Source organism: Brassica napus, chromosome C4, assembly GCF_020379485.1.
Source record: "Brassica napus cultivar Da-Ae chromosome C4, Da-Ae, whole genome shotgun sequence".
NCBI classification, from domain to species: Eukaryota; Viridiplantae; Streptophyta; class Magnoliopsida; order Brassicales; family Brassicaceae; genus Brassica; species Brassica napus.
The window spans coordinates 16483979-16556067 of record NC_063447.1 but is presented as its reverse complement, the minus strand read 5'-3'; the positions used below and the strand labels follow the sequence as shown (position 1 = coordinate 16556067).

Here is a 72089-nt window from a genome sequence, read left to right as displayed (position 1 = left end):
CCAAAAGGCCTCATACTAATTAGAGTTGGACATTTTATTATATATTAGACACTTCTTGTCTAATTCTCCAATGTGAGACTTAGTTTGTTATCTCACATTCTCCCCCTTAAACTAAGGATCACATTCATCTCGTGTTTCACAACTGACTTCCTGGATCTTTTAACTTGATCTCTGCCACACACACCTCCCAATCCTAACTCGATGGATCTCGTTCCTACTCGAAGGGTATTTTGGTCTTCTTGCAGATTTCTTGTCAACCTGGGACCTGTGGGTTATGGGCCCACCACGCTTCCGCTGTGCCACTCTGATGGAGTTAGTAGAAGAGGAAGAGGACAAACACAAAGATTATAAGAACTTCTCTTCTTGTTAAAGCACTAGAACACTCTGATGGAGAGCAGCCGCGTTAGTAGAGGTTATGGTGGAAGAGGAAGAGGATGAGGAAGGTCTAATGGTTCTGATGGTCATAACAAAGGAGGAGAAGCTTCGAACAAGACCAAGAAGAAAACTCTCATGCCTGTCATATGGTTACTTGCACCATTGTCAAGGTACCATGTACTCGTATTTCCATCGCATTCATCAAACCTCTTAGGAAACACTCTCTCTTCGTTGAAGAATACTACTTCATGCTTATATAATGTATCTGCTTCTTGTGTTTCCGTTAGGTTAGCTTCTTCTCTTGGTCGTGTAACACGAAGTGCCCCATCTTGTCGCATCTCCAACATCTAACCTTAGAGTAGTCCTTCTTGGTCTTGTCCGAAGCTTCTCCTCCTTTGTTATGACCATCAGAACCATTAGACCTTCCTCGTCCTCTTACTCTTCCACCATAACTTCTACCTCTGTCTCTTCCTCGCGAGTTGTTATGGCTTCCACTACCTTGCATACCATTCTTTCCAAACATGAACTTCGATTGACCTTCTTCTTGGGTTTCTTCTTTTATGCGTTCTTCGAAAGCCTTCAATCTCCCAATAATATCTTTGAACCCCGTTGAATTTAGATCCAACACTTATTCTAACGAAGCTACGATGTGAATGAACTTCGTTCTTGGAAGTCCCTTCAGAAACTTCTTTACCATCTTCGATGCTTCCATTATCTCTCCTAACGCGGCTGCTCTCGATGCTAAGCCTGAAAGTTTTCATGCATAGTCATCTACCGTGTATGTGTCTGCCATCTTCAGTTTGTCGAACTCAGACATCAAAGTCTATAACCTCGCTTCTCTCACGCGATCAACACCTAGGTTAAGGGATTTGATAGCTTCCCAAACCTTCTTCGATGTATCATGTTCTCTTATCTGAAGTATTAGCTCTTCTGGGACTGATTGAAAGATTAGAGCAATCGCCATATTGTTCTTCTTTGCATCATCGCTCCCTGGATCAATCGTATCCCAAACATCATATAAACGAAGCATCACTTTCATTCGCATCGACCATACGGTGTAGTTGGTCGATGATAGCATTGGATATCGTATGTCCTTCTTCATCTCAAGACCTTTATCACGTCCTTGAGAATTGTCATCGTCTCCCATGTTTTGATCAAGTTACAACTTCTCTTGTAAACGATCTTCGAAACCTGGCTATGATACCAATTAAAGTTGCACAAACACAAAGATTATAAGAACTTCTCTTCTTATTAGATTTAGAAACTCTCTCAAAACTAAACCTTTCAATGTGTTTCTCTTGATGGAACATCTCTCCATGAGAACTATTATTATAGGAAAAGATGTAGCTTTGTCCTATATAAAGAGTTCTCTTGGAGAGATGTTCCATCAAGAGAAACACATTGAAAAGTTTAGTTTTGAGAGAGTTTCTAAAACTAATAAGAAGAGAAGTTTTTATAATCTTTGTGTTTGTGTAACTTTAATTGTGGTGCTTTCATTGTGAGAAGCTTCGTGTCAGAGTGGCGCAGCGGATTGGGAGGTGTGGCGCAGCGGATTGTTCGAAGCACTCTACCTTCGTGTCACATTGTCCTACACGGCCATTAGACCAAAATACCCTTCAAGTAGGAACGGGACCCATCGAGTTAGGATTGTGAGGTGTGTGTGGCAGAGATTAAGTCAAAAGATCCTGGAAGTCAGTTGTGGAACACGAGATGAATGTGATCCTTAGTTTGAGGGGGAGAATGTGAGATAACAAACTAAGTCCCACATTGGAGAATTAGACAAGGAGTGTCTAATATATAAAGAAATGTCCAACTCTAATTAGTACGAGGCCTTTTGGGAAGGAACCCAAAATTAAATCCATGCGGGCTAGCCAATTAGGCCCAAAGTGGATAATATCATACTAATCGGATAATATAAAGTTGGATATGGGCTAACCCAATTTCAACAATTGTAATTATTTTTTTTTATTTTTATTTTTTATTTTTTTTTGTTCTTCGTGGTGTTGGTGATCTTGATGCTCATCACCATCTCCTTCTTCCGTAACATCGATATGAGGAAGCTTGAATGATCCTGGTTCTTCGTCCACGTTTGTTGATACTGTATACGATGCGGTGAGATGTCTAGTTACACCATTTTCTTCACAAAAAAGAATGAACTCAGAAGATGTGAACTCTCCTCCTCTATCGGTGCGAATAGTCTTGAGTTGTAGCTTCGTTTGATTCTCCACGTACTCCTTGAACTTTTTAAACCGATCGAACGCTTCACTCTTCTCTCTTAGCAACATCGTCCACATATATCTTGAGTAATCATCAATTAAGAAAAATACATATCTATTGTTTGCTGGTGTTGATGGTGATATCGGACCGCACAAGTCACCATGTACCAACTCCAATGCGTGTGATGCTCGATACTTTGCTTTAGGCGGGAAAGACTTCCGAGTTTGCTTCCCAACTAAGCAGGCGCTGCACACATCTTTCTCGTGTATCACCTGAGGCATTCCTACTACCATCTCATTGTCTACCATATTCTTCATGACTCCAAAGTTCACATGTCCTAGCCGTGCATGCCACGTCCATGTAACATCAGTTTCTTGTATTTGAAGACATTTCGGATATTCAACCTCCATTGGCGTCTTGTACAATCGGTTTGGATGCCTTGCGACTTGTACTAATAGACTTGCGACTTGTACAATCAGTTTCTCTCCCTTGTTTTTTAGATGAACGTGATCGAACCTTTCCCAACAATCTCGACGTTTGATCCATCACCGAATTTGACTTTGCCTTTGATGCTCTCATCTAGGTTTGAGAAGAACTCTTATATTATCCGATTAGTACGATATTGTCCACTTTGGGCCTAATTAGCTGGCTCGCATGGATTTACTTTTGGGCTCCTTCCCAAAAGACCTCGTACTAATTAGAGTTGGACATTTGTTTATATATTAGACACTCCTTGTCTAATTCTCCAATGTGGGACTTAGTTTGTTATCTCACATTTAATAATATGGAAACATTTCTAAGCTCGATATGTTTTTTTTTTTCTTAACCTATCAAACTTCACTTTAATGAGTTAACTTGCTTCTCAAATTAATTGGAATTATCCATCATTCAAACCATATAATTTAGCTTTTTCAGAGATTAGACCTCTCCCACGTGTGTATTCCTAGACTTCTACGAAAGAAAGCTAAAGATATTGTACTAGCTCGCATGAAGTGCGGAGCTACGTGGCAATGCAAAACACACAATGTTTCCTCGAGAACTCGTTCTCTAAGGTGATGGAAAACCTGAGTTTTGTCAAAACGTTTAAGGTTAAGAAGGCCATTGATCTCCTTAGATGAAGAAGCCAAATTCACTAGAGACGTTAGAGGACCATATTCTTGCTTCGATATTGAATAACCACTTGGACTGAGTGTTTTGGTAATCGGCTTCCTCCTTTTTTAGATTTGGATTGATGATTTCAATAACTTCTTATTTAAAATAAATACAACTACTTTAAGATGCATATTTGATGATGTACCTCCTAGTAGTTTGACCAAATAAAAAAAATGGATACTGTACGTCCTTTCTGCCTTAGCTAAGTTTTTTTTTTTTTTGAACATTAACTAAATAACGATTTAAAAAATAAGTCGTAGCTAAGTTATATCCAAATAAGAAATGAACTATTTATTAATGAGTTATTCTTTGCTTCACCTCTAAGGGTCACCAACAAATAAAATTGCATTATTTCATATTCGATATTTAGAAAAAGAAATAAAATATTATCAAGTTATATTATATTTTATAATAAAAAATTAAAAAAAAAACTAATAGAGTAGTAGTTACAAAAAAAAATAGATTTAAAAAAAATATATTTTAACGTCATCAGCAAAACAGTAAACCGTAAACTCTAAATCCTAAACCTTTGGGTAAACTATAAACCCTTGGATAAATCCTAAACTCTAAATCAAAAACACTAAACACTAAATCTTAAACCCTAAATCCTAAACCCTAAACCCTTGAGTGTTTTATTGTTTAATATTTTTGATTTAGAGTTTAGGATTTATCCAAGGGTTTAGGGTTTACCAAGGGTTTAGGGTTTAGGAATTATGATTTAAGATTTAGTGTTTTGCTTACGACGTTAAAATATATATTTTTTTTAATCTATTTTTTTGTAACTTATACTATTTTTTATTTATTTATTTATTTTTTAATTTTAAAAACATAATATAACTTGACAACATTTTAATTTCTTTGTTTAAAAGATATCGAATATGAAATAACATGATTGTTTTGGTTGGTGAACCTAAATGGTCATGAATCCAACAATAAATTTTTATTAATAATAGGATACGTACAAAAGACGTAAAAACAAGTCTTTTTACATTTGATCCAAGAAAATTAGTTGAATCCATATTTTGAAACAAGAAAAGTCAGTCAATTATGTTCGCCTGAACGCCATCTTTAATACAATAATAATACAAATCTGACCAAAGATCACTCACTGCCTCACGCCAAAGAAGCATACCGAAAATTATAATATTAATAGGCACAAATATTTAGATTTATAGCCTTTTGTCGATTTCCTATTAAAGAAAAAAAATGATTATTCGTTTTCACCCGTCACAAGGCACAGCGACTCAGCTCTTTAAAGATTCCACATTCCGTAAACGTCAACGACCGTTGACTAGATTTGGAGATACTCTTCTTTTTTTTTTTTCTTAAACTTTGGTGCATTGATATTTAAATGTGGCAAGGTGTTACGTTTTACAAAAATTGTAAACACACTAGTGATCAAAAATGGACGTGAGAAGCCCATTTTACGATAGTAACAAAGATGAGGGGCCCATGTTGAAAAGGCCAGAGATCCAAAGAAACTGAAATATGGTGGCCCAAGACAGGAGGTCCATGTAATGAAAGAGATTCAGAAGACGGATCGGTTTCCTTTCGATCACACTGAAGGTGTTGAAACAGTGTAGAGAAGAATAAAGGATTCGAGAAGCTCCGGCGATTATGACATAGAGAGCCACAGTTGCATGCAGTTGCTCGAGTCTTCCGGATTCTCCTGTCTGAAAGATGAAATTATGTTTTTGATTGTCCTAGTGATTAAAGAAAGGACCAAATCAGGCGCTCTAAAAGATCCGCGATGAAGACGATTATTCCGTTCTCGCCAAGTTTCATAGATAACTAGCTGCCAAGCAAGGCGAACCAGGAAAACGTGATGGATTGTTCCAGCAAAAATAAAAGCTGCACACCAAAAATTTATTATTCCTGAGATGATAGAACTTAATCTTCTAACAATAAGATAACATCATGAAACTCCATATTTCCGAAGAAAACAACATTGTTTCGAATCGGACAATAATCTTATATGGGGCTCTCTAGGCTTTAAAAAAAATCTGCTACAACCTAAATTAATCTATATGGACATCTTCTATATGATTTACCTTTATGTCCTTAATGAAATTAAATAAATTAAAACAAAATTAAATTAAAATTGTGTTTGCCGGCGCGGTCTTCTTCTCTGTCTCATGTTCTCCACGCATGCAGATGCAGTCAACATCTTAGTTGTGCCTCCGGTTTCAACAGCTTCAGTGGTCCATCAGCGTTTTCTGTTTTTGCTCTTCTGTGTGTTCAACTGACTCATTAGTGCATCAAAGTTGAAGCTCGTCATCCACCATGTCAAACGGCGACTGAAACTGCAACATCCATTGCTCGATCCAACGCCACCTCTCCTCAGCTTTCTTCTGTAACTCCTCTGCCGCGTCAATCAACAAACACTTGGCCCATTCATTCTTATTCCTCGTCAACCATCGTGCTTCCTCTCATCTCTTTCTCTTTGATTTATTCTAATCATTCTCGCTTTCCATTTACAGCCAATTTCTTCCTTCACGGCTATCGGTATTCGACCATTGATTTCGGTGACATAGTTGATTTTCCGGTGGCATAAGAGGCACTTCCAGTGGTTTATTTTGGTTGCAGTGACAAAGGCGACGGATCGGCTGGTTCGTGTACGTCTTCTCTCCACGTCAAAACTTCTCGACTTCATTGTATATCACCAGCGAGAGCATCAATGATGGCTTCCACTCCTCTTACGTAGATGTATGACGACTCCGGTGTGATGGTCTGGCTCTCCGATGGTGAAGAAAGGTGACTTTGGTGATGAGATGCGGCAGCTCTGAGCCTCCGACTTGCCTCTTCCTCCATGCACTAACTCATATAAAAAGAGAGAGAAAAAAGGAACGGAAGAAAAGAGGAAAATGCTTACATTATATATAAACCGGTTTGACCAAAAGAAAAGAAAGGGTTTTAGTTATTGTAAGTTTGTAACTAACCAAAATCAAACCGGGTTGGTTCAACAAAATTGAATAAACCCAACCATTAATTAGAAAAGAAAAAGCCGTGTCGCTACAATTTTATTCTAATTAATTTAAGTTTTGTAATCTTTTAACAACTAAGACCATCTTTAACGCAGATTCTTAGTGGACTGCTTAGTGATTTTTTGATTTAAAAAAAAGGAAAATGAATTAATTGGAGAGGAAGCACTGCTTAATTAGGCTTTAGAGGAAGCGATGCTAATGGGACACGTGTTGGCATGATGCGAGTCCGCGTCCCTTTCTCTCTCTCTCTCACGAAAGACAAGCGTTTCTTCAGTATCTCTCTCGACGACTCCGCCTTCAATCTTCTCCACTTCTCGACGAAATCGATCTCTCCTCGACGGCTCTGTGAGCAATCGACGATGATGTCTCCTTGTATCTCTCGCTCTCCTCGAAGCCTCCGTGATCAATCGACGGTGATGTCGCCTCGTCTCTGTCGCTCTCCCCGAAGCCTCCGTGATGATCGACGTTGTTCTCTCCTCGTCTATCTCGCTATCCTCGACGCCTCGTTGAGAAACATGCACATGCATCTGTCCTCGTCTCTCTCTCTCCTCGACGACTCTGCGATGAATCTCTCGGCGTCTCGCGGTGTCGATCTCCCCGAGGATGAAGCTCCTCCATCTCTCTTTCTCGGCGTCTCGCGGTGTCGATCTCCTCGAGGATGAAGAATCACCCCGAGGATGAAGCTCCTCCATCTCTCTCTCTCTCGGCGTCTCGCGATGTCGATCTCCTCTCTCAGGGTCGGAGCTCTCCTCTACGTCAACAAAAGAAAGGTAAAGCTATGGATGTTGCCATTTAAGTGTGAATCGACCTTTGATATTTTTATTAGTTTGTTGTGTTTGTTCCTGCCTCAAGATTTGTCTGCCTTTGTTTCTTCAGATGGTCGGAGCTAGAGACGAAGGTTCGTCAAACAAGACGTCTACAATGAAGACAGGTAAAACTTGAACCCTCTTTGATCTGTCAAATGGTTGTTGTCTGAATTGTTTAAAAATGGATGAAATTGAATCGAGATAGTATCAATTGAATCGAGTGTCATGAATGGATGTTGTCTGAAATTGTTTAAGAGTTGTACTATATCATTTAGCTTCTGGTCTGAATTGAATCGAGTGTCATGAATGGATGTTGTCTGAAACTGTTTAAGAGTTCTACTATATCATTTAGCTTCTGGTCTGAATTGAATCGAGTGTCTTGAATTAGTTTTGTATCTGTTTGTTTGTCTCTTGAGGTCTGTTTCTCATTGTTGTTTTGGTTTCTGTTTGTTTGTGTCATGAGCTCCATGGATGAAGGTTCGTTAAAGAAGATAACTACAACTGCAGGATCGTTTGCAAGCAAAGGAGTGCATTCACCGGAGAAAAAGAGGTAAATTTTTAATATTTTTTAGTCATTGAAAGCTTGGTCTGTTTGCATTGGTTGGGTTAGGTAGTTAATGTGTTTGGTGTGGTTGCATTGATGTTGGTAATGAAAAGGGAATTGCTTTTGGTTGCGGTAGGTTGTTAAATGACTTGCTGTAGTTAAATGACTAGCTTTAGTTTGAATTGTTGATAATAAATGACTTGCTTTGTGTTTGATTATGGTTGTGAAAGGGTAATAAATAGAAGTTAGATATATGTCAACTCCAAAACTGCTTTAAAACTTCTTCTTTCTCTTCTATCTCAAACAAATTCCTATTTGTTAATTCTCTCTTCTTTCACTTCCGAGATGGAATTTAATCCATTTACTGAGCCTTCAAACTTTGTTGAACTGCTTAGCAGTCAACAAAGTGTTTTACTATCTGAAGTGCAAGTTCTCTTCTATGGCACTCAAGGCACTGAGCCTTCAAACTTCGGTGAAGACAACCAAGCCTCTCGTAAAGAAAGAAGGACGTGGTCGCCAGGAGATGATGTTCTGCACATTAGCTCGTGGTTAAACACGAGCAAAGATGCAGTAGTAGGGAATGACCAAAGGCTTAATGCATTCTGGAAAAGAATAGCTGCGTACTACAATGCTAGTCCCTCTGTTGGTGGCTGTGAAAAGAGAGAGCCAGCACACTGTAAGAATCGCTGGCAGAAGATCAATGACCAAGTTTGCAAGTTTTGTGGCGCATACGAAGCTGCGAACAGAGAGAAAACCAGTGGTCAAAACGAGAATGATGTGCTCAAACTAGCCCACCAGATCTTCTTCACTAACCATAATAAAAAATTCACCCTTGAGCATGCTTGGAAAGAGTTGCGTAATGACCAGAAGTGGTGCGAGCTGTCTACTGCTAAAAATGATGGAGGCTCCAAAAAGAGGAAGTGTGGGGATGTTTCACATTCAGCAAGCTCGAAAGCAACTGAAGTGGATTCCGGTGACGATGATGAAGCAACAACTCGTCCTCCGGGTGTTAAGGCAGCAAAGACTCGTTCTAAGAAGACAATGAGTGATGGGAAGGAACTGTCTGAGTTTCAGACAATGTGAAACATCAAGCAGCAAGATTTGGCTTTGAAATCAAGGCTGTATAAGATGAAGTTACTCGACGGTCTCATTACTAAACAAGGACCACTAACGGATGTTGAAGAAGCGTTTAAGACTCAACTCATTAATGAGTTGATGTCTCCATAGATTTCGTCTCGGTTTGTTTGTCTTGTTCGACTTATATGTTTAAGTTTAGGTTTAAGTTTAACTCAAGTCAAGAAGCGTTTAAGTTTATATTTGCTTGTTCTCGTTGCTTGTGTTGGTATTGTTCTGTGTTTATGTTGTGGAGTTTGTGTTGCTTGTTCTCGTTGCTTGCTTAAGTCATATATGGAACTTCTTCTTAATATTTGTTGTTGTTATTGTACTGTGTTTCATGTGAAAGAGACAAAGAGGGAAAGAGTAAAAGAGTGCAAGTCAGTGTGTCACGAGTGTTGTTGTTTCGTTGTTTCAAGTCACGAGTGTTGTTGTTTTGTTCCATTGTGTCACAGACTTTTGTAATGTTTGGTTGTATCAAGTCACGAGTCTTGTTGTCTTGTATGTCACGGACTTGTATAAGTTTTAGGAGACTTGTATTATAAAGTAGTTGCTTTTCTCTAACTTTATATTCACGATTGCTCAAGATCACATCTCTCTTTCTTTGTATCATTTTCAAAGTTCCTCAACATTAGAACTCTCTTTCTTTGTATCATCATCATCATTCCTCAACATCACAACTCTTTTTCTTCTTTTCATTTTCACGATTCCTCAACATCACAAGTCTTCTTTTTATCACAAAACAAGATCGTCGTTTTATCACTAAGTTTTTTAAACACCTTTTCACCTTTTCTTTCTCATGGCATCTTTTTCTCAAAACAATTTCGAAGATTCACTTGATGATGCATTTGATGAATATTTTGATCAACATTTTGATCAAAATTTTGATCAATATTTTGATCAAACATTTGAGAATTTTACCATTGGTCATCAAGAAGAAGCAAGAAAACAAAGAAAAAAACGAGCCTATATTGAAAGAAACCGTGAAGGGGGCAATCTTCGTATGTGGAATGATTATTTCAGTGAAAATCCAACATACACTGATACTCTTTTTCGCCGACGATTTAGAATGAACAAGCCGTTGTTCATGAAAATTGTTGATCGAATCTCCAATGAAATGGAATTCTTTCGACAAAAACGAGATGGTCTCGGAAGGCAAGGTCTCTCTGCACTTCAAAAATGTACAGCAACCATTCGTGTCTTGGCATATGGTACTGCGGCTGATGCGGTTGACGAATACCTCAGGCTCGGTGAAACTACTACTCGGTCATGTGTCGAACATTTTATGGAAGGAATAATACATTTATTCGGCGATGAGTACCTAAGAAGACCAACACCGGCTGATCTTCAACGTCTACTTGATATTGGTGAGTTTCGTGTATTTCCCGGGATGATAGGAATCATCGATTGTATGCATTGGGAGTGGAAGAATTGTCCCACCGCTTGGAAAGGACAATATTCACGAGGTTCGGGAAAATCCACAATCGCTTTGGAAGCGGTGGCTTCGTATGATCTATGGATATGACATACGTTTTTTGGACCTCCAGGTACCTTAAATGATATCAATGTTCTTGATCGCTCACCTGTTTTTGATGACATAATAAATGGTCAAGCTTCGCAAGTCACTTTCTCTGTCAATGGAAGAGAGTATCATTTGGCTTACTATCTGACCGACGGTATTTATCCGAAATGGGAAAATTTTATCCAATCTATTTCATTACCACAAGGACCGAAAGCGGCTTTATTTGCTAAACATCAAGAAGCTGTCCGAAAAGATGTCGAGCGTGCTTTTGGAGTCTTGCAAGCTCGCTTTGCCATTGTTAAAAACCCTGCACTTTTTTGGGATAAAGCCAAAATTGGGAAGATTATGAGAGCATGTATCATACTCCATAATATGATAGTAGAAGACGAACGAGATGGATATACTCAATTTGATGTTTCAGGATTCCAACAAGGAGAAGAAACCGGAAGTTCACATGTCAATCTCGATTTTTCCTCAAATATGCCTACAAATCTCGTCAATATGATGGGTGTTCGAACTAGAATCCGTGATAGGCCAATGCATGAACAACTCAAAGCTGATTTGGTTGAACGTTTATGGAGTAAATTTGGAGAGGATGTAGACAACAACTAAGTTCCGAATGTTTTTTCAAATTATTCTCGTTTATTTACTAATCTTTGTTGTTATGTTTTTATTTTCAAATCTATGTTTTAAATTATCTTTTCATATGTTTGATATAATAAATAATTTAAAATAATTTTAAAAAAAATTAATTAAGAACCCCTAATTAAGCACCTACCATTGGAGCACACATTCTATTACTTTCTTAACTTGAGTTCTTAAGTACATGTAAAGTACAATTAATTATTTAAATAATCATTAAGCACTCCATATAGGGTGTTAGGGTTAAAGATGGTATCCTATTAATTTACATGACACATTATATTTTTATGTTTGTTTACGTCTTAATCTCTAACAATAAGATAACATGGTGAAACTCAATATTTCCGAAGAAAACAACATTGTTTCGATTCTCAGGTTCGTATTCTTGAAAATTTATTCAAATCACAAGAAAGGTGAAAATGTTAGTTTCCTCTTCTAATGCAAGCCTTTGAAACGTTTCAAAAACGCTTATGGAATTAGAACACATCCGCATTTCGAAACCCGACCATGAAGATGAAAAAACTGAGTCACCATCACGAACAGAGGAAGTGATTCTTCTGTCTTGCGCGTTTGCGAGACGAGCATTGCCTTTCCGAGTCGAGAGAACGAGAAGAATTGATCAGAAGACTAAGAAGCGTCATCCTTCCTTACCTGACAATCTTTTCCTCGCGGTCATGACGGACGCTGCGCATTTGCTGTCCGACGTGGCGGGTTTGGGCGTCTCTTTGTTGGCCATCAAGGTCTCGAGCTGGGAAGCGAATCCGAGAAACTCTTCCGGGTTTAAACGGCTTAAAGTTTTAGCAGCTTTCTTGTCTGTTCAGCTCGTACGGCTTGTCTCTAGAGTTATAATATATGAAGCCATTCAAAGACTTCTTAGCAGAAGCTGAGAGGACAGTGAAATAATGTTTGGTTTTTCTTGAACTTGGCTATGGTCGTTTGGTTAGGACATAACCATAACCACTGCCACCATCCGTAAGTGCAAGATGCAATACAATATAATATAACAGAAGATAAATCAAGAGACATTACGATTAGCAAATGTTTTTTGCTATATTAAAAATCTTTACAAGACTTGCTTTATCAGCTTTACACAACTTGTTAACACCTTAACAATTGCTACATCAGCCTCTGACTCAGAACGACACCAAGAATTCATCCAAGAGATTTTCACCCTTCCTCTATAATAATCAGTTTCGAGAGTTGTCGATATCTCATCGATCCCTTGCTATTTTATAGTGATCTCCCACGTTTCCAAAATCCTTGTCCATAGAACCATGGATATGGACAACTTTTATATTATTAAGTATAACTTCTTTTTCTGGAATTATACTTATTCATCAAGTTTATTCACTTGTGTTATCTCTATAGTATAAACTTGCTCCTCAAGTTTAACCTACTCCAGCTCAGCATCTTGAATCCACGTGGTCCCTACCACTCTTTCACTACAAGAAAACAGCGGTATTCTGACGGACATTCCGACGGAAAATGAAATCCTCGGAATATCCCGAGGAATTTCCGAGGATATTCCGAGGGAACACAAATTTTGGTTTCCTCAGAATTTCCTCGGAATATACCGACGGAATTCCGAGGAATTATTATTCCGTCGGAATATTCTTATGGAATACCGAGGGAAAACGTATTCCTCGGAAAAAACCGATGAATTCCGAGGATATATTATAGCCGTTAGAGAGCCGTTGTGGGATTTTAAAAATTCCAAAGAAATTCCGACGAACTAGCCGTTTCCGTCGGAATTCCGTCGGAATTTCCTCGGTCTGTCGGCACGATTTCAACTATAAATACAAGCACCCCTCTTCCTCTTCATTCACTCCATATCTTCATCCTCCCTCTTACTCTCTTTACACACGAATTTGATTCATAAAAAACATGTCTTCTTCAAATTATTTTCGTTCTTGGATCGATCGACCTCATTTGGATCCGAACACGAGATTGCTTACGGAAGAATACCAACGAGGTATAACTGAATTCATGGGGTTAGTTCACCGACAAGCGGAAGCAAAAACAGATATGTTAAGATGTCCTTGCTCTAATTGTAAAAATAGAAAGGTTATTAAAGAGTGGGATGTTTGGACTCATCTATATTTGAGTGGGTTTACACGAAGTTACAAAAATTGATATCGTCATGGGGAAACTGATTATGAACATGGTAGTACTAGCGAACCTCAGCCAGCGGTTAGATTAGAAAAACCAATTAGAACGGATGTAGATTATGGTGTAGGTACTGAGGATATGGTAAATGATCATTTTAGAGGGGAAGATTTACCCAATGCACAAGCTAGGAGATTTTATGATATGTTGGATGCTGGAAAGCAACCATTGTACGAAGGTTGCAGAGATGATCATTCAGCTTTATCATCTGCTACAAGATTGATGGGCATTAAAACAAATTATAATTTGGCTGAAGACTGTGTAGATGCGATTGCTGATTTTGTAAAAGGTATTCTACCCGAGGATAATGTAGCTCCTGGTTCATACTACGAGGTTCAGAAACTCGTAGCTGATCTTGGTTTATCGTATCAGGTAATAGATGTATGCAGCGACAACTGCATGATTTATTGGAGGGCGGATGAACAGCGGGTTACATGCAAATTTTGTGGAAAGTCTCGTTATAAAGATACGAGTGGAAGAGTTCCAGTGCCATATAAAAGGATGTGGTATTTGCCTTTGACGGAAAGGTTGCAGAGGTTGTATCTGTCTGAACGTACAGCGCAACCAATGAGATGGCATGCGGAGCACTCAACAGATGGTGAGATCAGTCATCCTTCAGATGCAAAAGCGTGGAAGCATTTCCAATCAAAGTATCACGAGTTTGCGTATGAGAGAAGAAATGTCTACCTTGGATTATGTACTGATGGTTTCAGCCCGTTTGGCAAGAGTGGAAGACAATATTCTCTATGGTCAGTCATTCTTACACCATACAACCTACCCCCAAACTTGTGCTTGCGACGAGAGTTTTTGTTTCTCTCGATTCTCGTTCCCGGACCAGAGCATCCTAAGAGATCACTTGATGTGTTTCTTCAGCCACTAATATATGAGTTGCAACAACTATGGGCTCAAGGTGCTGAAACATACGATGTTTCATGTAAGGAAAACTTTCAAATGCGGGCAGTACTAATGTGGACAATAAGTGATTTTCCAGCATATGGTATGTTATCTGGATGGACAACGCATGGAAGGCTATCATGTCCATATTGTCAAGATAATACTGATGCTTTCCAGCTAAAACATGGAAGGAAAACGTGTTGGTTTGACTGTCACAGGAGATTCCTACCACCTGATCATCCATATCGTAGAAGTAGGAATTTGTTTACGAAGAACAAGAGGGTGTTTGACAGTCCACCTCCGGAAATTTGTGGGAAAGATTTGAAGACACAACTAAGAGATTTTGGTATAGAAAGGACGCCAGACGTCGGTGGACATGAGCGTTTTCCGGTAGATGCTGTTGGAGACCTACATAACTGGCACAAAAAAAATATTTTCTGGGATCTGCCATACTGGGAGGATCATCTGCTAAGGCATAATTTAGATGTCATGCGTATTGAGAAGAACTTTTTTGACAATCTCATGACACACGATCCTTAATGTTCAAGGTAAAACAAAGGATAATTTGAAGTCAAGACTGGATTTCATCGATATATGTGCTCGTTCAGAACTTCATGTTGATGAGAATGGTAGGACTCCTTTTCCCATATACCGACTTGATGCAGAGGGAAAAGATGCGTTCTTTGATTGGATTTCAAACGATGTGGAATTTCCAGACGGTTACGCATCTAATTTACGTAACTGTATCGACAAAAAGGAAGGAAAGTGTACTGGCTTGAAAAGCCACGATTGCCATGTAATGATGCAGCGCCTCCTTCCGTTTGCCTTCAAGGAACTATTACCACGAAATGTTCATGAAGCAATTGTAGGGATAAGTGGTTTCTTCCGCGATTTATGCACGAGATTAGTGACTCTTGAAGGTATTGAAAATTTGAAGACTAACATAGCCGTGATTCAGTGCAACCTTGAGAAGATATTTCCTCCCTCATTTATTGATGTTATGGAACATCTTGTTATTCGCCTGGCAAGAGAATTGGAACTTGGTGGTCCTGTGCAGTATAGATGGATGTATCTGTATGAGCGGTATATGTTCCATTTGAAGAAGATGGTGAAAAATTTAAGTAGGGTGGAAGCTTCTATAGTCGCACAGATGATCAATGAAGAAACTTCAAACTTTGCCGAGTACTACTTTCCAGCAGAAGTTTAGACCAAAAACAGAAGACCTGCTCGGCATGATGATAGCGGCAAACGGGCAACATATCATGTTACGGTTCCAGACATTTTCACAGACGTTGGACGACTTAGCGGAAAACCAAAGGACCGTCGACTTACTGAGCAGGAGCGCAGTAATTTGTAAACATATTTGCTCACCAACTGCGAAGATGTTCTTCAATATGAGAGGTAAATAAATTAGGTTACAAATTTTTATTTTAACAAGTTGAAATTTAAATCTTAATTAATTACATTATTGTCATCATATGTACAGGATTTTCATGGCAGAAAAGAGGTTCAAATATAGATACGCCACAGAGGACGAACTAGAAGAAATGAAGCAGAGAGAATTTTCTGGATGGATGTTTACTTATGTGAGTGCTTTAAACAAATTAAAATATCATTTATCACATATTTATACTAATTCACATTTATTGATATAACATATATATGTGCTATTAATATAGGTGTCTGCTGGTTTGGCCAGTGGTGAAACATTTGACGATTGGATACGCGAGATGGTCGTTGGACCAAAATTTGTTGTGAAGTCATATCCGAGATTTTGTACTCGAGGATATGCATTCACGACTCAGAAGAGGAGACGTTCGAGTACGACTTATGATGCTGGCGTTTGTTCTGCATCAGGAGATGATGTATACTACGGACACATACATGAGATTTTGGAAATCAAGTATTTGGGCATGGTTGGATTGCGCTGTACTGTTTTCTATTGTGATTGGCACGACAACACTCTAGATCGAGGTGTGAGAACAGATGCATTTGGTGTTACACCAGTAAATTCTAGGCGAAAGCTGCAATATTATGATCCTTTCATTCTTGCTTCTCTGGCCGATCAGGTAATTAAATGTTAATTATTTAGATTCATCATCATGTGTACTAATTTATAATTTTACTAATAATTTTTTAAATGTTACAGGTTTGTTATATCAAGTACCCCCGGGTAAGGAACAGAGATGATCCATGGGTTACTGTTACAAGACTCAACCTGAGAGGCCGAGTTCAGAGAAGTTCTGAGCTGGAAGACCCACTACAACCAAGCATATCCGGCAACTTAAGTGCAGCAGAAGATTTAGCTGGAGTTGGCCTTGTAGTCGATTTAACCGACTTCGGAGAGGAAGCCGTCGTTCACGTAGAGGATGAACCAGCGATTAGAGAGTTTCACCAAGATCCAGATTCAGATTCATCTGGTGATGATGACTCGGAAACAGACTAGCATCGATTTTTTTTTTTTTATTGGAATATTCTGACGGAATTCCGAGGAAGATAAGGGTTATTCCGAGGAAATTCCGAGGAAGTAGAGTTTTTAAACCGAAAACAACGTTTTGCGGTTTGAATAACACTTATATAACCCTTATTAAGTGTCTTAGACTGATTATGTAGTCAAAAATTTGTTCCTTACCCTATAATAAACACGTTTCCGATTGTATGAACGAAATCCCCACAACATAAGAGAAACACTTATACACTTTAATGAATGGTAAAGGGAATACTTACAATTCGTTTTGAAATTTTGTTATTTCATGGTTTATGATCATCTATACAAAGAATCCTCAATGGTATGCATTACAATTGTATAAGAAATGAAATACGGCAAAAAAAATCGATGTTTTGAAACCCCAAACACTAGTTCCTCGGAAATTCCTCGGAATATTCCGACGGAATTTCGAGGAAGATAAGGGTTTCCTTGGAATTTCCTCGGAATATTCCGAGGAAATTCCGAGGAAGTAGGGTTTTTAAACCGAAAACAACGTTTTGCGGTTTGAATAACACTTATATAACCCTTATTAAGTGTCTTAGACTGATTATGAAGTCAAAAATTTGTTCCTTACCCTATAATAAACACGTTTCCGATTGTATGAATGAAATCCCCACAACATAAGAGAAACACTTATACACTTTAATGAACGGTAAAGGGAATACTTACAATTCGTTTTGAAATTTTGTTATTTCATGGTTTATGATCATCTATACAAAGAATCCTCAATGGTATTCATTACAATTGTATAAGAAATGAAATACGGCCAAAAAAATCGATGTTTTGAAACCTCAAACACTAGTTCCTCGGAAATTCCTCGGAATATTCCGACGGATATTTATGCATCCGTCGGAATTTCCTCGGAATATTTTCATTTAACCGGACAAATATTTCGCGAAAATTGAAATCGGAATTCCGAGGAAATTCCGACGGAAACTATCCGTCGGACCCTAGGTTTTATAACCACGAGCCGCTTCTTCTTCCCCATTTCTTTCTTCTTCCTCTGCGCGGCTCCTCTCTCCTCTCCGGCGATCTCCCCCTTCTCTCCGACAATATCTCCGGCGATCTCCCCCTTCTCTTACACAAATCATGTAAGGACCCTATCCAACTCTCTTAGGTTCTATTTGTTAGGTTTTTGTGTAGATTTGATAGATTTTTGTTAGGGTGATTGGTTAGGATTGTGATTTGGTTGTATAATAGATTTAGAATTGTGATTTGGTTGAATAATTTGTTTTGTTGAATTGATTTAGAATTTTTTTATAAATTTTTTGTTTTTTTTGTATTTATAAAATCGATTTTTGTATATAAATTCGATTTTTGTGTATAAATTCGATTTTTTTATTTTACAAAACGATTTTTGTATATAAATTCGATTTTTTGGATTTTACAAAACGGTTTTTGTATATAAATTCGATTTTTTGGATTTTACAAAACATTTTTAATATCTATAAAACTTTTTTTTGTGATTAAAAACTATTATTTGGGATTTAAAAGAAAATATATATATATATATATATATATATATATATATAATATAAATTTCTATATTTATTAAACATTTTTTAATATTAAAACTATTTTTTGTAATTATTAAACTATTTTTTATTTATTAAAACTATTTTTTGTTTATTAGAACTATTTTTATATATTTATTAAACATTTTTAATATCTATACAACTTTTTTTGTGATTAAAACCTATTATTTGGGATTTTTGTTTTTTAAAAAAAAATTAATTTTTATATTTCTATATTTATTAAATATTTTTTTTTAATTTACAGGTCTCATGATGAATAGACCCGGCCTCGACAGCGTCGTGGTCGTGGTGGTACGGGGAGCCAGTCTCGGGATTCCAGCCATTTTCAGGATTTCCCTTCGCCCCACAGCTCCTACCATACATCTCCCTCTGCTGCACCCGCTCCTGCTCCTCTCGCTCCCGCTGCTGCACCCGCTCCTGCTCCTCCGGGTCCTCCGGGAGTGATGAGTGTTGCGGAGTTGGTTCAACAGCCCGGTCGTGACCATCTTCCCTATCTCACTCCGTATCCACATGGACGGGGTCAAACATGGTAATTAAACATATTTTTTTTTCCTTAAAATTTGATTCATTATTAACTGTTTGTTCTTTTTATTAGGTTCAACCGATCCGGGAACGGGATCAGCGCATGGATCAACGGTATGATGTACTCGGCCCTCGACAGGGGACATCCGACTTTCACTCACTTCCCTACCGACAAGCAGCATCTGTGGTTTCGTCAGTTTGCGATAAGTATTCTAATTTTTTACTTATATTTTTAATCTTTAATATAAATTTTCTACTAACTGTGTTTTTTTTTCCAGCAAGAATTCAACTGGAATTCCGATGAGACGCTCTTTATTTATCGCCACTTCGTCCATAAAGTTATGGACAACTATGGGAAGCAGATACACGAGTGGAAGAAGAAGTGGAAAATCAACAAGGTTTTTTTTAATTTATTATACAATTTTTTTAATTTATTAAACGATTTTTTAATTTATTTAACTTTTTTTTTATTTATTAAAAGGTCCCAAAGTCGATAAACAACACGGTCTGGACGGAGTTGTGTGCGCATTGGGATAAGGAAGAGACGAAAGAAACTTCTTCCACCAACTCCACCAACCGCAGGAGCGACCGTAAAGGGAAGGGCGTCTTCAAGCATAACTTGGGTGCTCAATCTATTGCCTCTCTGGGAGATCGCATGGTAAGTTCAGTCGCTTTTTCTTCAATTATTTAAGTTTTGAAATTTTATTTTTTTGTGCATTTCTTCTAATTTCTAATGTTTCTTTAATTTATGTTTTTTTCAAGGCGGAAGAAAATGATGGCGAGCCGGTTGATGATCTCGCCCTAATGAAGAGGGCGTATACCAACAAGAAGAGCGGCCAGATTGATGACGGTCTTGTGAGGGAAGTGGTCACCCTGGTCCAAAATCAGGTGCAGGACGAAGTGTCTCAGCTTCAAACCGAGGATGACGCTTCGACGGCTTCGACCAACTGGTCCCGGTTTCGAATCAACGAAATCGTTGAATCCGTAAGTTCTTTTTTTTTAAAGTTTAATTCATTTATTTCTTGATTTAAATTTGGCTATTTTCTATTTCAGTCGGTTCCAAAGAAGAAGGGACGTTTGGTCGGTTTGGGTCGTCGCACCCGGTCGGTTTCTCCTTCTTCTGCACCACCGCCCGTTGTTGATCCAGAAGTACTTACGGCTCAGTTGAAGGACAAGGATGATCGCATATCTTTGTTGGAGACCCAGATGGCGGCTCAACAGGCGGGCTATGAGGCACAGAGGAGGTTGAACCAACAAATGATGGAGATGATGCAGAGAATGTACCCGAACGAGGTGTTCCCGGACGTGTCAGACCCGTAGTTTTTTTTTTTCCTTCTAAAACTCGGAATGTTTTATTTTTTTTTGTACAACTTTGAATATTAACTAATATGATTTCAATTTTAATTTTAATTTTATATTTTCGAATTTAAATTTCAAAAATTTTATTTTTTAAATTTTTTTTTTTTTTTAAATTCCGAGGAAATGAACCCTCGGAATATACCGAGGGACATGTTCCTCGGAATATACCGAGGGACTCATTCCTCGGAATATACAGAGGGACTTGTTCCTCGGAATTTTCCGAGGGTTCAATTTCCTCGGAATTTCCCGATGAAAATTCCGAGGAACATTTCGTCGGAACTTCCGAGGTAAATTCCGAGGACGTTCTCCCTCGGTATATTCCGAGGAGCTTTCCGACGAACTGGTGGTCCTTGGAGTTTCCTCGGAAATTTGTTTCCTCGGAATTCTGTCGGAAAATTCTGAGGGATTTCCGAGGAAAATGGAATTTCCGAGGACTTGTTTCGTCGGTATGTCGTCGGAATAACGTTATTCCGACGACATACCGACGATTTTTTCCCTCAGTATGTCATTGTTTTCTTGTAGTGTTTATGCTTCCTAGAGCACTGTCTGACGCCACTTGCATCAGCGACTTCGTCAAGACATAAACCACATGTTTATCCTTCTCCAGCTTGGCTACTTCCATCCACATGGTACTTCCACACTACATGCCTTATGTATTTTCGACTGATGCGATCCTTCATTAGTGACTCTACCACCAACTTCGTCAAGGAAGACTATTGACATCTACTGGCTTGCATCTTTACCATCATCATGAACATCAACATTGTCACAAGGAAGAGGAAGAAGAGGAGATTGATCCTTTGAAGGATCATTTAAGTGTGAAATTGTAGTTAAAGGAGAATATTAATATACAAGGAGCTTATCTACATGCGATGGCGGATATGATTCAGTCACTTGGTGTACTGATCGGTGGAGGAATCATTTGGGTGAAACCAAAATGGGTTTTGGTTGATTTGATATGCACACTTGTTTTCTCTGCCTTTCCTCTTGCTGCGACTCTCCCAATGCTCAAGAACATATTTTGGATACTGATGGAGCGTGCACCACGAGAGATGGACATAGAGAAGGTCGAGAGAAGGCTTAAGCGTATCAAAGGAGTTAAGATTGTTCATGGTCTTCATGTATGGGAGATAACAGTTGAGGGAGAATTGTATTGTCTTGCCATGTCTTGTCCGAACCCGGTGCTAGTTCTGAAGAGATCGTTTCTGATGTTAGAAATTTCTGTAGGAAAACCTGTGGGATTTATCATGTAACGGTGAAGGTTGAATCAGAATAGCAAGAGAGAGAATAAGAACTAAATTATAAATACACATGAAGTCATAAAATACTTATCATAATGTCCATCTCTTAAAACATTTAAATAATCAAGTCTCAACTTAAATGTTTTACAATCTACACCATTCATTCTTCTCTCAGAGTTTGAAACTTTACACACAAAGCTCTTTAGAATGCTCATTATGCAAAACCGCTACATTATCATCAAGATTACTTATTCACTGTTAGATCTTCAAGAACAAGACAGTATTAGACAAGCTGTAATAGAACTGATCTAGTCTATCTAGGTTATTCTAAAGAGTTCACATATAGAATCCAATGGTAAATCACGAAGGTTATACTTGATTTACAGGTTTGCAAATTGTTTGCATTTGCTTTTTCTACTGGATTTGGTTTATGGACATGATCCGAAAGGGTAAAAAAAACTAACCTCGTCAAAAAGTAGCCTTATATTTTCTACACTTTATCTTGACTCACCTGCATTAACGTACTTCAATAATGTTCGTGTTTAAGCTAAATCACAGAATCAAGGAGAATTTTACAAAGACCAGGTTTTTCAGTGTTTATAATAAGATCAGCTAAAAATCACTAAAGCTTAACAGTAAGCTAAAATGTAGAATGTAGAATGCCTGCAATCTAATAAAATTCAACAATAAAAAAAAAAAACTTAATAGAAAAACAATGCAACAAAATATCTATCCAACAGGATTTTGGAGATGCATCATCAGGCCAGAGGACGCAAGATACATACTTAATATAAGGCCAAGCTCAACGAAGGGACAAGATACTCTTATTTGGAATTACACAACCATGGGAGAGTACACTGTCAAATCAGGGTACCACATGTACAATCAGATGCAGAAACAATATCGATCAGATGGGCAGGAAAGCAGAGAAATGTCAGTAGAGCTCAACCATATTGTCTCTTAGCCTTCCTCAAAAATCAAAACATTTTGGTGGCAAATTCTCCATGATGGATTACCTGTTGCTGAAAACCTGCAAAGAAAGAACATTAAGATTGATAAAACTTGTCAAATATGTGGAGAAGGCCCTGAAACGCAGAATCACGTCCTATTCTAATGCAGAGTAACAAAGGAGATTTGGTCACTAGTACCTACAAGCTTTGGTAAAGATGAAAGTGTGCAAACTGATACCCATCAAAATATAAAGGAGATGATCACTTTGGTTAAGAAAGACAAAAGAGAGCACCTTAATTTCTATATTGGATGGAGAATTGGGAGGATGCGCAACAGCTTACTGTTCCAACAAAAGAGGGAACATATCCTGAAAGTAATTCATGATGCATTGAGAGACTCAGGTCAATGGGAAGAGGAAAATAACCAATCAAAGCAGGAGGACAGAGTAGGGAGATCATGCATGCACCCACATGAAGAACAAGAAGCTATACCAGCAGAGTATCAATATTTTTGCCATGTAGATGCTTTTTGGAAAGATGAAAAGGAGGTTGCAGGTGTTGGCTGGCCCTTATACAGCAATGAAGGCACTCAGCACCTACAAAGATCCTCCTCAATCAACCCAACAAACACACCAAGAGAAGCAGAAACAATGGCATTACTCATGGCAGTACAGCAAATGAGAAGACTTGCTTTTAAGCTGAGTTAACTTTATAAGTGATTGTAAATCACTTGTGGATGAGTTGAACCAGTATAATACTGCAGCAACCATCACTAAAGTCCGTAACACGGAGTGTATCTCCATGATACAGAACATCGTGGAAGCTTCCAAAGCAAATGAGTTCACTTTTTCTTATGTTCGAAGAAGTAGACTAAGTTTGGTTGATGAATTAGCTAGGAAAGCCAGATGTAATATACAAAACAATGTAATAGGCTGGTTTTAATATAATGGCTTAATAGGTTGACAAAAAAAATATAAAAAAAACCTTAGCTATATAAAAAAAACGGATTTATTTCTCCTCATCGCTGTCTGAGCCGTAGTTGTGACACAGAGAGTCGAGTCCCCTTGTTACCTTTGCAGTCTTCTTCGAGACTATGCGAACGGAAGATATTTGAATGGGAGATGTACAGTTAACACGTCTCTTAGGCTTCTTCGTCTTCTTCTCATCCAAAACCTCATCGTTTTTCTCTTCATCAATCCTAGTCCTCGTACCAAATTTTATAGACTTAATGAGCAATTCTTCCTCCACGTTCTCTTCTTTTAGTTTCTTTCTTCTATTCAAAGCCTCAAGCAGTGAGTCTAAGCTCACCGAGGCTCTTCTAGACTTCATAGACTTCATCTCATCAAGCGCAGCCATAACTTCAATCTCTCTTTTAGATACCTTAGTTCTCTTCTCTAACGACTCCAAGGCGTTTTCAGCTACCTCATGCTTCTCCTCTTCCTCGAGTCCATTATAAACTCCAACTGCACCTGATTCGACAATATAACCCGAGTTCTTTGAATCGGTTTTAATTGTCACATCTGCCGAGCAGTTGGTGCACTTGATGTAAAACCTGTGGATTTTAATCCCTAGGTACGTCTCGTTGATGACTTCATCTTCACGGCAATTGAATTTAGTGCCTTCCGACATGTAATTACCACATGTGTTACAACGAATACGAACCGGTAACTTAAATCAAATCTTCTTTTGCTGGTTGTTCGGTTTACGGAGACGAGGTATCTTCTTCGGATCAAAATCTGGCGGAATATACTTGTTTGGGACTTTGCGTTCTCCCATAATTATCTTCAGAGCACACAGAACGATTGAATGAACAAAGTGTTTCGCAGTTATTGGATCGTTGTCCCTTACGACACCTATTTATAAGAAAACAGCTATTGGTGTTTCCTTTTCTCTCAAAACACATGTTTCTTTTTCTCTGTGGAAAATTGACACGAATACTGCACTTTTACCGTCACTTTTAACCGAGAGGAAAAAACATTTATATCACTAAGATTAAATAATCTAGAATAGAGTTTAGACTTGAGGGTTGGGGTAGGATTTTTGGAATGTGAAATTTAAGATTCTAATAAATATATAAATAAATACTTTAAAAAATATAAAAATAGTTTCACACAATTTGATTTTCAAAAAGAAATTTTGAAAAAAAAAATCAAAAAAGAAATTCAAATTTTTTTATAAAAAGTTAGAATTTGAAAAAGTATAATTCGAAAACATAATTTATTTATTTTTATTTTTTATTTAAATAATTATTTATTATATATATAGAGAACAAGAGTATAAGAGTCTTTTGCCAATTAATGAAAAATATATTTTTTGAAAATTTCTTTTTAGTGGTAGTAAAGATGAATAATGTTACCATGAAAGTGGTAAACATGAAATTCCCAATTTCTTTGTTGGTTAATTCGCTAAGATAAAATCAAAGTTGTTTTTCTTTTTTTTGTCAACAACATAAACAGAATCATATAGACTCTGTCAATCAAATTGTATCTTTGCATCCATATGGACAACAAACGATGATTGCTTCTTTTCACTGCGTGCAAGACTGTCTATATTTGAATCAATGTTGTTATAACCTCTATAATATTATTTGTGAAGTAACTCTTCAACCTTGCGCGCTCACGTCAATTTTCACGATGGTTTATTAAATTGATACCCTTAATAAACTGAGTTTAATATATAATTGTTATTATTAAGATCTTTTATTAGTACATTCCTCTTATAACCAATTTTTTATTAAAAAGAATTTCATATAAAAGGCAATATCTATAATTATTTTCTATTTTATTTTCATTTTTATTAATAAAACCAGATTATGCTGGGTTATTACTATCCTTAATGAATTGAGTTTATTATTATAACTGCCATTATCAATATTTTACTTTTTTTCTTTTTATTAATACATTCCTTTTATAACTAAATTGTCATCAAAAAGAAGTTTCATATAAAAGACAATATTTATAAATATTTTCGTTTGATTTTCGTTTTTAAAACCATATTGTTATGAATTTATGAAAAGAAATAGTTTTACTATTAAAATAAAATTGTTTAATATATTTGACATATGTGATTAAATAAAAACGAATTTTTCTTTAATATAAGTTCCAGTTTTAAAAAATTTATTTATATTTTAAAAAATTCTTAGGATATTAGAGGAAAACTATGTGATTATACCTTTTGATAGTTATACAACTTTTTATTTCTACAAAAAATATCCGCACAATTTATTGCAATTTTCTTTTTTTTTTATATTATAAATTATTGATCCTAATACTATTTGATGCCTCCAAAATCATAAATAAATAACTGCTTCTCATAAATCTAAACTGTTAAACTATCGACGTAAATATAAACTATAAGTCAATCATCCATCGTTCATTAAAAAAAAAATCATTTCCTTTGTAGGAAAACAACTTCTATGGCTTCCATTAGAAGAATTTCGTTCTTCTTTAGATATATGCATGATCAAAATAAACATCATGAAGTTTTGGAATAAAATAGCTTAAAAAGATTGTTTCTATTCAGATCTTTTTCTTAAGATATATGCATGATCAAAATAAACATCATGAAGTTTTGGAATAAAATAGCTTAAAAAGATTGTTTCTATTCAGATGTTTTTGATTGATGATGAAATAATTTTTAAAACTCATATTTTTTTACTTCTGCTAATCCTACAATTAGAAAAATCAAAATTGGAAAAGAGGAACCGTATTCATGCAACAACTAAAGTAATGACTTGGTTAAGAAGTTCGAGAAAAAACTGGTAAAGGTGAATCAAAAATAAATAACACATTTAAATTAAATTTTGACATAGGTGATTTTAGAATTATAGAAATATATATCATGGCCAAGTTAAATATATTAGAGGCTAAAAGCAATAGATGTTAAATATATTAGAGGCTATATATCATGGCCAAGTTAAATATACTAGGTACGTTTCCGCGCTATGCACGGATTAATTATTTATATTTATCCTTTTAAATTTTACAAAATAATTGTTTTTTCACATAAATAATAATTCTCTTTGATAAAAAATGATATGTGATAGTTTCTCATCGTATTTTACTTGGTTCTGTTGATAGACTTCATTTGAATAATCAAATTTTTTTGACATTAACACTATGTTCATAAGTTTAGTTTATTCATTCTTTTAGAGCTAATAAATTATATTATATTTATTATTTTAGAAATTAATATTCAGAAAATATATTCTTAGTTTTTTCTCTCAAAAATTTCAAACATAAAATTAGTATTATAGTTTTATAAATATTTATTTTTCGAATATCAAAACTCACATAAAAAAAGTTCAAAGTAATAATTATATTATTATGTTGATAATGATGGTTGTTAAAAATGTCGTTATTAACATATTTAACTTCATTTTAAATGATGATGTCAAAAATTATCGTTGAATATATGTCAAAAACCATCATTGTTAATGGTTATATGAGAAACCATCACTTTTAACAGTGATATATTTGAAATTTTTATTGTCAATGATGATATGTCAGTTTTATAAAGCAATCTTGTAATTTTAAAGATTTTTTTTAATTAAAAAGGATATTTTGATATTTTGAATTTTCTAATTTTTTTGAATTTTCTAAATTTTCATTTTTCATTTTGATATATTTAATTTAATTTAATTTAATTTTATTTATTTTCTGATTTTAATTTAATTTTCGGAATTTCTAATTAATTATTTATTTTTTAATTAGCTGATTTTTTTTAATTTTCTGAATTTTTTTTAGTTTTCTAATTTTTATTTAATTTTCTATATTATTTAATTTTATTTATTTTATAATTAAATAATTATTTTTTGGAAAATCACTAACATATCATTATTTTTATCTGTACAACATGTCAATTTTTTATTTGATGAACAAATAAGTTAGATTGAAAGTTTTAATGATATAAATGTCAATCTGAAAATCAAAAGTGCTAGCCAAAAAATTTGAGGGTTTAAATTGTAAATAGGTAATACTTCAGAGTTTTTTTTATGTTATTTCTTTAGTTAAATGTTCAAATGTCTTATAATAAGTAAACTATAACATTTTAATAAACTAATTTATAATTAAACTGTTTGTTGTCAATAAATTAGTTTCAGGCTTTAGGTTATCGTTGCCTTCTGTTTCTCCAAGTTTGGCTGGGCTGTTTACTAACCCCACATGTCTATCTCTTCCCTCTGCCATTGTCAAACTCATCTTTTGCATGAGTTTTGCTTCTTATATGGTAAGATTCGATTTTTATCGAAAGCAGATTAAACATTGTCCCTTAGAGGGGTTTGTCTGAATTGCTTAATTGTTGTTCTCCATGAGCAGAAGCTTTGCGGATAAGAAAGCCATCAAATTAGATCCCACATTGGCAAGAGCTAACCTCCGAAAGGGGTATGATATTATCATCGTCTCTCTGTGTTTAATATGATGACACTTTGATGATATATTTAAATTTGGGTTGAAGCATGATATATCTTCGTACACTATTCTGTATTTGCAGCACTGCTTGTATGAAGCTAGAAGAATATACTACTGCTAAAGAAGCCCAAGAAAAAGGTGCTTCTGTCGCACCAAATGATACCAATTAAGTTTAAGAAGATGATGGATGAATGCAGTCTTCACACTGCAGGCATTACATCAAACCCCCATAGCCCATAGGTATAGCTTAAGAAAAAAAAATCTTATGAAAGATGCTCAATATTCTTTTTTGTTCAAAGGGAGAGAAAGATTGGTTTAACATATGCCGCCAACATATTTCTTGATCTTTCTCTTCACCTCAGTATTTCCACCAAACATATTATAACACAAATTATTAAATGCATAAATTATGTAAAAAGTTCATTAAATAAAATGTTATCGACCAAAAAAAAATCCTGTGTTTTGAAAAAACAAATACTCAAACAAATACTGAATTGCTTCTTTCCACCCACACAATATAGGAAAATATAAAAATACCTTTTCCTATAGAAAAAGTTAGTTAGGCTTATGGCTAGTGTTTGTTACACAGCTTACATGACAAACTTAAAGAAGGAAGGTCATACGTAGCATAGATTAAGTGGCAAAAGAATCAAGCTAAGTGTTCACACCATTTGATCAAGAGCTCTTCGAAAAAAAAATTCAAAGAAAAAACGCCATACTTTCTCATTTGCTATGTACTCGTCCAAAATCCCAAATCCAAAGGACACCCCTCCTGTTATTGCCATATTTCATGAAAATAGACTTCATGTACAACATAGCAATCTCTTTTAGCGTCCACCCAACTCATTTTCTTATTCCTCTCTACTGCCAATGTATGACTCTCTTCCTGGTCTCTCTACTGCCAATATAGACTCGCATCTTGGTGGAAACATAAGCTTATAGTTGAATCTATTCCCAACAAAGAAAAATCTCAAATGGTAAAAAAAAACTGCAACAGAGAATATATATGTAGGAATTAAGGAATTGATCAATATAAATTCTGAATATAGTGATAGTTTTTCTTGCTTTATTAATGTTTCATAGAACATCATCAGTATTCTTTTCGGAAAAGGAGACCAATAGTGTTTAGTTAAGCATTTTTTACAATGCATAATCTAAGAAAGAAGCTCAGTAACAAAATTGTTAGAAACCAAGAAAATAAGTAATAATCAGTTATATCATCATCTTCAGCTAATTCAGACCATATGTATTTATTGTAGTAAAGATGCAACTAAACTCTTAAGATAGACCAGATCTTGGAAAGAACCAATGACATGATTGTTGTATGTGGATATATATCAGCTAATCAGAAATGACAATGCTTAATGAGAGTAACACATGGAAGATATTTGTTTGTTTTAGCTATTTATTTTATGTTTCTGAAAGCAATATCAAATCAGTTCATATTCATGTGGTACCTGATGATACAAACGTTGCTGGTTGGTGTATCCATGTATCTCATCTGCCACTATAAAAAAGATAAACAACATCAATAAAAACAATGCAGTCCAAATAATAATGATTTGACGAATGAGAGTAACACATGGAAGATATTGTGTGTACATAATAAATTGTAAACTCATTGGCAATACATCTTAGAGCCAAAACAGATGTGATCAGAAGTAAAATCAACCAAATAATGACAAAAAAGTGATAGCAAAGAGACAGAAAACCAAAAATATTTTGTTTATTGATCACATTCACGTTGTCTTAGCTTCACCAAATGTCTATGACAATTTTGGTAGTCATTTGTACTAACTGGCTAAGGAAACTGAGAGATAAGAGCAAATACTCCAAGTACGTGAACCCACCATGTACTATGCATGTACCACTGGAGTTTGCCAATACTCTAAACTCATGTGCTTGGTAATCCATAAACAATTTAGACATGCACCGGTTTTAATCTCCTCGGTCATAATCTGAAAAGCAGATAGAGATTAAAAAAGGATTGACAAACACTAAAATATTATTCATATTTTCCTATTTTTCTGCACTACTCTACATTTTACTTACCAAATAAACCATACAGAATAAAAAAGATCGGTTAGAGAAAGTCTAAAATTTGTAGCAGACGTACTGATCCCTAATAAACATGTAACCATCTATTGACTGAAGGAGGGAAGCACCAATAGCTTCAGCTAAGTCAGTCTAGGTAAACTGCACACCATAAGTGTAGAACAAAAACATTAGGCAACACTCATCTATATTTGAAAGCCACAACTGATCATGAAGAAAAAGAACCAATATAAGTAAGCACCAAGAAACACAGTAATCTCGTAATTAAGAGCCGAGCTTGAGCTTGCCATGATTTCTTGGCTGTAAAGAAAACATTAGAAATTCTGCCAAAACTTTATGCCGAGTGAGTGTTAAGAAAGATAGGAAAAACTATCAGAACATAACACTGAGAGACCCAAATCAATGAGTGGATAACACAATGTTCTCATATACCGATGGAAAATGTGTTCCGATGACGTTCTTTGTAGCCACTTGTGCTTGTCGTGTGGGTGTGAGAAATCACTCGTTCAGAGGTAGGAAGTTGAAGAGGGACATCAAAATCCACGCAGTATAAACTGTGTTATATGTCTACATGATGATATTATACTACCTCCATTCCATCGCCGTAGATGTAGTTTTGTAAGGGGAGGTTTTAGGTTTTGTCTAGATTTAGATTTAGATGAAGCGACTTATATAATAGGAACGAAACCATCAAGAAGAGATTAAAGAGGAACATTGATTGATGAGAAGGGGATTCGCGGTAACGGTGATTGCTGAGATCGGAAATGGGGAAGAGGGAATGAAGAGTATTTGGATTCATCGATTGATAGGAGAGGAGGTTTTTTAAACTGGACTGGATAATGGGTCATTATTTGTTTTTAAGAGACAAACGTGAAGCCCAGTTACTCTCTTCAATGGACCAAACTATGTGACGTGGCAAAATGGGAAGCTCCTATTGGACGATTTTTTTAAATGACGTGGCATGCCTCTCCTTTGAACTTATTCTCCTTTTAGTATTGTAAGATTAGAGGCTAAAAGCGATGGTATGTCTCAGAAATCTGTAAAAAAAATTCAGAAAATCAAGATTAGAGGCTAAAAGCAATGGATGTTAACTCGACCTCATGAATCACATCATTTATGCTCTATCCAAAAGCAAGATTCTCAAATGTTATCGTGTTACATTTTCTGATTAGTTGAGTGTGTATAGTTCGACCTCGTGTGTACGCTTATGATTAGGCTTACCTTTAACTCAGCTAGAATGTTGGTCGTTTTTTATGATTAAGCTTAGCTTTTACTCAGCACAATCTTGTAGAGATTTTGATCATTTATTTGTTCTTCTGTAAACTGAGAAGCTTAAACATACCCTCTTATGTATTTGTAAAAGTGATTGTTCAGAGTCCTATCATCCAAAAGTTTTACCGGCTGAGCGAGTTGAAGGAACTAATAGAAAAGGGTTCAAAAAGAGGTCAGGACATGGGGTTTTTTGAGCCAATAGCAGATGTTTATGAGTTTTCTTCAAAATCATACCAGAAGATTAGAGTGTGCCTATACCATCTATTATTGTTGATGACGATGGAAATACATAATGACTAGTATCTTCAGAGCAGCACAAAGTCTTCATCTAAACTTTTAACTAGAACAAAGTCTTTATCTAAACTTTCGACTTTGATACGGAGTCTTTCAGACCAATCCAACTTTTGACATTCTACTTTTGAATGATGTGACTTTCGTTTGATCTTGTTTTGGAGATTGTGGAGTTTCTTTGATATTTCCACATCTCAAAAAATTGAATACTCAAGAATGGGTTACTAAGCGGACCAAAGATCAAACTGCAGTTTTGAAAAGCCTTTTTTTGATGTCACTAGACATCCTTTTCCGGTGATTGGTGATCTTTACAATCTCACGAGATGAGATTCAACATAGATGCAGACTGAAGCATTTAGGCATAACCCTTCCATCAGTTGTTTATATTCCCCACGCTTTGTCATGGTCCTGTATTATTTCTAGTTGTTTCTCTTTACTATCAGACTTCACCATTGTACATCTTTGACTATCTGTCTCTTCGATACTGATTTCTCTCAATTGCTAGATTTTCGTCGTTGGATTTTGTGGAAATAAGACTGTAAAACATGGTTTCCCCAATTTCGATTTCAGGGAAAGAGCAAATGCATTTTGAGAGTTGATTGGAAACCAACATTTCTTAAGGTTTTGTGTATTCTCTATGGTTTAAATAAATTAAAAACTGATCGATTATCATTACATGAATACACATGCTTATTATGCTTTAGGATATTATGCAAAGTTTTAGTTCTAACTCTAGAAATAATTGCAGTAACCAACCAAATAATTATATGGTGTACAAACCCTTATATCTCCCTTCGTGTATAAATGTAGTGTAAGTGACTAATTTCTCCGATATAGTCACTCGTGAGAAAGATAACTAGTAACTTCTACTCTATATGATTATAACAATAAGAATGTTGGACACAAATATAAACAGTTTAAAGTAACTATACAGAGGATATAATTTGGAGTGAATCGGCTCACAAATCAAAACAGAGTTAGAAGAAAGGAAGCATGTGATTTGAAGTTACATTCGGCTCCCAAATACTTTTTCGCAGACCAATCATAGAGTCTAAACTATCAGAGGTAAGAATAGAGTACAAAGGAAATTGAGAGGGTAATCAAGAGAGCCCTCTGACCCTTTGATACGATGACTCTGTTGCGGTGAATACTGTTTATCGTATATTTCTACTTCATTTGCTCATTCATATATATGGCTACAAAATTATTTGACAGGAAAAAGAAAACATTTTCTTTACTAAATGACAAATGACTAGTGTTTTGGTGCATTGAAAAAGTATTTCGTGTAATTCTAGTTTCAGATACTTTGATGTATTTTGTTTCGTTTTTGAGGAATAATTTGGCGTATTCCTCTCAGTTTGTTTCCACTATTGTGGTGTGAACACGTGAACGACGTGGAACCCAACAAAGACCAACTTTTCAACAATGTTTTTTGTTCGTCTCTAAAAATTAACGCCACAAGCATCTTCAATATGCATTATTCAAAGACAGATTGCATTTTCATTCTAGAACTTACACTATTATAAATTTGTACTATTTATTGTTGAAATTTCTGTAAAATTCTGAAAAGTTACAACAATATGACTTTTAGGTGATAGTCATTAGTCAACATAGAAGTTATAAAGAAAAAAAGCAGAAGAGACACACTCTTAACCACCTACTACTGAGATGACCCTGGGCCTCGTCGACGTTTTCCACGACCAGGGTGGTCCATTACATTTTTTGGACCTTTTGAGAAAGTTTTATTTGCTTTCCTCAACGGATTATGTGAGAAGAAGCATCACTATCTCATATCTTGAAAATATCGGTTTGAATGCAACAAACTTATTGCTACTAAAATCTTTTTCATATTCTAAGACAATTAAACTGGGAGAAGGATGGAGTCAAGATATTTTATTACTTTTATGATATTTGTTTGTTTGTTCCTTCCGGATCAACATGTTTATAGAAGAAAACCTCATAGATTTAAGGAAGGGAAATTAGGCCCAATAACACTAAAAAAACTATTCCATCCGTTTGATTTTAATTATCGTTTTAGGTTTATGCATAAGATTAAGAAAACATATGATTTTGTATATTTCCAAAATAAAAACACAATTACCTATACATCTAACTATATTTCAACTAATAGAAAAATAAAGTGGAGAATCTTATTAATAAATTTTGCATTGAAACTTTAAAACGACACTTATTTTGAAACGAAAATTTTTCCTATGACAATTAAATCGAAACTGAAGGAGTATAATTCACTAAATAACCAAAACCTCACTCTCTCACCTATTTTCTCTTTCTATTTCTCTTTACTCTCTCTCTTTCTCCCAAAATCTAATTTCTCAATTTTTTTTGTTATTTGGCAAATAAGCCCTTTACAGAATTCTAGGATTTTTCATTACACTAAATCAACCACAAATTTATGATGCATTTCTCGCAAAGTCATTTTTCACTTCGGGATACTTATTGAAACGATAAAAAATATAAAAAGCTGACGGAAGAAATAGATTTCCACCAACGCGGAGTTAGCTTAGTGATTTTGTAGAAGTCCAGTTCCTTGTGTAAATTTCCGTTAGAAAGGGATTGAACAACCGATACTTGTCCGGGTTGTCCCTGGCCTCCAGGATCTGCGGTCTGAGAACCCGGATTATAATTAAAAGGAATAAAAAGAAATAGATTTTTTTTGAAAATAAGCCATAACATAAAAAATTGAGAAACAGAAGAAGAAACAATCGAAACCGCAATAACAGGATAAAGAAACTCAAACCTAAAACAGAAAAAAATGTCAACGCTAGGAAGTAGGAACCTCGTATCCCTTATATACTAAAGCACAAGTCACTCAAGCAATAAAATTTTGACATGTGTAATTTTTTATAAAATTTAAAAAAATCAAAATTATACTTTTGTAACTGCAAAAATTATATCTCCTATTCTTTCTCAAACTACCAACCATCACGTTCTAAGAAGAACAATTCATTAATTCCTAACTCAACTGTTTTTTTTACAAACATTCAATCAACAATTATTTTCTATATTTTTTTCTCCTTCTTCTTCTCCTAAATAAATTTCATTATCGTTTTCTATAAGTTTTGAGTGTGGAAGAGATCTTTATTCAAATCCATTCCACTCTTTTTCTGAAAACAATTTCCTATGATTCTATATGTATGATTCAAGTAGACAATTTTATCAGAATATAAATGGTGGAAAATCAGAGCTTTGTTTCACAGAGTATTACCATCAGATGTTATTTTCAACAAAAAAAAGTTATTCTCAATTTCTCTCAGAAAAAAGGTAAAATTATAATGTTTAAATTTTTTTTGAATAGATTAATATCAGCTTTTTATAAATTGCTTATATAGCAAGGATATAGAATTCAAGCTTTGTGAAACATAAACTGATACAAAAATTAAAAGGGAATTAGAGAAAAGAGAGTGTGAGTAATTTCTACTAATACAAATGTGAAGCTCTATCGGGAGAGAAAATCCAGTTTATTTACTTAGTATTTATGTATATATTATTTTACATTGTGTTAAATATAGTAATATACCAATGAAGTTTTCTGCAGATAAATATTTCAATATGAAAGTTTGTGTGTAGGTAAATATTCATTTATGAGATTTAATCACATTTTACATACATTTATAGATTAAATATGTTATATGAAATCTATAATTTTATATATTTAACCACTAATCTTACTCCCACAACATGCATATAGAAAAAACATTTTTAGTGATTCATTATGTTTTCTTAGTAAATTTTAAGACCAACTTTCCATGGATAATGTACTTTTGATGGTACTATAGTTATTAGTATTTATATATTTTCCATGTTTGATGCTCAATTACTAGGGTAAAACTAAGTATGTTAATGTTCATTTGGTAGGTTTAGTCATCTTTGATTCTTCTATTGTTTTTTTTTTAATCTTTATGTTGGTTTAGCCCTTAAAAAATATTTCTGGTGGATTTCAGATAATAAAACATTTTCAATTTTTATTTTTCTATTATATTTTGTTTTTCTTTTTGGTCAATAATTTTACTGTTTATGTTTCTTACATTAAAGTAAAGAGATTTATATTTTTAAAAGTATTATTTACAAGAGTAAAACAAAATGTTCAAATTTAATATTTCATACCATATTTTAAGTAGGTACATATCTCTTTTTTTTTTGTATAAAACAAATTTTCAAACATGTATGATGTATACATATCTCAAAAGAATCATATAACAGTTTTAGTTTTTATAATCGCTTTATGTAAATGCAGCTACTTCTAAGTTTATGTGGCAATGTGATAGATTTAAAAAATATGTGTCTAAAATAATAATGTATTTTGATATTTTGATAGTCATTACAATTTTATAATTGTATAATTTGGAAAACAGTGACAATTACCGTGCATCGGGAGGTAATACTAGTAATGAATAACTCACACCAAAAAACCAACATATTCCTTATGCTCCTTAGACATAAAAGTTACCAAAGCTTCATTGACAACTGAAACCTCCTATAATGAATAAACTTTACCAATTAAACTAGTAAGTCTTGCTTCAGACCGTAGCTACAACGAGCTACAACGAGCTACAGTGAGCTTTTATACCGTTCCGCCTTATCAGGACAGTGACCAAGAAAAGCCTAAAAGTAATGTGAAAAGCAAGATCTCGATCAGTTTTCTTAAGAAGAGACACAGGGACCGAATCTATATAACTGACGTAAACCTCTTAATATTTGTAACTAATTAATTATCAGAAGCTCTGGGGGGAACATGTGGGGACCAAAGGTCTTTTATGACTTGCTGAAAGGATAAAAGAGAGCAAAAAAGCTAATTCTCCAAACCATAAGAGAGATTTTTGTATTAGAAAAACGTATAACAAGCCAACTTTTATTTTAGACAACATAAAACAAGCTTACAAGCATTAGAAACTTAAGACATTGGAACAAAGCACTAAAGATGGTTCTTGTCTTAACTCTTAATACGTTTAAGCTGATCTGATTATCTGTCCCATGTGATTCATGTGTTCAACATGTTTCTCTTTAGGAGGAATACAATCCTTGACAAAATCAACCTTCTGAAGATTCTTCACCCATCTCTTGTACTCTGGAAACTTCTCCTCTGAGATCACTTCCAGCCCAATTCCTTCCCAACCTCTCTCCAAACAAAACGGGATCACACTTCCGGCGACTAAGTCCAAGAATCCGACAGTCTTACCACCAAAGAAATCTTTTCCGACAAGTTCCTTCTCAAGATTCATAATCAGTTCTCTTGTCTGCTCGGCAAGAACTTCTCTTCCTTTCTCATCTGCTCTTGCCATTGATACAAACCCTGCAGTTATAATCTACAGTGTCCAAGAAAAATAAACAATAGTTTAGTAAAATAAATTCTATGACTCTATAAAATATCATTAGCTTATTAAAATATTGAGGTTCTTGAAGTTTGGAGAGTTTAAAAACCAAGAACGTATACCTGCTCATCGACGAGTTTAGCCAAGAACCGAGCCTTAGATCTCTCGTAAGGATCCTGAGGGAGAAGTGGATTATGTTTCCAAGTCTCATCGATGTATTCAAGAATCACTTGAGACTCAAGAATGGTTTTACCATTGTGGACAAGAACAGGGACCTTCTTGTGAATAGGGTTTAGAGCAAGAAGCAAAGGGCTTTTCTTCTCCAGTATCTCTTCAACGTATTCGTACGGTACGCCTTTGAGTTTGAGAGCCATCTCTATCCGACGGCTGAAAGGGCTCGCCCATATCCCCAAAAGCTTCACTTCTTCTTTCTCCGCCATTGGTTTTCTTCTATTTGTTTCTGTTGGTTGGAAATGTTTTTTCGTGGACTCCTTAGTGATTTTAACTTCGATTTATAGCCTCAGGGTGTTGATTATTCTGAGAATAAAACGACGAGGAATTTGCCGTTTTATGGCCGGCACTTATGTGAATTCGAAACATCTAGAGAAGAAGGCAAATTGATTTTGACTTCTTCAGACCGATTTGATAAAGCTGACGTCGAGTTTTCCTGTTTTGGTACTTTAGAATTTTCTTGTAATGTAACTTTGCTACTTTAGAATATATTTTACCATATGCATGCATTTCGTTGCGCTTCTCGAAATGTAATTGTTGAAAAACCGTAGTATCAAATTTCTCTTCTTTTTTTCTATTTAATTAATGATTTTGTCCGAATGATGTTGTTGAATTTTCCAAGAAAATCAAATACAAAACGTGGAAATTTATTTTTAAATTTATATTGTTATTTTCTTGCATCTATTGAAATGCTGTTATGAAACAAGTATTAATTAGATTCAAATATACAGTGAGCTTTAAAAGCAAACTCTTTAGGTTCCAGGTGTTAAGCCTAAACTAATCTCCACGAACTTTTTTATCCGGGCACGCACGGCTATAGACGGGAAAGTGACCAAGATGACTCGAACCTAGGGCGGACCTGAAGTTCCATTACCACTAGACCAAAAGTTCTTGTGAATAACGTTTTTAAACTTGAACCAACCTAGAAGTTGGAGCAACCCAAGTTTATATATGGAGTCCAAATACTTACTTGGGTCAATATTGAGTCCAGATTCTGAAAGCCGGCAAAAGACTGTATCAAAGGATCTAAACAAACTGTAATTAATGTATTTAGTAAATTTTCTAAATTAATTTTGGGAATTTTGTTGTCTTTTATTATCAAAATTTTCATTAATTTTTCTCCCTGACAGAATTTAATATTTAATGAGGCATAATCAAGTATCAAAAACAAAATCATTTAATATTTTTTTCTTTTTTCTTATAAACTTTCTTAAGATAATTTAGTATTAGAATTTTGTTCTAATCTTTCTCGTTAGGTTTAAGTCGCATGTCGGTGTGGCAAGTGAGTTGAGACGGAGGCATTAATTCATTGATATGGGTCAGTGTATATTTGTGCCAAGACTCACAAGTCACTTAAAAGTTAAAAGTTAAAACTGATAGAACACGCGTGTGAACCGAAATAAATATGTTCACATTAAGAAAATATGTATTTGGACTCCAGATATGAACCCTATAAATAAGCTTAGAAATAATTTTTTAAAATGAATTAAAAACTAAAAAAGTGTTTAACAAAAAAATTGTAAAGCTCTGGTGCATTATCTAATGCATTGTCAAAAAAATTCCTCACTAAAAATAGTAAAGAGATATCTAGATTTCATAACAACAAAAAATAATATTTTTCTAATGGATTATCAAACATTTTCCTCATAAAAAATAGTAAAGCTCTAATAAAGAGATATCCAGATTTCATACAAGATATTATCATTACAGATGCATATATCATTCATCTTTATTTAATAGATTGTCCAAACACTTTTACGGAAAATATAGTTAACATCTCCAGACCAAAAACTATGATTGTTATCTCTTATGCCGATTTGATACGCACTGCAACTTTCTTCATATGCTCAATTTGTTTCTCTCTATGAGGAATGCATTCCCTCACGATCTCAATTTCTTGTATATTCTTGATCCATCTGCTAAGTTCTTGAAATTTTTCCTCTGGAATCATATCAATTTCCATACCTTCCCAATAAAGTCGATCAAGACACAAAACTTATAAAACGTTTCTTTGTTTTATTTCTTTCTTTACTTTCTTCTTATAATATTGTAGAGATCATCTTACATTAGGTCTCTTTATATATAGGACCCTCTTAGCAATTACAAGTATATCTAGGAATCTTATCATTATCCTAAACATATAAGTTATTCTTCTTATCTTTAATGAATAACTTGTTTCCTAAGTAATCTTTCTTTCGAAGCTTATCCAACATTCTCCCTTCTAAGCTTCACATCATTTTCACTTAGATTCTGAACTTTGATCAGCTCCCTCATCTCCTTGAACTTGATCCTTGCTAGTGTCTTTGTTAGTATGTCTGCACGTTGCTCTGCTCCCGGTACATGTTCCACATCAATGAGCTCTCTTTCAACACATTCTCTGATGAAGTGGAACCGTTTGTGAATGTGCTTGCTATGTCGGTGGAAGACTGGATTTTTGGCTAGTGCTATAACTGATTTGTTGGCCACGCGTATCAGTGTTCTTTGAACTCTTCTTCCTGTGATCTCACTCATTAGCTCTTGAAGCCAGATGGCCTGTTTAGCGGCTTCTGTCGCTGCCATGTATTTGGCTTCACAGGAGGATAGAGCCACCATGTCTTGTTTCTGCGAGCACCAAGATATTGGTGTTTCACCGAGACAGAACAAATGTCCAGTTGTGCTTCTTCCATCGCCTGGATCAGTATTGTGGCTGCTATCGCTGTATCCTATAACTTCTTGAGATCCTCCATACTTGTACTTCAAACCGAGATCACATGAGCCTTTCAGACACCTCAGAACTTGCTTTAAGGCTTTCCCATGCGACTCTCTTGGTGATTGCATAAACCTACTTAGTATGCCGACACTAAATGCCATGTCTGGTCTTGTATGCATCAAGTATCTTAAACATCCTATCTTTCTTCTGTATTCGCTTGCATCAACCTCAGGTTCTTCCATTGCCTTTGAGAGATGCACGTCAAACTCCATTGGGATGTGCGTTGAGTTGCAAGCGTCCATGTCAGCCTCTTCCAGTATACGTCGAGCATAAGCTTCTTGCTTGATCGTGATGCCTTGCGAGCTTTGCTTCACCTCTATACCAAGATAATAGGTCAATAGACCCAAGTCCGACATCTCAAACTTCTGAGACATTGCAGTCTTGAATTCACTTATCTTCTGAGATGAGTTCCCTGTAACAAACAGATCATCAACATATATAGCCACAATAAGTAGCTTGTCTCCTTCTCCCTTGCGATACACGGAGCTTTCTTTAGTACACTTCTCGAACTTTAATCTCTTCAGGATCTGATCCAGCTTTGTGTTCCATGTCCTAGGGGCTTGGCGTAGCCCATATAAAGCTTTCTTAAGCTTGAATACTTTGTGTTCTTCTCCTTTCTTCTCAAATCCCTCTGGTTGAGTCACGTATACTTCTTCAACTAGCTCGCCGTGTAAGAAGGATGTCTTAACATCTAGACGATAGATCTACCATCTACACGCAGCAGCCAAACCAATCAACAATCTTATTGTCTCTATTCGAGTGCAAAGACTTCATCGAAGTCAATCCCTTGTTCTTGAACGTAGCCCTTTACCACAAGTCTTGATTTGAACTTGTTGATGCTTCGTCTGCATTACGCTTGATCTTAAAGATCCACTTGAGACCAATCACCTTTACTCCTTGTGGTTTCTCAACTAGGATCTAATTCTCATTCTTAACTATAGACTCGATCTCATCCAGACAATCGTCTTCAAACGCATCACTCTTATCTTTCAGTAGTATAGACCACATGTACCTTGTGCAATCGTCAATGATGACAAAGATGTACTTGTTGAGAGATACAGTTGATGGAGAGATTGAACCGCAAAGGTCTGAGTGTAAGAGCTCTAGTGCTTGCTGTGCTCTAAACGCCGTTGCTTTTGGGAAATATTGTCGAGTTTGTTTGCCAACCAAACAAGAGTCACAAAGCCTTCTTTCTTCATTTATCTCAGGCAGGCCAAGAACCATTCCTCGAGTTGCCATAGCTTTCATTGTCTTGAAGCTAATGTGGCCTAGTCTCGCGTGCCATCTCCATGGTTCCTCATCTATCTTAGCATGTAGACATGTTGCTCTGCCGACTTGTAACTTTATCTTGTAGAGCCGATTTGCGGATCTAAGTACCTTGACAATCAATCTTCCTTCAGGGTCTCTTAGTGTTAAGAAGTTGTCTCTTATACGCACATCACACCCTTGTTCTGTTGCTTGTCCTAAGCTTAGGATATTTCTCTTTAGCTCAGGAATGAAGTAGATATCCGTTAGTAGCTTCTGTTCTCCTGTCTTAGCTTCAAAGAGAATTGAACCTTTTCCACTTATATCAACGAATGATCCATCTCCAAACTTCACTTTGCCTTTGATGTTATCGTTTATCTCAGAGAAGTAAGATCGTTCTCCAGTCATGTGATTAGAGGCGCCGTTGTCTAGATACCACACACCGTCTTCTTTCTTGTCGGTTTCAAGTTTCTTAGGCATAACCTTCTCTTCATTGAGTTGCCTCTGCAACTTCAGTTTCTGCTTTTTTAAGTTCTTCATTGTCTTTCTTTTCGGTACACACTGATGCAAAGTGTCCCTTCTTCTTGCAGTTGAAGCAAACGATCTGCGAGTAGTCCCTTTTCTCTTTGCTTCTCTCGCCATTGTTGCTCCTGCCACGACCTCTTCCTCTGTTACCTCGGCCAGAGCCTCTGTTCTGTCCTCTTCCTCTTCCTGAATTGTCTGATCCTCTTTAATCATATGACTTCTCAGTGTTTGAGTGCAGAAGACTTCCTTGTTGCTCAATAAGTTCAAAACCTTTTATTCGTTCTTCATAAGCTTTGAGCCTTCCAATAATGTCTTCAAAGCTAGTTGTATCCAAATCTAACAACTGTTCCAACGAGGCTGTCATATGGATGAACTTTGGTGGTAGTCTATTAAGAAACTTCTTCACAACTTTAGGTCCCTCAATACTCTGTCCCAATGAGGTTGCTTTTTACGCAAGCTCCGATATCTTTCCTGAGAACGTATCAATCGAATCTGAGTCATCCATCTTCAAACGATCAAATTCATTCATCAGTGTATGAAGACGAGCTGATTTAACACGCTCTGCTCCTAGGTTTGTTGATCGTATAGCTTCCCAAATCACTTTAGGGGAACCTAGGTCACTGTGGGAACCGAAATTCGCACTGTCGATTTCCGTTTAAATAAGGAAACTAGGAAAAACCCAAGAGGTCCCAGATATCTGCTAATACCACACACCAAGCAAATCAGAACACGATAATGACAACGATAAAGTATAAAAATCGTAAGAAGAGAGCAAATAGAAGTCTTATTCCGAATCTGCGTTTGAGCGTTTACAACAAGGTAAGTGCCTGGGCTACGAGAGCTGTCGGCGAGATTCCTAGTTCTAGCAACCCTAAGACGGCTAAACCTAGTTGAGTCGCAGCTCGAATAACAAAAATGGAAAATTGCCTAAAATCGCTCTAAGTGCTAAGTTTGCTGTGTAAAAATCCTCTCCTCCATGCCTCTCGCCTAGGACCCCTTATATACTGGCTCCAAGGTCGGTTTACGCTTTTTCTCTTCTGCCCTTAAGCTGCCATAGCATAAAAATGGAGATATTCCATTTTGTCCGATCTTCGTAATTATCTTCCAAATTTCGTATTTATCCGCGGAAACTTGACATTTATCTTCCCTTACGAACCAAGCGTAAACCGATATGCGGTTTACGGGCTGTTGGTTAAGAAATCGTAAGTTGGGCCTCGAGTCATGTCTTAGGTCCCTTTGGGCCGTCTTCCGACTCGAAGCGTTTATTACGGCTTCTTTCGATAAAGAATAAACTTTCCGCGATTTTTACGGTAAAGTTTGATTGATAACTTAGAAATGGCGGGGAATGTGAGATGGGTTCGCTACGGTATTCGGGAGATAGCATCGAAGGGTAGACGAGAATGCATGGACTGATGTCGTATCGACGTTTCGGAAGAGCTCGGTCGCTACGTAGTGACCGAACTTTGGTTCGAGCTCGGTCGCTACGTAGCGACCGAGCGGAATGGGCGTTTGGTCGCTACGTAGCGACTGAGCTTTGGCTCGAACTCGGTCGCTACGTAGCGACCGAGCGGAGCACGTGTTTGGTCGCTGCGTAACGATCCTTCTCGAGTTCTTGTCCGATTATTCGCGTTTCTTCCGTAAAGGTTTTCGTAAAGAAGAATCTATTTCGAAAAAGTATTTGTCGAAGAATTTTTCTACGTTTTTCTTCTTCGGGGATTTGGACGTTAACTTCGTCGTAACCGTTTTCGACCCCAACAGTTAGCCCCCCAGCTCGTTAGAGTCGAGACTCTTGCGGGCGGTTTAACGATTTTGGCGAAGTTAGGCGTATTGAACGAAGTTTACTTCAAATTCCGCGGAAGAGAATTCTCGAGAAAATGTTTTTTTAAAAAATATAAAATTCTGAGTCCCTATTTCTATAAGTAGTGAGCTCTTGTCATTCATTTGCTTCACAACTTTCCTTCTCCAAGCCTTCAAAAACTCTCTAGCTCCAAATCTCTTATTTTTAACATGTCTTCTTCCCATGGCGACAAGCGAAGTTCCGATGTGGAGATGGGCGAGGCTACATCTCCGGCGCCGATTCCGACTTCTCCGGTCGAAGTGCCGGCTTGTGTTGCCAATCATCTCTCCTTTCGAGAGAAATTAGTTTGTCGCCAAGCCGAGAAAGAAAAGGCACGAGCTGGCGCCGAGTTACCGTCCTCTCCTGCACTGGCCGTTGCTCCGAATCATGGGACCGAGGGCGTAACTCCGCGAGATACGGGAACTCTCGCAGGCTCGGTTGTTCCGGATGGTTCGGCTTTACCTGCTGGATCGTCCACGACTCCGATTCTCGTCAAAGATAAGGGGAGGGCCGCTGACTCTATGCCGCCTCCTCTTGCCAGGAAGGAGATCGTTCTAGCGCTGCACGCTCCTAGTGCTGTTCCGGTTGCTCAGCCTAAGGGCCGGAAGAGGAAGTTTACCAAGGGCGGTGACGAGGATTCTTCGCAGCAAGGAGGCTCGAGCATAGCGTCGGGGCTTCGCGGAAAGGTTTGTCGCTCACTCACTTTCTTGATCGTGGTATTTTTTCTAAAAGACAAAGAATCTCTAACTTTTTTTTGTTTCGCAGTTCGTGTCGTTGATCGGCGGGATGATCAGCGAGTGCGGTTCTAAGACCAGTCGTCTTGCCGGGGAGTTGTTGGAACTTCAGGGTAGATGGTCCGAAACCGAGGCCATGCTGACGGCCGTCAAGGGTTCCCACTCCGTGAAAGTGTCGAAACTTGAGATCGCGACAGGGGAGCTCGAGAGAGACCTCGGGAAGACGGCAAGTTCGTTGCTCAAGGAGAAGAAGGCTAGGAAGGCCAAATCTTCGGAGGTCCGTCGTCTTCAGCGTCAGATTGAGAATGATGCAGGATTAGTGAGCCGCGGGATTCAGGAGGCCAAGGACGCTCTTAGTTCCGAGTTCCAAGCTTGCTTGGCGAAGATCTCCGCCTTTCCGGGCTCTCTCGATTACATTCGGAACAGGGATTTAGCCTTGGCGACGATCGAGGGTGGGATGGCCGTGGTTCATTTGTTCCGAAGTGAGACCCCTCCGACCTTAGAGGCCTAAGAGGCCCGACTATCCGGCTGCAAGGGAGATTTGGCAGTCGTGGATGGAGATTTCGATCTCATCCTAGCTGATCTGAAATCCGCGTGCCTCCTTCCGATGTGTTCAGAAGTCCCTGAGGGGAAAGATCCGGTACTCGGGGGTGACGCGGCTCCAGGTTTAGATGAAGCGACGGGTGAAGAGGGAGCGTGAGCTCTGAGGATGACTTTGGTTAGATCTCTTGCGGGAGATTTTTTTTTATGTTTGATGTTTCGGCCTTAAATGGCCTTATTTCGTGTTTCGGGACTGGCCGTGTGTGGCTTTGAATTCCCGCCGCTCTGAGGCTTTTACGACAAGATGGTCGAGTTGCGTTTTTCATAAGCTTACGTATGGTGTGTAAGAAGGGTGATGAGTTGTCGTCTCATATTCTTTTTCGATGTGAAATGTTTTGTTCGAGATCTGTTTCGGGAGTTTTTCCGCGAGGTATCGACTTCGCGGGATATCTGAAGATGTCGAACATAAACATAGAGGCATGGTTTTGGGATCTCGTATCTTTTGGATATCATGCCTTGAGATGTTAGAGACCAGTGCGCTGGGTTTAGGGCAAGACCTAGGTTTACTTTCGGTATAAGATTTTGTGCGGTGACTAGCCGGCTATCATTTTATCTGTCGCGATTTTAACCTGATTCGTACCGATTTAAACTCCGCGATAGGTTCTCGGCTTATATGACTTGTTAGATACGAATCGAGCATCTCTCCGGAGACAATTTTTAAGCCAACCGGAAGTGCTGGACCAAAATTTTGGGTTTCTTTTATAGCGCTCTTTTCCTTGTGTCGGATGTACGAGAGTCATCTTTGTAAGATGGCTATGTCTGTTTAGGACGTTCGAGAGTTCAATGGGATCAGCACCGAACTTGGCGGCGAATGCCGTTGTTTAGAGTTTTTGCGCAAGATATGTGTTAAAATGTTCATCATTTTTTGACGGAGTGTCCGTTTTCGTCGTTCGGAAGATGTAATCCTTGAAGCGTCTCTCGCGACGTCTCGCGATGCCAATGGCTGCTTCTTCCAAACGGCTGATTTATTTTTGTAATTCGAAAATGTTTTGCGGATAAAAGACGATTTGCTTGGTCGAAATATGTCGGAAACATCGAAGGCGTGGTCGGATGTTTTCGAGTTTGAGAGTATACGAGTATACGTGTCCACTCCCCCCCCCCTTTTTTGATGAGGGGGGACAGCTGAATTTGCCTTTTGACAAACTGCCTACGTACTCCTTATGGAGATCAAGCCGTCTCGTAGTTCGGTGAATGCGAGTTGGTCAGTGATAGTATTTTTTGAGATGCATCGCGTTCCAGGTCCTTGGAATTTTTATGCCTTGCATGTTGGCAATTTCATAGGAGCCTGGTCGGACGATTTTTTCGATTTTATAGGGTCCTTCCCAGTTTGCTCCGATTTTTCCCGTGTTTCGTTCAGCGGTGTTTTGGAAGACTTTGCGAAGGACTAGATCTCCCTGATTAAATCTGCGATTCCGTACGTTGGAATTGTAGTACTTCGCGGCTGCGTGTTGGTAATTTTGGATTTGGATGAGCGCTCGATCCCGGCGCTCGTTAATGAGATCGAGGTCGTCGAGGAGCATTGCGTTGTTGAGCTCCTCTCGTTCGGGAAGTAATCTTCTTCGAACACCGGGGAACTCTACTTCTGCGGGAATCATGCATTCCGTTCCGTACACCAGAGCGAAAGGGGTTTCTCCTGTTATTCGCCTCGAGGTGGTACGGTGGGACCAGAGGACTCCCTCGAGTTCGTCGCCCCACCTGCCTTTTTTGGCCTCTAAGCGTTTCTTCAGTCCGTCGAGAATGGTTTTATTAATCGTTTCAGCTTGTCCGTTACACTGCGGATATCTGGGCGTCGATTTGTTAAGCCGTATCTTCCATTTTTCGCAGAACGCCTCGAACCGGGTGGAGATAAACTGAGATCCGTTATCGGTTATGATTTCGTAAGGAACACCATGCCTGCAGATGATGTTTTTCCATACGAAACTTTTGACTTGGACATCTTTTATACTTGCGTACGAATCTGCGTCTACCCATTTTGAAAAGAAATCGGTGAGGACTAAAAGGAAACACTTTTGCTTTGAATTATGAAGGGGACCGACGATGTCCATGGCCCAGCGCATAAAAGGATAGGGCGATGTGATGGAGGAGAGGACTTCGGCTGGTTGTCGGATGGTTGGAGCATGCCTCTGGCATTTTTCGCATTTTCGTGCAAACTTCTCGCAATCTCCGATCATCGTTGGCCAAGTGGAATTTGGTTCCTCGTTGGTTATGGTCTCTGTCGGTAATTCGACCAAGAAGTCTGCAAGCACTTGTGACTTTGCGCTTGTTCTTGGTCGGTACTCGATATCGTATTCGCTCAGTTCTACCACCCATTTGGCTAATCGGCCCGATTGACTCGGGCTATGCAGGATCGTTCGTAGGGGAAAAATCGTGAGGACGACGATCGTGTGGGATTGGAAATATGTTCTTAGTTTTCGGGCCGATGTTACGACCGCGCATGCTAATTTTTCCATTAGCGGGTATCTAGATTCGGCATCCAGCAAGGTTTTGCTGATATAGAAAATAGGTTTCTGTTCGCCACGTTCTTCCCTGATTAGCACGCCGCTCACAGCTGTTGCTGATACAGCGATATACAAGAACAAAGGTTCCCCCTCCACTGGTTTTGCGAGGACTGGGGGGAAGCCAAATACCGCTTCAGCTGTTGGAAAGCGTTTTCGCATTCTTCCGACCATTTGAATTTTTTATTTCCCCGTAAGACATCGTAGAAAGGCAGGAACTTGTCTGTCGATCGCGAAATAAAACGGTTAAGTGCCGCGACTCTACTCAACCACTGGACTTCCCGCATATTCTTCGGCGAAGCCATCTCGATCAGTGCGTTGATCTGTTTTGGATTAGCCTCGATGCCACAGAATGTGACTAGGTAGCCGAGGAATTCCCCTGATGCCACGGCGAATCTGCATTTTGTCGGGTTGAGCTTCATGTTATGAGAATTTAACTGGGCGAAACATTCCTCGAGATGTGATACGTGATCCTTTGCTTGGAGGGATTTGACGAGCATATTGTCGATATAAACTTCCATTGTTTTACCGAGTTGTTGAGAGAACATACGGTTCACGAGTCGTTGGTAAGTTGCGCCAGCGTTTTTGAGGCCGAAGGGCATTACCCTGTAGCAATAGGTTCCGCGATCGGTAATGAACGCAGTCTTTTCGCGATCGCCAGGGTTCATCATAATTTGGTTGTAACCTGAGAAGACGTCCATGAAAGACAGAAGTTCGTTTCCTGCCGTTGCTTCTACCAATCGATCGATGTGTGGCAGGGGGAAACTATCTTTTGGACAGGCCTTGTTTAGGTCGGTAAAATACACGCAAACTCGTCATTTTCCGTTTTTCTTTTTGACTACTACAGGGTTGGCGAGCCAGTCTGGATACCTCACTTCTGTTATTGACCCGACTTTAAGCAATTTTTCGACCTCGTCGTTGACCGCGGAAGCTCGTTCAGGTCCTAGCTTCCGCCTTTTTTGTTTGACGGGCTTGAAAGTCGGATCGATATTTAATTCGTGACACGTTATGTCAATGTCAATCCCCGACATATCTTCCGCGGCCCATGCGAAAGTATTGAGGTTCTTTTTTAGACAGGTTACGAGCTCTGTCCTCAAAGGCTCGCGGAGATTGGCTCCGATTTCGACGCATCGTTCCGGAGATGCTTCGTCGAGACAGACCGTGACCACAGGCTCGCAAGTTGGTTCGCATTTTTCCTCTAGGGCTGCGATGTTACGAGACTGCCAGTAGAGTTCAGCTGAATCTTGACTTCGCGAACCTTGGTCGGAGACCTTTTTCTCCGTTTTTCTAGGAACGGTCTCGAGGTCTGGTCTTTTTCGTTTTTGTTCTGCGGCATAACACACCTGTGATACTCTCGGGTTTCCCCATATTACCTCGATTCCGTTAGGGGTTGGAAACTTGAGGCAAAGATGGTATGTGGATGGGATGGCACGCATGGCGTTCAACCATGGCGTTCCCATGATAACGTTGTAAGATGCAGGACGGTCAACCACTAGAAACTATGTGACTCTTGTCACGGTTCCGGCTTTGACTGCAAGATTAATCGATCAGTAGGCTACGGTCGTTTCTCCCGAAATTCCCAGTAGTGGGCTAGGGTATTTCACGATTTCGAATTGATCGATGCCCATTTTCTCGAGAGTATCTTTGAAGATGATATCGGCCAAACTTCCGGTGTCGATTAGCACCCGTGCGACGTCGATATATCGGATCGTTAGTTCGATAACAAGGAGATCGTTTCGAGGTTTGGCTCGATCGACCGTTGCTCCCCCCTTGAACGAGATGACGTTCGCGCACGTTGAGTCTTGCATATCGTCCCTGATCGTTGAGTGGTTTTTGCGGGTTAGATTGATCCGTAGCCCCCCTCCTCCTAGCGCCAAACTTTTTTTCTTTCTAAAACCTAACTAAACCCTAAATCCTATCTATGCCCTAAATCTATTTCCCACCACATAATAAACCCAAAAATTTTCCCTCCTAAACCCAAAACCCATTTCCCTCTAAACCCAAAATTTTCCCTATAAACCAAAGCCTAATTTCTATTATGGCTTTACGATAAGTCATTAGTTTAATTAATATTATTATTTAAAATTTATTTTAGGGGTATTTACCAAATATGACTCAAAACTTGATTTTGATTGCGAAAGTAATTTTGATTGCGAAAGTATACCCAAAACTTGAATCAAATGCAAAAGTAACCTAAAAAGCCTTGTGAAATTACAGCCAGCCCCTTGTGACCAAACAAAACAACAGAACTCATTTTTACGAATATAACCCCGCTAAGTCTTCTGAGTCTTCTGAGATTCTGTTAAATCTTCTACGACGTCCACGGAAGTCGTCTGGTATAGTTGATCTTAAAAATAAAATTTTGTAAAAAAAACTTTGATAAGCGAAAAAATTAAATTCATGTAATTATAAACAGTTTTAAGTGATATAAATTAAGATATAATAAAATTGAATTGTTTTCAACATAGATGAGTGAAAGTAGTGAATCATGATATTATTTGGTCTAGGGTTTGGCAACATATGTTGTAGTATTGTATGTATTCTTAGGGTTAGATTTTGGAAAACTTAAAGGTTTTTTGAAAAATTAAATTTTTACCTACATGTGATTATTTCTGTGTATAGTAAACACTTTTTAAGTTTAATTTGATTTTATGAAGTGTTTAGTTAGTTAATTTAGTTTAGGGGTTGCGTTTAGGGTCTAGACGACTTTCATGTAAGTCGTCTGGTAAATAATTTAAACTAGACGACTTACAGGGAAGTCGTCCATACCGGACCGAACCTTTAACTTTACCAATGTACTTTTAAACCTAACCGGATCATTTACCCGACATTAAAATACTATTCTTTCACTTTTTCACAACTTTTCGAAACCCTAGCGCTGTTTCTCTCCAAGGGCGATTACGAAGGCGACACTCTGATTTCTCACCGCCGGTAATTCTGTCGTTCTCACCGCCGGTAATCTCTCGTATTCCGTCGTTCTCACCGCCGGTAATCTCTCCTCTTACGTCGAATCTTGTTTCTCCTTCATGCCGTAGAGTATTTTAGTAGTTTAAACTGACCATCCGCTTCCTTTTTTCAGATCTGAAACCGCGTCTCGTTGAAATCCGCCTCGGGTAAGTTATTTCTCTTGTCTTAAGGCGTTTAGCCGCAGTAAAACCCTAAAAATTGTAGTCTTGATTCTTTTTTTCCCGTCGATTTTTGCAGATCTCTAACCGTTGGTGTCGTAGGGAAACCATTTTTTTTTCCCGTCGATTTTTGCAAGGCTAGTGATGGATTTAGAAAAAAGTTGAGAATTATCCTTGGGGGAGGTGGCGTTTAAGGTGCTGATGGAGTCTCTGAAGGGAAAAAATTTGCAACAGCATTCATACACTGTTGATGGGTTTATTCAAGTTCTCCAGCGGTGGGCGTACTATGCTCTGCCATAATTTGGTGCGAGTTATGGGAATCCCATACCAAACATACCGTCTCCGCTGTTGCAGGCTTACAAGGGTGGCAAAGGACGCATAGCTTTTAAAGAGGCCATCAGCAGACATATATTTAAACTTCACTCTCAAAGACTTCACAGAAGACTTTAAATTATGTCGTCTGGGCGACTTAATTTAAAGTCTTCAGGGCAGTTTTTCTGGAAGACTTTCCAGACGACTAAATTTAAAGACTTCTGTGAAGTCTTTTCTGGAAGACTTCAGTCTTTGCTAATCCGTCAAATATCTAAGTTGATATCCTTTATTTACTGCAGACTAGCGTGATCAACTTTGTTCAGAAGGACTTTGGTGAAATTTTTCCGCGATGGGACTTTGATGTAGAGGACTCGGCCGCGGAGAACATAATCAAAGTCATGTTTAATGCGAAACCTAGATGGAAGTGGACCATGGATTGCTGGGAAGTCACCGGTACTAAGCTGAGTGTGAAGAACGAAGTGAGTGCAGCGCAGACAGAGAGTGGTGTGAAGGAAGAAAGTTGAAGACCTCGGAAGAAAGATCGTAAAGAGAAGTCCGTTGAGGCACGTGCAGAGGCTATTAAAGTGGCTCCTACAGAGGCTCGTTCAGATGCTCGTTCAGACGCTCGTTCAGAGGCTTCTGCGACTGTTGGTGTGATGATCAAAGAGGAGATTGAAAAAAGCTTCAGGGACATAGCTGATGCCATGAGGGATGGGTTTGGGATATTGGTGAAGGAGATCAAGTTTCTGGGGGATAGGATGGAAGCTGTGGAGAAGAAGGTGGGAATCACCAAAAAAGGGACTGCATCTAATGATATTCAAATCATAGCTTCAAGTCCGCCTAAACGTGGCCACGAACCCGGGGTTAGTACCAAAACTTCTCCCAAAATCACAGAGTAGATAATCACTAGGCAAAGTGTTAGGAATAAGGACTGATGTGCTTTGTTTCTTGTGTGTGCTTTGGATGAACCATTGTATGTCAGAACATGTGTGAATTGGATCTTTGGTTATTATTTGATGTGTGGATTGGATCTTTGGCTAATATTTTATTTGATGTGTGAATTGGATCTTTGGTTAATATTTTATAAACTCATCTTGTACATCAAAATTGCAGAGTGAAAGTGTGAATGGAGCGAAAGCAGGACAAAATAACGCCCAAGAACCGAGTTCCTCGAAAGAGCTGAGTCTTGTGATAGCAAAGCAGCCCGAGATGAAACCTTCAGAACAGAGTGGTGAACCTAGCTTTCTTGTATTGGACAAAAGAGCACCCACTGTTTCAGATGTACAGCAGGGGGAAGCTAGAAGGCAGACAAAGAAGGCTAAGGTTATAGAATTTTTCTGTGGAAAGAGTGAGCAAGAAAGGAAACTTGCTGTCTCACAGCAATCTCATTTTAAGGGAAACATCACTGCCAAACTGATCATTCCAAACAAAAGGGTTGGCCAAGGCTATGATCCTTTTGCACCCTTTGACAATAAGATGTCGAAGGTGCTCACTGACTGGCTGAAACTTGATCCGTAAGTGAAAGAATGTCCCACAATAGCTTCCTTTAGTCTAAAAAAAATAATTGCTTATCTACACTTTGTGTTTGCAGTTATTATAAAACAACTCTTGACAAAAAAACCACGTAGATGTCCAAGTCGGTTTTATTACATCCTCCGAACCCCCTTAGCATGGCTGAACGACGGGGTAAGTCTTCTTCTATTTACTTACCAGTAAGTCTTTCGTAATGTCTTCTCTAGAAGACTTATGAGACGACTTATGGCTAAGTCGTCTGTTAAGTCTTCTCTTTAGAAGACTTAACAGACGACCTAGGCGTAAGTCGTCTCAGATAAGACTCTCTGACTTGTATTGTTTTATATGGAGCATATGTATGCTTTTATTAATTTACTGAGGCAACGGTACCAAGATAATCCACAATATTTCAGGAGCGAGAGACTGTGCTTTCTTGATCATGTATTTTCTCGGCAGTGGTCCCACAAGTACCCGGAATTTAAGAGCGACGAGGGCGATCTCAACGGTTTAGGAAGAAGACTCCCTGGTGGGGCGTGGAATTATCATGCAGGCATAATACCAACATTTTACCAATCTATGAAGGTCTGGGGGGTGGATGTGGATGAAATTTATGCGCCAGTGAACTTCAGGAACGAGCGTTGGATTGCTATGTGGATCTCGATCTCTAAGAGACACATAGTCGCCTGGGACAGCATTATATCACATATTAGCCGTGAAGATTTCGATGTGGTAATGGAGCCTTTTGTCGCAATAGTCCCTTATCTGCTTGTTGAGTGCGCTGGCTCTGGCGAACAACGTATCCAACACACACTGGAGCCATACACATATGAGAGAGTTACTGTTGGAGTACCTCAGTGCCGAGCTGGTTATTGTGGCGTGTTCGCTCTGAAGTACATCGAATGTCATGCTCTTGGGATGTCATTTCCTCCAGAGTTTTGTAATAAGAACGCGAAGGCTATAAGGGAGAAGATGGCGTTAGATATATTTAAGGAGACTCCTGAATGCCATCCAAAAGAGAACGAAGACAATGATGAGAACATGGGAACTTATGACTCGCAAGATTAAAGATGTTTTATTTGTACTTGAACTGTGCTTTTGTATGACAGATTAGGAAATAAGTTTTTTGTAACACGGTCAGGATAGGATGTAGTTTTTTGTAACCTATCCTCCTACCAAACTATCATTTCGTAGGAAATTAGTTTGGTAGTGCAGTAACCTTTCGGATAATCTAATCTAATGGTGGACACACTTGTTGTCATTTTAAGTTGCAATTTCACAATTAAAATATAAACTTCATATAACAGATAAGTTCAAAACACATATTAATTCATAACACATAAACCCATAACACATAAATTCTTAATACAGAGAAGTTGATAACACATATAAGTTTATAACACAAAGTCATAACATATAAGAAGATAGATGGCAAGAAGGTCGTCGAGGAGTTAAGTCTTCTGGACGACTAACATGAAGGTCGTCGATGAGTTAAGTCTTCTGGAAGGTCGTCGAGGAGTTAAGTCTTCTGGACGACTAACAAGAAGGTCGTCCACGTCAGTTCTTACATTGTGGATGTGTATGGCCAGTTTCTTTGCAGACCAAGCACCTATAAACCATGTGTTTCTTCCGGGGTGTGCGTCCTCTCATCCTAGATAGCTCCAACCAAGATTGCCATCTTGATTTTTTCTGTCTGCCCGGACCACGCTTTACTTCCGGAGGAAATCATGTGCGTGCCTCAACTTGTTATCCAACACAAGGATATATATTCTCTGAGTATCCTCCAAAAAAAGTATCCTCCAAACTATGTTCAGTTGTGAGACTCAAAGCATCTTCTCTCCTTTTCCAAAACCACCTTGATAGCTTGTCCCTTATGAGCTCCAACAGGAACTGAATCGGAAATCTTCTTGCTCGTTTTTATGTTGTACCGGTCTCCCTGACAATGAACCCTTGACCATAGGGTCACGTCAGCATTCTCCAAATACGTTGCAAGTTCCGGGTTTGCACTCCTTATCTCATCCATGTACCGGTCAAAATCGTATAGTGTATGAGCATAAGCAGCACCTTTCACCAAGTACAAGAGATGCTTCCCTTTATACTTTTGGACAATGTTCTGTTGAAGGTGATAATAGCATATTCCTCGGGTAGCCCAAGGAAACACCTTATCACACGCACTCTTAATGGACGCGTGCCGGTCGGAGACTATCAACAGAGGATACTCATCAGATACACGACTCGCCAATTTTGTGAAAAACCATTCCCAAGATTCATCATTTTCACCATCTACAATCGCAAAAGCCATTGGAAATATCTGAAAATTACCATCTTGCGCAGCTGCAACTAACATAACACCTTCATACTTCCCACTTAGGTGAGTCTCATCCACCACAATGACCCTTCTCTAATACTGAAAACCTCAGATAGAAGCTCTAAATGAGAGAAATAGATACTTAAATCTATTCAGAGAATCAAGTTCTATACCAGTGACAGACCCCGGATTTGCTGCTTTGATTTGCTCCAAATATGAAGGCAGTCGCTCATACCCATCTTCCGCTGATCCTCTCACCAATTCTTGCGCATATAACAATGCTCTGTATGAAGTGGTGTAATCAAGTGTCATGCCAAACATGTTCTTCATTGCATCTTTGATATGCTTCGGATTCAACCCTTCAATGATTCCAACACGATCTATGAAAAGCCTACCAATATACTTCGGAGAACAGTGTTTCCGCTGAGCGATTCTGTCTGCCACAGAACATGTATGCGTTTCCACATACTTGGTTACCCAAAACGTGTTTGTCCCATGTTTCACACTCGCTCTGATCTTCCATCCACAACCATTAACACGACACCTTGTCACAAGGAGAGTTTTCGTTGACTTGTATATTCTGAAGGAGAACTTACCCCTTACCGCTGTCAACCGCATCTGTGAAACCAGTGCATCTCTACTAGCAAAAATCTGGTTGACATAGATCCCTTCACTACCATATGTCCGTTTGAAATCTTCAAAACCCATATCACCATATTCTTCCTCACCCTCATCTTTAACCTTTCCATACTCACTGTAATCCTCAGCATCATCAACCGCTTCAGAAACATCAGGGATATCATCATCCTCCTCCCCATCATGATTTTCAACTTCAGCCACATCATCATCTTCTTCCCCTTCATCAGCTTCATCCCCTTCATCATCTTCAGCCATATCATCATCATCACCTTCATCCCCTTCCTCTGGAACCGTTCTCATCTTGCAAAGGCTTGATACACACAGACGTACTTAATACGTTTTAGTTATCTCGAGCAAGTTCCGAACTTGTCTATCACTTGTAACATGAATAGGAGGGGTGTCTGGAGCCACCCGTTGCATTATTTCTTCTGCTAATGAGTAGGCTAACACCACAGACTCGGTGTTCATGTCCAGGTTATAATCTTCTTGAGCCATTGCAACAAGTTTAGCATGTGTCAAACTTTCACTCAAAAAGAACAGTCTCGCGCCTTTGAACTTATCAACCACATAATTCCAACAACCATCTTTCAACAGTCATTCTCCATACACTACATGTAACTGACGATCCATCTGCAAAAATTAAAAAAAAAACACATTAGCAAACATAGAACATGTATGAGTTAAAAGCACATTAGCTAGAAACATTAATTAACATGAATGTTGGTAACATCATAAATATCACCAATTAAGTTATAAATTTCATTCAGTAGCCCAAATATTAATTAATAAACATGAATTAACGAGAAAATGTTAAAAAATCTTTATAATTTTAGAGAAATTGCAAGTTTATTAAACATTGACGCATACGACATCCACAAAGGTCTTCTGGTAGACTTCCGTAGAAGTCGTCCATTCAGGTCATTTTTGCAATTAAAATTTTACAAAGGACGACTTCCAAAGACGTCGTCTCTACAGCAGACTTCTTTGGAAGTCTTCCTTTGTAAACATTGGCATACTTTTGTTTTAAAAAAAATCACAAAAAAAACAAAAGACGACTTCCATGTAAGTCGTCCAGGATAAACATGTTAGTTTTGCATTTGACAGGATTGTGTCAGAAATTTGACTTTTCCTGGACGACTTACACATAAGTCGTCCAGTTCGGGACGACTAACCCATAAGTCGTCCAGCTGAAAACCAAAAAATTCATTATTTTATTATAACTAGACAACTTCCATGTAAGCCGTTTCAGGTTAGATTTACAATTGGAAAATAAAACTTATTTTCTCGACTTACTTGAAAGCCGTCCGGTCGACGACTTATACGGAAGTCATCCAAGATAAGCAAGGTTTGACCAGAATCTCAGAATAAAATCATGGACGACTTTCGTGGAAGTCGTCTACCGGACGACTTTCGTGTAAGTCGTCTTCCGGAGGACTTTCAAGTAAGTCGTCTAGAATAAATTAAATATTTAAGTTTTATTTTCCAATTGCAAAACTAACCTGAAACAACTTACTTGGACGTCGTCTAGTTATTAAAAATATTGATTTTTTGGTTTTCTTTTGGACGACTTACAAGTAAGTCGTCCAGAATAAGTTAAATTTTGACACATTCCGGTCAAATGCAAAACTAACATGTTTATCCTAGACGACTTACATGGAAGTAGTCTCTGGGTTCCTCAAGATTTTTTTAAACAAACAAAAATGGAAGACTTCAGTTTAAGTCGTCTAAAAAAACACATTTAAAAGTCAATTGCAAAACTAACCTCTGCATTGACCATAAGACTTCCATGTAAATCTTCTACAGGCAGAAGTTGTCTCCAAGCACACATAAGCTTAAACAAAAGTAACCCACCGAGAATCGTAACCTTCAATGGCTCTATGAACCATACAAATTTTAGAATCAAAATCTTGGGTTTTTTTCGGATGAATATTGAGAGAAAGTAAAGAGATATTGTTTTTAGTTCCTAAGAATTGAGAAAGAAAGAGTTGAAATTGATTTTTAGGTGCATTAAGAGCTTCAAATTGGTTGTTCTTGGTGGTTGATGTATTTATGGCAATGGCAATATTGTGAATACTTGAGGAAGATGAGGGTGATAGAGTAAAATATGCATTTTCGGAAGAAAAAAAAGTGATGGCATTTTCGTGAATAATCTGAACTTTAGGGGTGAAAGAGGCAAGTCAAAGTTCCAAAAAAAAAACATGGGTTAGTTTTGTGTTTGACTTCAAGTTTTGAGTCATATTTGCAAAAAACCCTTTATTTTAACTATAATATATATATTTATCTTGATATTTAAGATAATTAATAAACATTAACATATTCTACTAATATATACATACTATTTTGAGAAATGAGCATGCTAATTTATCATCTTCTTAATAATTTTAGGATAAGACATTAGTTTGATTAATGTTATTATTTTAATTTTAATATATATAGTTATCATGATATTTAAGATGATTAATAAACACACCTATTATACTGATATATATATATATATATACTATTATTTTAAAAATATATATTGTAATATATATATATATATATATGTACTTATCATGTTATTTAGGACATTTAATAAATAAATAGATATTAACAATTAATATTAGCAGTATCTACCGATAATATCATAATTATGTTTATCATATATATAATTTGTGATTTTAATAACTAATATTATAGCCAAATTTTCTAATTTTATTGGAAATATTGATATAAATTATATACTTATGTTAAACATTTTTATATATTTAATATTAAATATTTTTTATATATTTAATATTCAACAATCATATTTCCAAATTAAAATAAATTTTGTATTCGTACATAAAAACATAAAAATTAAAGTTTGTTAATTTGATTATTACTATAGAAAAGATTTTGATCCAAAATCTACATCCTATAAATAAAATACGAATAAAATGCATCATTTAATACATTAATTAACAATATGATATTGAAGTGTTATAATTTATAATTTTAATTTAAAATTTGTATATAATATAATAATCTAATATACTATAAAATAAACATTAGAATTAAAATCTATCTATTTATCTTCTTTTTTTGTTCAAAATCTATCTATTTATCTATACTATTATTTGAAAAGTGATTTTGTTAATTTGTCATGTTTTTCATAATTTTAGGTTTAGTCATATTTTATGCTCAATTTTTAATCTTCATAAATATTTTTAGTTAATTAGCTGATAATTTATCATTATCAAATGATAATATCATAGTTAAATTTATATTATATTTACTTTAGTAATATATATATATGTGTGTGTTTATATTATATTTGGTTTAGTAATATTAAACCGACTCTATTTTAACCAAAGTTCACTATCTACAGTCCAACCAAATCTCACTAACTAACTCATATCAAAGCTTTGACAGAAGAACACAAGAAACCGACTTCTCTTTTCCTCTTGAGCACTTCAAAATCAAAGCTTTCCTCTTTCTTTCTTTCTTTCTTTCTGTATTTCTTCTTCAAATTTACTTTATTTTTTTTGTTGTTGGTTGGTTTTCGATGGACGAGTCAAAGAAGAAAGTATAATATATTACATAATGACCTCATTAAGTTTGCTTAAGATCAATTAAACCTGATTATGATGTTGTCGCCATATTAATTGTTATTTCGTATATGTGGTATGTATTAACATAAACGTCGTGTAGTTATTGACATATTCACTTATTTTGGATTGTTTTCACCATATTAGACTATATTTCGTGTAGCTGGCAAACTTTTTTCCTAGGAAACAAAGGAAAAAGAACCATCGATTTCTTAACTTGTGGAAATGGAAAATGAGATAATGTTCCTACTGTTCCACTAAGATAGAAGGAAATCTTTGGTATCGTCAAAGATATCCAAAGGATTGCCTCTGTTCTTGTCGATATCTCATTTTCTTCTTTCTCTCGTGATCACAATGTGGAAGCCGACGGTTTAGCAAAAAGAGCCCTTAGTGGTTCATTGTCTGTAAGACCATCTTTGGGTTAATTTGGGCCTGAGGTCTTTTTTTTTTAATGCATTATCCAGTTATAAAAAAAAATGATAAGGTTCCTACAGCTAGAAGGATCACTTTCTCTTATTTGCATAGACAAATAATTAAGACACACACACATAAGTATCGCTCAAGCCTTAGGCTGATAGGAGAAACCATTGACAGTGAGACCTCCATCAACACAAATGGTCTGACCAGTAATATATGAAGCTGCAGGTAGACACAGAAAAGCCACAAGTGATGCAACCTCTTTTGGCTCTCGAGCGCGACCAAGTGGAGTTCTACTAAATAAACTCTTCTTGTAACAATCGTCTTCAAGAATCTGATTATTCACAAGATTATAGGACATAAGAATGACAAGTACAAGGTCTTAATTGTAAGAGGTGTTAACTGGAAAATAATAGATAAGAGAAAAGTGGATGATGGTGTTATTGATTACAGGTTCATTCATATCAGTGAGGATAAAATTAGGAGCAACAGAGTTGGTTCTTATGCCATCAGTTGCCCACTCACACGCCAAACTTCTTGCTAGTTGATTCATAGCTCCTGTACATACACAAAGAGAAAAAGATATCGATTTGGACAATCAAGCTGTTGGAAGTAGCTACTGGACAAATATTTGTGACCCTTAAGATAATTCATTTTTAGCTTATAGGAATTCACAATTTTACTGCGTCTATTTAATATTAATTAAGTTTTCATTAATGTACCTTTTGTTAAACTATAGAGGGATCCACATTCCATTGATACAACCCCTCCAACAGAAGAATTCATAACAATGCTTCCAAATCCAGAAGCCTTTAAAAGAGGATGTGAAAGCTGGGTAAGATGATAAGCAGATTCCAAGTTTGTTGAAATATGGAACGAGAAATCTTCTGCCACGTATTCTGTTGTTGGCTTAACGCGAACTACGCCGACATTATTCACCTATGTTGAACAAAAAAAGAGTAACAAAATCTTACTATATATATATGCCACTACTTAATAGGTATTCTTTCATAAAAATATACTTATTTTCTTTAAGATTAACTTACAAGAATGTTCAGCTTACCATCGAACATCTTTGAGATAGTTTGCATCAGTCTTTCTCTCTCGCGACGTGAGGATAGATCACATATTGAGCCACTCACTTGAAACCCTTTCTGTTCCCATTCGCTTAAACTTGCATTGAGCAGTGTTTCAGATATGTCGCATACATAGAGTGTAGCTCCAAAACTAGCTAACTCTTCTACTATGGCATGCCTGAAACATCCACAACCTATCAAAAAATTATCGACATCTTACACTGAAAGAGGGAACCATTGGGATAAGATGTGATACAGCTACAGAGTAGAAAAACGAACCCGATTCCGCTAGCTCCACCAGTTACAAGAGCAGTCATGCCTTGAAGACTCCATCTTTTATCCATTTTTGTTTGCAAATCAGTAGCAATGATCACACATGCTAAACACAGGACATATATAGACTATAGAGGCAGGGTATATCAAATATACCTAGCTAGTGACGTTTTGGAGGAGTGGAAAATTAAGGGTTATTTAAAATAATGAAAATGAATTATGTAAATGGAAACTAAAGTGTAAATTAAGTAAAACAAAATATTTTAATATTGATTTGGGTGTGAACAGTTCAGTTTCTTCAATTAATTTGAGTGTGAACATGCGTTGAGTTTAAAAGCAATAATGATTTGGCTGTAATAATAAAATTCCAAATGTTGAGTTTCTTCGATTAGTTTAGGACTCAGTCGTCTCTTTTCCTATAATACTCTGATTGATTCACGTTTTAATTTATTTATTTGGCTGTTGATATTGGACTCGTCAAGTCTTTCCCTAATAATCTGATTAATGTCGAGCATCTCATATTCTATTTAAAGCATACTATTAAAACGTTCTGTTACAGAGCTTCTTAGGATAGATGGTTTACTTAACCGGTTTTTTTGATAGTTAGAAACTCGGTTCACTTGTAAATAACCAGATATGTATATAAGCAATATTAGCTTACATTGTACAGTTTTTTTTTTTTTTTTGAATAAAATGTTAAATTCGATTCAAAAGAAAATGTACTTGTTTACAGCATTATCTACTTTGTTTATAACTTTTTTAGCAACATATGAATTAAAAAAATTAAGTCCCCACTGATGCGATCCATGCTTGGAAAGCATTAGCCAGATTCTTGTCCTGTGTCTTTGACGTCATTGTTCTGTTTTTTACTTGTCTATCAATGACCCTGAAGAGAGTCTCCTTCGGGTGTGGTTTCTCTCTATGCTTCCGAGAGTTATGTTCCCGCCATAGCATGTAGAGAGTGGTCTGGAGCACGTATCGCGCAAGAAACATCTGGGTTTGAGATAGCTGAGACTGCGACATAAAGAGACTGATATTACTCCACTCTTCAGTGTAATGACCCATGAGCTGACGCATGAGCCTGGACCATAAAGACGAACTGTATGCACACCTGAAGAATAGGTGATCTCGAGTTTCAAGGTGCTGTTGACAGAGCACACAACTCCCATCGATTCCTTGATTCCACATTACCATTCGATCTCCCGTGGTAAGTCTTTTTCTGAGCGAGCCAAGAACAGAACCGGAACTTTGGTGTTGCTTGGCTAAACCAGAGTCCCTTATACCAAGCCACCTTTTCCCTCGCTGGCCGTATGTGATTCCAAGTTTCTCGAGTTATAAACTGACTTTTGTAAACATCATGCTTGCCACGCCATAGTACAACATCTTCTTCCTCAGACCTAGTTAATGATAGGAGTTGGCGTTCTACATTAAGAAGCCCTTCAGATCGATGGTGACGTCGTCTTCTTTTTGTCATGGCAATGTGGACAGTATCATGCTGACCAATGCCTGTATCTATCTGTCCTTGTGGCCCAAACTGATCCATCAAACAACCCAGCGGAGACCAGTGATCATACCAAAAGGAAGTTGATTTGCCATTTAGGACCTCAACCTTACACAACTGACAAGCCAGACCCCGGATTTTAAAAAAATTTCTCCACATCCATGATCTCTTTTTATCTTTTTATTTCACAGACCAGATAGACTCATTCTTCAGCACTGTTGATTTGATCCATCGCACCCATAGTGATGACCTGTTTGAAACCAGTCTCCAAAAAAGCTTAAGCGGGGTGACATTGTTTATATCAATCAACGATCTAAGGCCAAGCCCTCCTTCATCCTTCGGACGACACACTTCCTCCCATGCCACCTTTGCTTTCCTGGGATTTAGGTCGCTTCCAGACCATAGGAAAGCCGAGCAGATTTTGTCAATTTCTCGGATGCATGCTTTAGGAAGTCGAAAGGCGGATAACCAGAAGCTTGCAATGCTCCACAACACCGAGCCCAGAAGCTCGAGCCTGCCTGCATATGATAGGAAACGGTTCTTCCAGGAGCTAATACGATTCCGGATTGTCTCAAGGAGGGGTTGATAATCACTGCTGTTCATACTCATTGTAGTAAGAGGTAATCCCAAGTAGCGCACTGGAAGCTGATCCATTTTAAACTGGAATCTAGTTTCAATTTCCATCTGAATATCCGCTGGTACACCGCCCATGTGATAATCCTTGACAATTTCTGTTGCAAGAAGAAGATTCTCAATCAAGAGCCTCTCACTAACAAATGCAGACTGGTTCGCTGAGATAAACTTAGGAAGTAACAGCTTCAGCCTATTGGCTATGAGTTTGGAGATGACTTTGAAATTTCAGAGACTACTAGAAACAGGAACTAAAATACGAGATACCAAGAACGCTTTCTTGTATTTTAGAAATCTGTTAAATAATCTCCCTAGATCTGTTTAATCCGAATTACTCTCAGACATACACGACTAGAGACGGACCAATTTCTAATCTCTCGAAATAGAAGCACGAGCTGCACTAACAGGTCACTCGTCTTCCTAATGCTGGCAAGAACAACCCTCTTACTCTAGCCACTTAATCTCTTAAACGTTAACCTAAATCTCCCAAAGGTAATAAGGTTAAATACCCTTAACACAATATCCTATTTTCCTAATATTGTGATAAGCCCAAATCTTCCAGATCTTCTTTGCTTCCCGCCAAAGTAATATCCTGGAACCAATGAGACGCCGACACGTCATCGTCTCATAACTGACTTGTAACAGCAAGTTACACATCCTTCAACGCGTGTAACACATCCTCTGTTACATGATCCGAGAAGCTCCTTTTCTTGAGCTTACATTCTCCCCCTTTTTATCTAAATGTGACAACCTAAGCACCATGCACTGGAAACAACCACACAGCACAAATATCCAAGACCATGGAGTCAACTAGAATACTCAAACCACTAATCATGAGCTGAAAAACACATTCTTAAATATGTTACAAATAAGGTTCATAAAAAGCACAGCCGATACACATAGTCTAAGTCTTAGATGCCACAAGATAGATCACATCAACATTAAACTTGCAAATGAAATTCAGATATGACACAGTCGTCATTCAGTATCAACTCAATCCTCCTCCTCGTCTTCATCAAACCCAAGATGAGGAACATATTGCACATAATCTCCCCCTGCGTAGGTGCACATTAAGATAAAAAATATTTGTTAGACAAGCAGTAGGTAACGATACAAAAACTCTACAACTCCCTTACTCCTCAGGTGGACTCGAATGGCTTTGAGACCAGCAATGGTGCGATTGATGTCTTCTTCAAGATTGGCAGCACTTTAATCTGCTCCAGACCCTCGACCAGCCTTAATGTCCTTGACGACTAACTTTGGTGTTCCCGTGAATTCATCATTGAGCATGTCAGGAGGTATAGTACGCTGGAAGAGAATAACCTGCTGAATCAAGGTAGGGAACATGATGCAACGAGTCTTCTCCGCCATTGCCATAATCTGATCGTAGACTAGTTTCCCAAAGTCGAATCCATCATGATGATGAAGCATGTAGACAAACCTGAGACGCTTCTGATTCATAGATGTGTAGTTCATGGTGGGAATCCAGTTCGAGCAGACGAGTTTGTACAAAACCTGATTTGTAGCAGTGAGATACTTCGAACTCATATTCTCCCATCGTCTTATTCTATCATCAGTGAGAAAACCACAAACTTCATCAATGCTTTCATCAATCCAGTTAGGATCTTCTTCAAACCCCGGAATACAATACAGAGAATTAATCAGACTTGGAGAGAAATCAACTAGAGATCCTCTGACATACACAGCTACACCATCGTCTCATTCCTCAGCCTCAGGGAGATTAGCGATGAATTCTCTTATTACATTCGGCTGATATGGATCGATATCAGTGAGAGTATGAATCAAACCTGCTCCAGTCACAATTATTATGACATCAGAGACATTGTCGTCCGTGAGAGAGATACACTGCTGAGGAATGAACTTCCGGCCTCGGAGGTCTTTGAAACGCTCAGTCGCCAACATTGAGAAGAACCTTCCAGTCATGGGCATTCTTTTTGGTCGCATGAGGTTTAGTTTGATAAACATTCCGACTCTCCTCATATCTCTGTTCTTTGGAGTGATTTTCAGGAGTATCAGCTGCAACCAGAGCTTCATCGGGGTTGTCGTTGGAGGAGTCCTCATCCGAGAGAGACTCAACTTCTGGCTCAACGTGCTCAGGTGGAGGTGCAGTATCACCAGCTGAAACACGACGGCGAAGTCGCTTCCGCGAGGATGGGCACGATCCCTAAGGGATGTCAGAAGTGTTCATCGGAGCTGTCTCGGAGACACATGGCGGATCGGACTCATAATTCTTCAGCTTCGAGAGCCGCAAGCTTTTTCTTGCTGGTTACATGTTGCTAGTGAGAGAGATCGAGTGCGCCGGCCAAGAGAGAGAGAGCGTGACACTTGAGATCGGCTGAATCATTCAAGCCACAAGTACCAACCCTAAGCACACTCACAAAGACCGTTAGACAACACAAAAATAGGCCCAAAATGCATGACCCAGAACTAATGAATGAAGAACTCAAAATCAAACCGTTGCATTTTTTTTTTAAAAAAATTTTAAAACTACCATGTACCAACATCACTTACGTTTGTGTGAGAGAGAGAGAGTTTGTGAGACTGATAATCTAGTCCTCGTGAGCATTACATCAAGCAAAAGAAACCGTATCTTGAACAACTCGCCAGAAGACATACTCAAAGATGCCTTTAGCGTCCAGAAGAGAGCTAGAGATGGCTTCCCACTCGTACTAAGTCACCAAGAAGTTTTAATAGAAATCAGTGAGACCAACCCAAGTCTGTAGCTACTTCTCAGCCAAGTAGCTGTCACAGACAAGATTCTTCCGCACACCTCACTCACACCTTAGCTCCTACAGCACAGTCATTCGTATGGTCTGGAAACACAGTGTAGACATCTTGTGAGTCCGTCTCTCCAACTCGACAGACACAATAATCTTTTTTTTGTTTTTACTTCTTCAAGAGTCTGTTTATCAATTAAAATGAGTGAGACAGTTGTCAATACTAGAGACAAAGTGGGGCCACACCTCACTCCAGGCTGAGCTATCTCGAAGAATTGACATCAACCCTGCCCAGTCCGGACAGTGATCGAAGTCAGAGTCTGAATGTTGTGTCATCCAGCTCCAAAACGAGTATCCATCATTCCAGGCCTTGCCCTTTTTTTTTTTTTTTTTTTTTTTGACTTTCTTTGCATTGCGTGAGATATGATATTCTCCTTCTGCTTATTTTCACTCAGTCTCTGTCGTGTTTCTACATTCGATCCAGACAGTGATCAATGCTCAGACCGAAAATGTTGCAGCATCCTGGTCCAAGATGAGTGTATTTCACCAGCGAATCAAGTGACTGTACTGTTGAGAAGATAGGTGGAGTAAGCTGCACAAACGAACTTGTTGGCTCAAGGTTTTGGGGTTGTGGTGACATATCGACAAGTAGTAACACATATATACAGCATCTCTCCTCTTCTGACAGGACTTATTCAGAGATTCACAATCCCTAAGGCCTTTTGGTGAATAGATCAGCCAGTTGTCTTTCAGTTGATACTTGCTCCAAGATCACAATTTTCATCTCAACCAACTCTCTCACAAAGTGATGTCGAATGTCAACATGTTTGGTACGCGAATGCTGAACCGGATTTTTAGACAAGTTTATAGCACTCATATTATCACAATGAACTAGCATAGGGCCAGAGATGATACCATAATCGACAAGCATTTGGCGCATCCAAAGTAACTGAGTGCAGCAGCTACCGAGAGCGATATACTCAGCCTCAGCTGTTGAGAGAGAGACACAATTTTGTTTCTTGCTATGCCATGCTACCAAGTTATTCCCAAGAAAGAAACACCCGCCAGATGTACTGTGTCGGTCATCCAAACATCCTGCCCAGTCAGCTTCACAGAAACCTGCAAGATTCACGTTAGTTTCAAAGGTGTAATGAAGACCGAAATCCAATGTACCTTTCACATATTTGATAACACGTTTGACTGCATTCATATGTGACTCTTTTGGATTAGCCTGGTATCTAGCACAGATACCAACACTCAGACACAGATCAGGTCGGCTTGCGGTAAGATACAGCAGGCTTCCTATCATAGCCCTATACAGCTTCTCATCGACAGGTTTCCCATCATCATCTCGTGACAACTTTGTAGTTGTGCTCATTGGAGTATTGGCTGTCTTACTTGTCTGCATCCCGAATCTCTTAATAAGATTTTTCGCATATGTGCTTTGTGAGACTGTGATTCCATCGTCTAGCTGCTTGACTTGTAGTCCAAGAAAATAACTCAGTTCGCCCACCATGCTCATTTGGAATTTCGTAGTCATTATCTTTACGAACTCATCAACCATGGACTGAGAAGTTCCTCCGATATTATATCATCAACATAGACTTGAATGATGAGGATATCTCTTCCATTTTCTCCAATGAACAGGGTTTTATCAACTCCTCCTCTTTGAAACCCAGCCTGAGTCAAGAACTCTGTCAGGCGATCATACCACGCTCGAGGGGCCTGTTTAAGTCCATACAGTGCCTTCTTGAGTTTGTAAACATGATCAGGAAAGTGAGGATCCTCGAAACCCTTAGGTTGTGTGACATAGACTTCTTCCTGTAGCACACCATTCAGGAATGCACTTTTCACATCCATTTGATAAAGCTTGATATTCAGATTACATGTCATTCCGAACAACAATCTGATTGACTCTAGTCGAGCAACTGGAGCGAATGTCTCATCAAAATCCACACCTTCGATTTGTGTGTAACCTTGTCCCACAAGTCTTGATTTGTTTCTGATCACGTTTCCTTTTTCATCAGTCTTATTCTTGTGAATCCACTTAGTGCCAATGATTTTGACACCGTCAGGTCGTGGTACTAGTTCCCATACCTGGAACCGATCAAACTGTTCAAGCTCCAAATGCATAGACTCTTTCCAAAAATCATCGTTCAGTGTTTCCTGAAGCATTTTAGGTTCAATCAATGAGACAAAACACTCAAGCTTGTTCAGCCCAGCTGTGAAACACGCAAGCTTGACCATTTGCTTAAAGTCAATCTGCTTCCTTCTTGTGACTCTTTCACCAAACACGCCACCAATCACATCGGCTAAAGAATGATTTTTATGCACTTTGGCTTGATCGAGATCCACTTGCTGTTCCTCAGTCTTGTCATCCTCTCCTTATGACTCATCTTTGATCCTTACATCAGAGGATGCTTCAGCTGGCTGTGTAACACACTCAATTTTCTGAGTGACTTGTGCTTGATAGAAGCTGATACTGTCGTCGAACACAACATTCACTTTATCTCCAATGAACTTAGTACGTCGATTGAACACTCTGTATGCCGAGCTGTTTGTTGAATATCCGAGAAACATCCCAACATCACTCTTTGCATCAAACTTCCCAAGATGATCTTTATCATTTAAGATGTAGCACAGACAACCAAAGACGTGCATGTGACTGAGGTTTGGAGTCTTCCCTTTGAACACTTCATACGGAGTAGTCTTTGTGTTAGGTTTGACGTACACTCGGTTTATGACATAACATGCAGTGGCTATAGCTTCTGCCCAAAAACCGGATGAACACTGTTTCCACATAGCATAGCTCTAGCCATCTCCTGTAGTGTTCTGTTCTTCCTTTCTACTACTCCATTTTGTTGAGGAGTTCTGGGAGCTGCATATTGATGCTTGATTCCTTGACTGTGACAGAATTTATCAAACTCCTCATTTTGAAACTCACCTCCATGATCACTCTTGATCTGCACAATGCCACCCTTTTCTTGTTTGAGTTGCAATGCCAAAATACGGAAGCTCTCCAGCGCGTCCGACTTGTTTCTCAGGAAGTCCACCCAAGTGTATCTGGAAAAGTCATCTAGAAGAACAAAGATGTACTTTTTCCCTGCAATGCTGTCTGGTGTGATTGGTCCCATAAGATCCATATGGACTAGCTCGAGTATCCCCTTGGATCTGATCTCAGAAATCTGTTTGTGCTGAACCTTCACTTGTTTGCCTTGACAACATCCTCCACACACGGTATCAGTTTGTTTTTCCAGTCCTGGAATTCCCCTAACAACTTCAGCATTTACCAGTCTGGTCAAACCATTAGTATTCATGTGTCCAAGTTTCTTGTGCCAAAGATCCAGCTTGGACTCTTTAGCAGAGTAACATAAGTGTGATGGCTTCCATATGTAACAGTTGTTTCCAGATCGCACTCCGCATAGAACAATCTTTCCTTCTGTGTCGACTGCTCGACATTCTTTGCTGTTAAAGATAACTTCCAATCCCTCATCACAAAGTTGGCTGACACTAATGAGATTTGCCTTAAGACCATCCACATAGAATACATTAATGATTCGAGGAAGAACAGTCTTTTCGAGTTCGCCTACTCCACGTATTTTTCCTTGACCACCATCCCCGAAAGTAACTCTTCCTCCTTTGATGAACTCGAGTTTCTCAAAGAAATCTTGATTCCCTGTCATATGTTTCGAGCATCCACTGTCAAAGTACCATGGAGTGTCAAACTGTGGATTGGAATCAGCGCTTGTATAGGCGAAATTGCTTACTAACTCAGTTTTAACAAACGAACTTGCGAAATTTCAGATTACAGTTTTTTCTGTGTCTATGCGTATCTCATTCTTCCCACTGTGTGAGACAGTCGAGGTTCTCTGCTTGTAGCTTGGGTACAGATTGCGTTTGGCTATCCAGACATGACCATACAAGGACGGTTCCATGAAACATAGGTTCATTCTCCAAGCTCACTGATACTGATTCTTACGGAAGTAACAAAACCTTACGTTATGACCACGCTTTCCACAGAAGTGACAACCATTCCCGTGACGTGTAGCAGTAGGCTTCTTTAAGTTCTCATTTTTCAGATTACCAGTCTGAACTTCTCCTGATACTTGGATTTCTTTTCTTTTTGAGCTTTCCTTCACAAATACCGTTTCTTCAGCCGATTTGGATGTGGAACCTTGAAAACCTAGTCCCCAACTGCTGCTAGGAAACTGGCCAATCGTGAGAAGATGATCCAGAGTTGTGGTGCCGGTAGTGAGCATTCTTACTTTCTTGAGATTTTCAGCAAGTTGGTTTTCAAGTAACTGGCTCTTATCCATCTCCTTGGCTAGTAGGTCATTCAGATGATTAACCTTCAGCTCAAACTGCTTCTGCACCCTTTCTTGTTCTGTCATGGCCCTTTTCAGTGACAACATCTCTTGATCTGAATCTTTCATGATTGATAATTCAATAATCTGATTCGAGGGTTTTTCCAGTTCCAAGATGTTCACTTGAGCTTTTAGCATAGCCTTATCCTTCAGCAGTTGCAGGTTCTCATGACTAAGCTCAGCAAATTTATCGAATAGAGACTTGTATTCTGTTTCAAGATCATTGTTGAGATCATCATCATCCTCTTCCACACCTGAATCCAGTTTCGGATCTCCTTCCTTACAGATAAGCGCCATAAAGTTTAGATGTAGCTCCTCTCCATCACTGTCACTTTCAGAGTCTGTATCACTGAAGCACATGAGTGATTTGTCCTTCTTTTAGATTGTTGGGACATTCACTTCGAGTGTGACCAAACCCCTTGCAATCAATGCATTTTAGCTCTTTTCGTTTAGCTAGAGGACACTCGCTGCGATAATGCCCATAGCCCTCACATTCGTGACATTGTAACTCCTTTTTCTTAGAGCTCTTTGAGTCTTGCCTAGTGTGTTGTGAGTTGCCATGATCTGATTCATTCCTCTGAAACCGTGAATTGGATCGATTTCCTCCTTTCTCCATTCGCTTGATGAACTTATTGAAGTTTTGATCCATTAATCCCAAGTTCTCTTCAATTTTCGCGACTCGGTCCTGTTCTTTAGAATCAGCTGTAAATGCGATGTTCTTTTGAGAGTTTGTAGTTCGATCAGTCTTCTCCAGATCATGAACCTTCAAGATTCCTGACAATTGATCAAATTTCATCTCATCAGTGTTAACAGCTATATCCAGTACTGCCTTGTATGATTCAAACCGTGGTGGAAGACACCTTAACAGCTTCTTCACTAAATCCTTCTCATCACATTTCTTTCCAAGAACCGAGGCTTCACTAGCTAGCTCACTGATCTTTCAAATGAATCCGTCAATTGGTTCATCATCACCCATCCGAAGATTCTCAAACTTTAAAGCTAAGTGATCAATCCTTGTTCTTCGCATGCTGGTGTTTCCTTCGAAGTGATTGACTAAAATAACCCATGCCTCTTTAGCATACTCACACCCTTGAATGATTTTGAACTGGTCCAGGTCAACTGCAGAGAAGATCGCCGTAAGTGCTTTTGAGTTGAACTTTGATGATGCCTTCTTGATCAGTCCACCTATCTTTTGGCTTTGGAGCCAGTGTTTTGTCATCAGTCATCATCGTAGGAACATACCAGCCTTCTTCCACTGCAGTCCATGCATCCTCGTCAATTCCTCTGATCAACTGCCGCATTCTTGCCTTCCAATGACCGAAGTTACCACTGTCCAGCATGATAGATTTCTGACTTCCGAATACTTCCTTCATGGTGTCCATGAAATCCGCAGGATCTCAACCTGTTAGTAGCATATGATACCACAGAGGTTTCCTGCTCTGATACCAAATGAAAGTTCAGAGACTACCAGAAACAGGAACTAAAATACGGGAAACCAAGAACGCTTTCTTGTATATTAGAAATCTGTTAAACAAACTCCCTAAATCTGTTTAATCCGAATTATCTTAGTCACACACGACTAGAGACGGACCAATTTCTAATCTCTCGAAATAGAAGCACGAGCTGCACTAACAGGTCACTCGTCTTCCTAATGCTGGCAAGAACAACCCTCTTACTCTAGCCACCTAATATCTTAAACGTTAACCTAAATCTCCCAAAGGTAATAAGGTTAAATACCCTTAACACAATATCCTATTTTCCTAATATTGTGATAAGCCCAAATCTTCCAGATCTTCTTTGCTTCACGCCAAAGTAATATCCTGGAATCAATGAGATACCGACACGTCATCATCTCATAACTGACTTGTAACAGCAAGTTACACATCCTTCAATGCGTGTAACACATCCTCTGTTACATGATCCGACAAGCTCCTTTTCTTGAGCTTACAGACTTTGTACAGTAAGTTGCAACAAGATATCGGCCTACAGTCCTTCATCTTTACCGCTTCAGTTTTCTTTGGTATCAAGGCCAATATGGTTGAGTTAACTCCTTTTGGAAGGAACCCCTTGACAAAAAAAGACTGAACTGCCACCACAAACTCTTGACCAATGATTCCCCAAGTAGATTTATAGAACTCCGCGTTATATCCGTCCGGTCCTGGCGACTTATCGCTGGAGATAGCAAACAGTACGGCTTTGAATTCTTCTGGCGTTACTGTCTGGATCAAAGCTTGGGCGTCATGATCTGTACATCGGAAGGATAGGAGCTCCCGAAGATGCTCCACATCCATTCCTGTGAAATCTGGAGGTTGATGCTGTAGGAATTCTTTGAAAAAACTCTCAGCT

General features: G+C 37.9%; 6 protein-coding genes and 1 pseudogene across 6 annotated transcripts; 4 read left to right on the top strand and 3 right to left on the bottom strand.

Moving 5' to 3' along the window:
* The first annotated feature begins 8423 nt into the window (after nucleotides 1-8423).
* Nucleotides 8424-9161, top strand: LOC125585835 (glutathione S-transferase T3-like). The gene has a single exon (XM_048755532.1). The coding sequence runs from the start codon at nucleotides 8424-8426 to the stop codon at nucleotides 9159-9161; it is 738 nt and encodes a 245-aa protein (XP_048611489.1).
* A 2664-nt stretch (nucleotides 9162-11825) lies between these two features.
* On the top strand, nucleotides 11826-12242 carry LOC106414179 (metal tolerance protein B-like). The gene has a single exon (XM_048755531.1). The coding sequence runs from the start codon at nucleotides 11826-11828 to the stop codon at nucleotides 12240-12242; it is 417 nt and encodes a 138-aa protein (XP_048611488.1).
* An 8949-nt stretch (nucleotides 12243-21191) lies between these two features.
* Nucleotides 21192-21572, top strand: LOC106413376 (metal tolerance protein B-like). Its single transcript, XM_048755530.1, has one exon. The coding sequence runs from the start codon at nucleotides 21192-21194 to the stop codon at nucleotides 21570-21572; it is 381 nt and encodes a 126-aa protein (XP_048611487.1).
* A 1460-nt stretch (nucleotides 21573-23032) lies between these two features.
* LOC106414793 lies at nucleotides 23033-24530 on the bottom strand (annotated as a pseudogene).
* An 11820-nt stretch (nucleotides 24531-36350) lies between these two features.
* Nucleotides 36351-37371, bottom strand: LOC125585564 (glutathione S-transferase U5-like). Its single transcript, XM_048754867.1, has 2 exons — nucleotides 36989-37371; nucleotides 36351-36860 (listed from the first exon to the last, which is right to left on the bottom strand). Exons 1-2 carry the CDS (start codon nucleotides 37304-37306, stop codon nucleotides 36504-36506), a joined length of 675 nt encoding a protein of 224 aa, XP_048610824.1. The 5' UTR covers nucleotides 37307-37371; the 3' UTR covers nucleotides 36351-36503.
* A 6952-nt stretch (nucleotides 37372-44323) lies between these two features.
* Nucleotides 44324-53296, top strand: LOC125585834. The gene is made up of 6 exons (XM_048755529.1): nucleotides 44324-44653; nucleotides 51019-51238; nucleotides 51293-51582; nucleotides 51833-52233; nucleotides 52348-52405; nucleotides 52688-53296. Exons 1-6 carry the CDS (start codon nucleotides 44324-44326, stop codon nucleotides 53294-53296), a joined length of 1908 nt encoding a protein of 635 aa, XP_048611486.1.
* Nucleotides 53297-59301: 6005 nt separating this feature from the next.
* LOC125585563 (tropinone reductase homolog At2g30670-like) lies at nucleotides 59302-60596 on the bottom strand. Its single transcript, XM_048754866.1, has 5 exons — nucleotides 60517-60596; nucleotides 60208-60415; nucleotides 59884-60100; nucleotides 59613-59719; nucleotides 59302-59495 (listed from the first exon to the last, which is right to left on the bottom strand). Exons 1-5 carry the CDS (start codon nucleotides 60579-60581, stop codon nucleotides 59304-59306), a joined length of 789 nt encoding a protein of 262 aa, XP_048610823.1. The 5' UTR covers nucleotides 60582-60596; the 3' UTR covers nucleotides 59302-59303.
* Between the last annotated feature and the right edge of the window lie 11493 nt (nucleotides 60597-72089).

What these genes read in the sequence shown, in the direction of transcription:
- LOC125585564 (XM_048754867.1), bottom strand. Translation starts at nt 37,306, where the DNA reads ATGGCGGAGAAAGAAGAAGTGAAGCTTTTGGGGATATGGGCGAGCCCT. An exon ending in CTAAACTCGTCGATGAGCAG is followed by an intron (nt 36,861 to 36,988) that starts GTATACGTTCTT and finishes TGGACACTGTAG; the next exon opens with ATTATAACTGCAGGGTTTGT.
- LOC125585834 (XM_048755529.1), top strand. Translation starts at nt 44,324, where the DNA reads ATGCTGACGGCCGTCAAGGGTTCCCACTCCGTGAAAGTGTCGAAACTT. An exon ending in TCGAGGGTGGGATGGCCGTG is followed by an intron (nt 44,654 to 51,018) that starts GTTCATTTGTTC and finishes TATTTACTGCAG; the next exon opens with ACTAGCGTGATCAACTTTGT. An exon ending in TAGCATGGCTGAACGACGGG is followed by an intron (nt 52,406 to 52,687) that starts GTAAGTCTTCTT and finishes TTTTCTCGGCAG; the next exon opens with TGGTCCCACAAGTACCCGGA.
- LOC106414179 (XM_048755531.1), top strand. Translation starts at nt 11,826, where the DNA reads ATGGAATTAGAACACATCCGCATTTCGAAACCCGACCATGAAGATGAA.
- LOC106413376 (XM_048755530.1), top strand. Translation starts at nt 21,192, where the DNA reads ATGGCGGATATGATTCAGTCACTTGGTGTACTGATCGGTGGAGGAATC.
- LOC125585563 (XM_048754866.1), bottom strand. Translation starts at nt 60,581, where the DNA reads ATGGATAAAAGATGGAGTCTTCAAGGCATGACTGCTCTTGTAACTGGT. An exon ending in GGTGGAGCTAGCGGAATCGG is followed by an intron (nt 60,416 to 60,516) that starts GTTCGTTTTTCT and finishes TGGATGTTTCAG; the next exon opens with GCATGCCATAGTAGAAGAGT. An exon ending in ATGGTAAGCTGAACATTCTT is followed by an intron (nt 60,101 to 60,207) that starts GTAAGTTAATCT and finishes TGTTCAACATAG; the next exon opens with GTGAATAATGTCGGCGTAGT.
- LOC125585835 (XM_048755532.1), top strand. Translation starts at nt 8,424, where the DNA reads ATGGAATTTAATCCATTTACTGAGCCTTCAAACTTTGTTGAACTGCTT.